Source organism: Microchirus variegatus, assembly GCF_963457635.1.
Source record: "Microchirus variegatus genome assembly, chromosome: 18".
Lineage (NCBI taxonomy): Eukaryota > Metazoa > Chordata > Actinopteri > Pleuronectiformes > Soleidae > Microchirus > Microchirus variegatus.
In genome coordinates this window covers 23,568,391-23,639,213 of record NC_139819.1, presented here as the reverse complement: position 1 = coordinate 23,639,213, position 70,823 = coordinate 23,568,391, and the positions used below count along the sequence as shown (strand labels likewise).

General features: G+C 45.6%; 4 protein-coding genes across 6 annotated transcripts in view; 2 read left to right on the top strand and 2 right to left on the bottom strand.

The window, feature by feature from the left end:
• Nucleotides 1-19,322, bottom strand: part of abca5 (ATP-binding cassette, sub-family A (ABC1), member 5) — a 24,479-nt gene extending 5,157 nt beyond the window's left edge. The window contains exons 1-32 of one of the 2 annotated variants that reach the window (XM_083904956.1): nt 19,199-19,322; nt 18,618-18,768; nt 17,242-17,320; nt 16,955-17,106; nt 15,819-16,005; nt 14,508-14,681; nt 14,315-14,412; nt 13,281-13,507; nt 12,226-12,367; nt 11,954-12,142; nt 11,531-11,678; nt 11,239-11,416; nt 11,092-11,150; nt 10,722-11,011; nt 9,013-9,132; nt 8,791-8,929; nt 6,901-6,991; nt 6,671-6,810; nt 6,453-6,569; nt 6,073-6,271; nt 5,838-6,001; nt 4,516-4,646; nt 4,295-4,432; nt 4,083-4,193; nt 3,113-3,283; nt 2,916-3,023; nt 2,637-2,774; nt 903-971; nt 728-819; nt 514-625; nt 309-426; nt 130-221 (exon numbers count right to left, since the gene is read on the bottom strand). In XM_083904956.1, coding sequence (XP_083761082.1) covers nt 130-221; nt 309-426; nt 514-625; nt 728-819; nt 903-971; nt 2,637-2,774; nt 2,916-3,023; nt 3,113-3,283; nt 4,083-4,193; nt 4,295-4,432; nt 4,516-4,646; nt 5,838-6,001; nt 6,073-6,271; nt 6,453-6,569; nt 6,671-6,810; nt 6,901-6,991; nt 8,791-8,929; nt 9,013-9,132; nt 10,722-11,011; nt 11,092-11,150; nt 11,239-11,416; nt 11,531-11,678; nt 11,954-12,142; nt 12,226-12,367; nt 13,281-13,507; nt 14,315-14,412; nt 14,508-14,681; nt 15,819-16,005; nt 16,955-17,077 — 4,065 coding nt within the window. In that variant the 5' untranslated portion in view covers nt 17,078-17,106; nt 17,242-17,320; nt 18,618-18,768; nt 19,199-19,322. The remainder of the gene's footprint in view (nt 1-129; nt 222-308; nt 427-513; nt 626-727; nt 820-902; nt 972-2,636; nt 2,775-2,915; nt 3,024-3,112; nt 3,284-4,082; nt 4,194-4,294; nt 4,433-4,515; nt 4,647-5,837; nt 6,002-6,072; nt 6,272-6,452; nt 6,570-6,670; nt 6,811-6,900; nt 6,992-8,790; nt 8,930-9,012; nt 9,133-10,721; nt 11,012-11,091; nt 11,151-11,238; nt 11,417-11,530; nt 11,679-11,953; nt 12,143-12,225; nt 12,368-13,280; nt 13,508-14,314; nt 14,413-14,507; nt 14,682-15,818; nt 16,006-16,954; nt 17,107-17,241; nt 17,321-18,617; nt 18,769-19,198) is intronic. The other variant, XM_083904957.1, reaches the window with a different exon arrangement.
• A 3,170-nt stretch (nt 19,323-22,492) lies between these two features.
• asb3 (ankyrin repeat and SOCS box containing 3) lies at nt 22,493-32,147 on the bottom strand. 2 transcript variants are annotated; one of them, XM_083904793.1, is made up of 10 exons: nt 32,110-32,147; nt 30,969-31,198; nt 30,627-30,803; nt 26,706-26,818; nt 25,787-25,919; nt 24,951-25,128; nt 24,648-24,860; nt 23,624-23,932; nt 22,904-23,037; nt 22,493-22,801 (listed from the first exon to the last, which is right to left on the bottom strand). In XM_083904793.1, the coding sequence occupies exons 2-10, from the start codon at nt 31,168-31,170 to the stop codon at nt 22,596-22,598; spliced, it is 1,665 nt and encodes a 554-aa protein (XP_083760919.1). In that variant the 5' UTR covers nt 31,171-31,198; nt 32,110-32,147; the 3' UTR covers nt 22,493-22,595. The 2 variants fall into 2 exon arrangements, with proteins under 2 accessions (XP_083760919.1, XP_083760920.1); XM_083904794.1 differs by having other exon boundaries at nt 30,627-30,800.
• A 51-nt stretch (nt 32,148-32,198) lies between these two features.
• On the top strand, nt 32,199-38,303 carry cUnh10orf88 (chromosome Un C10orf88 homolog; the record flags this gene model as incomplete). The annotated part of the gene is made up of 10 exons (XM_083904691.1): nt 32,199-32,325; nt 33,685-33,831; nt 33,920-34,120; nt 34,833-34,902; nt 34,998-35,177; nt 36,013-36,180; nt 36,251-36,341; nt 36,435-36,633; nt 37,628-37,922; nt 38,079-38,303. The coding sequence occupies exons 2-10, from the start codon at nt 33,692-33,694 to the stop codon at nt 38,301-38,303; spliced, it is 1,569 nt and encodes a 522-aa protein (XP_083760817.1). The 5' UTR covers nt 32,199-32,325; nt 33,685-33,691.
• A 1,203-nt stretch (nt 38,304-39,506) lies between these two features.
• Nucleotides 39,507-47,338, top strand: btbd17a (BTB (POZ) domain containing 17a; the record flags this gene model as incomplete). Its single annotated transcript, XM_083904690.1, has 7 exons — nt 39,507-39,780; nt 39,859-39,921; nt 40,724-40,777; nt 41,506-41,631; nt 41,720-41,776; nt 45,618-45,927; nt 46,264-47,338. The coding sequence occupies 7 exons, from the start codon at nt 39,507-39,509 to the stop codon at nt 47,336-47,338; spliced, it is 1,959 nt and encodes a 652-aa protein (XP_083760816.1).
• Between the last annotated feature and the right edge of the window lie 23,485 nt (nt 47,339-70,823).

The following is a 70,823-nucleotide window of genomic DNA, read 5'->3' as shown; positions in this document are numbered from 1 at the left end:
GTGTGTGTGTCTCGGTTTGTCTCTGTGTGTGTGTATAAATAAAGTTTTGACTGAAGTACCTGTGTGTGTGTCTCTGTTTGTCTCTGTGTGTGTGTATAAATAAAGTTTGGACTGTTTTGACTGTAGTACCTGTCCACAGGTGGGCTCAGTGTCACCTGACAGAATTTGCATGATGGTGCTCTTCCCTGCTCCGTGAGGACCCAACAGTCCAAGAATCTCACCTGAGGAGAGACAACAGGTGAACACGAGCGCACACTCACATACGCTGGCTTTAAAGCACGGTTACCGTGGAAACCCGACAGACGTACCTTTGCGTACGCAGAAGGAGACGTTGTTGGCGGCCTCTTTCCTGGTCTTAGTGAGAGAGAAACCCTCTCTTTTGCCTGTGTAGCGTTTGCCCAGGTTACTCACCACCACGGCAGGTTTCTACAGAGGAAGAGACAGAGACGACGGTGAATAACCGCACAGATCCACGCTGGTGCTGTGCAGTGAAGCCATGAGCTGTTGATGCACCTCATCACTCGAATGGCAGGACAGAGCCTCCCGCACTTGGTCTCTCTCCATCCGAACGTCCTGGTCCTCGGTCAGACCTTCCTCTGGGTTCTTCTCCTCTTTGGACTTCCTCCTGCGATGGGTTAAAGACAAAAAGGGAGGAGGAGCTGAAACTCGGACGCCGTCTTTAAAACGGGAGCTATGAGCTACGAGCTACGAGCTACGAGCGGCTCACCTGCAGCAGCCGTTGTTGTTCCTTGTCCTCGCTCTGTGATGGATCTCCAGCCACCGAAGCATGAAGAGCAGCAGGATGATCTGTATGTAGGGCTGGAGACACACACACAGATTATGGCTGGACACACACACACACACACACACACACACACAATTGTCATCGATGAGATACGTACGGCTACAATGGCGATGAGCAGGCTCTTCCATAAGGCGAGTTCCTCGTAGAGATCGGGGATGAAGGACGCCTGTAAATACACACAAAACATCTGAATTTAGGCAACAACAGCAAAGTAACACACAGTTGGAGATATATAGATCTATATCCATCGATACACATCTATAGATATAGATCTATCTAGTGACACATCATATGTAATCGGTGTGCCCCCCAATTCTCGTTTACTACGATTCAGAATGTCCAAGTATTTTATTTTTATTTTTATAAAGAGTAGCGTTTACATGACGATTGACCACAGAAAGCTGTGGTGTTTACGTGCCGCGGCACTGGAGTCCAGGCACCGTTTACCAGTTAGCTGGGTTAGCTCCTCTAGCGCCGTTAGCTGCATTAGCTCCTTTGGCTGCATTAGTGCCGTTAGCGCGCCTACAGTGGAACTGGAGCGGTCTGTACTGTTTATGTGTGTCTCTGTTTTTAAACTTTAGCATTACTTTAGAGACTTTTTTTTTACTACGATTCAGAATCAAGGAAAATATAGAATAACCCAGAATCAGAAAAATGTTTTGTTATATATTTATTTTTTTTAATAAAGACTCATGTTTCCATGACGACTGACCACAGAAAGACGTGTGACATCATGTTTACGTGCCGCGGCACCAGAGTCCAGGCACCGTTTACCAGTTAGCTGCGTTAGCTCCTCTAGCGCCGTTAGCTGCATTAGCTCCTTTGGCTGCATTAGTGCCGTTAGCGCGCCTACAGTGGAACTGGAGCGGTCTGTACTGTTTATGTGTGTCTCTGTTTTTAAACTTTAGCATTACTTTAGAGACTTTTTTTTTACTACGATTCAGAATCAAGGAAAATATAGAATAACCCAGAATCAGAAAAATGTTTTGTTATATATTTATTTTTTTTAATAAAGACTCATGTTTCCATGACGACTGACCACAGAAAGACGTGTGACATCATGTTTACGTGCCGCGGCACCAGAGTCCAGGCACCGTTTACCAGTTAGCTGCGTTAGCTCCTCTAGCGCCGTTAGCTGCATTAGCTCCTTTGGCTGCATTAGTGCCGTTAGCGCGCCTACAGTGGAACTGGAGCTCCGTTAGTTGCATTAGCTCCTTTAGCGCCCTTAGCTGCATTGGCTCATTTAGCACCGCTAGCTGCATAAGCTCCTTTGGCACCGTTAGCTGCGTTAGCTCTTTTGGTCGCCTTTAGCTGCATTAGCTCCTTTGGCGCTGTTAGCTCCTTTAGTGCCGTTAGTTGCATAAGCTCCTTTGGTCGCCGTTAGCTGCGTTTGCTCCTTTGGTCGCCGTTAGCTGCATTAGCTCCTTTGGCGCAGTTAACGCGCCTACAGTGGAACTGGAGCGGTCTGTACTGCGTATGCGTCTCTTGTTTTTAAACTTTTGCGTTACTTTAGAGACTCATTGTAACAAATCTGGAGTCACGTAAACATGACGTCACGGGCGTATTTTTCCGGTCAGTCGTCATAACAAAGAGGCACCTTTATTTTTGGTAGTTATGCTATTTAATAACTTAATAAATGTGAAAAAGAATGCGTCCACTGTGATTGGAGAAGATGGTCCTTTGCACACCCACAGATTGAAGCAGAAATCATTGTGATCGTTTTTGAATCGAAAATCGATTTTGAATGGAATCGTATCGCCAAAATCGGAATGGTGAGATGGTAAAAGACTCCCAGGCCTAATATTGAAGAAGAAGAAGAAGAAGCTGTTACCGTGGTGATGCAGTTGAGGCAGCCCAGGAGAGGAAAGACGGGGTTGAGGACACACAGGATGTTGTGCAGGTTCTTGGTCAGCTCCAGCTTGTTGTTGATGTACGCCAGCTGAACCAGCAAAGCTGATATGATACACACCTGCGACAGGCACAGGTCAGCACAGGTCAGCACAGGTCAGCACAGGTCAGCACAGGTCAGCACAGGTCAGCACAGGTCAGCACAGGTCATTCAGTGAGCAAACATCAGAGTCACAACAGGCGGCTAATGTAGCTCACTCACCATGATGGAGATAACAGAGAAGAAGTCCCTGTTGCTCAGGACGCGAGAGAAGGAAAACATGTAAGTGAAGAGGATCATGGCCGGACTGAAGCCGAGCACACACAGGACCTGAAAGACAACAGAGAGGTGACGTCAGCGACTCTGCGTGACCTCGCACTGCGTCTGCGAGTCAGCGTCACTGCGTCTGTCGTACGCACCACGGCGATGACGTTGCCGTAGGTGAACAGGTTCTCGGCGTGGAAGGAGAAGACGTTGAATAACATGAGGGACAGGATGAGGTAGAAGAAGGGGATGTCCACCGCCGCCTGGCCACACCAGTACGCCGAGGGCAGCAGGCCGGAGATACGCAGCATGGAGCGGCACTTAATCTGAGAAAAAAAGCACCGGTTAAAGATCACTGCGTACAACTCTCACAAGAGCATCTGTGGACTAGAGCTGCGACGGAGCGTCACTTAAAGGGATAGTTCTTCGGAATTTTGGACATAAGACCTATTTTCCAGCTCAGCCGGTGTGATGGAGACGTCTGGAGACGTTTTCAAGAAATTTCATTCAGTTCTTCTAGTTGCCGAGTTCGCTGATGCTATGGCTAGCGCAAGTCAATGATACAAGTTAGCATGGCATTAACACTCATACCGACTCCACAGTGCACCTGAGGCAAATCGATTGTAACGGCAGACTATCAATGTACATATCTGTGTTGATAGAATAATATTTGAATCAAAATATGCCGCATCGCATGAATTTTTGAGGGACTACTTTCTCTGCTGCTGAGACATAAATCCTTCAAATTGCAAGGTTGGTTTTATTTCAAACATTCTATCAACACAGATATGTACATTGATAGTCTGCCGTTACAATCGATTTGCCTCTGGTGCACTGTGGAGTCGGTATGAGTGTTAATGCCATGCTAACTTGTATCATTGACTTGCGCTAGCCATAGCATCAGCGAACTCGGCAACTAGAAGAACTGAATCGGAATGAAATTTCTTGAAAACGTCTCCAGACGTCTCCATCACACCGGCTGAGTTGGAAAACAGGTCTTATGTCCAAACTTCCGAACTATCCCTTTAACGCGTCGTCGATGGGTCTGTCCGTCAAATACTTTTGACAGATCTACGGCGTCGTGAGTAAACATCACTGAGAGGAAGCGCTTGGAAGCGTGGTTACCTCTCGGTCTCGGATGTGTTCCATGGCAAAGTACGCTGGTGTTCCAGCTGCCAGCACTGCCACGATGACCGCCTCCAGGTAGACCACCGTCACGGCCGCGGTTTTAACTCTCTGTTTGAGAAAACACCACGCGTTTCAGATGTTTGCGTGCAAACAAAGGAGAGCTCCGTCACACACACACACACACACACGCGCGCGCGCTTCGTACTCACATGCTGAAATGGTTTGACCCACGTTCGGATCGTTCCGTTGCCTTTCAGACCTCGTAGAAGAGCGTTGGTCAGGATGTTGACGGCCATGGGCAGAGAGTGGACCGCAGTGCTGTTGAACGCAACGCTGTACCTGAACTTCTGTTTACGGCAGAGAGAGAGAGAGAGAGAGGTTAGCGAGGGGTCGCGTGATCACACGGTAACCACGGTAACAGCAAAGCGACCTTTCTGGATCCTGTGACGTTGAAGGCGACGCTGTGTGGAGCCGCGTCCGTGTAGTCGCCGCCGCGTTTCATCATCTCCACTTTGATGTCCTGAGCCTCCAGGTTGTGGACGAAGTCAGAAATGTCGGCGCCTGCGGAAAAAAGAGCAGAACGTACGAGTCTGAAGCTGCTTCACGTCAAACATGAGCTCAGGTTTACGTCCACACATGCTCCCGAGTTCACGTCTGAACGTCGTTTTTCCGAGTTACCATAGCGATGTATTCTGTGCAGTTAGCCTGCTCTGAACCAGACAACACAACGTTCTTTAAAAGCAGTTCTTTTGTTCAAATAAGCTCTCCAAGTATTTGTCTATTGCTCTCAGTAAACATCAGAATTAAAAGGTGTTTCATCAGTTACACCTGCTTTGACCAAGCCCCGCCTTCTCATGCTGGTGGACTCAGTCAGGATGAACTTAGTAGCACAGCTTCACTTCATTCTTTTATGGAAACTAGTGATGGGCGTCTACGTTGACGCGTTTCCATGACGACTGACGAGGAAAAGGCGCGTGTGACGTCGTGTTTACGTGACTCCCGACTGTTAAAATGCGTCTGGAAAGTAACGCTGAACTTTAAAAACAGAGGCACACATACGCAGCACACAGGTACGCTGCTTAATTTCTTTTCCTGTCATAAACAGAGCGCTCCAGTTCCACTGTAGGCGCTCTAACGGCGCTAACGCAGCTAACGTCGCTAAAGGAGCTCACGGCGCTACGTGGCACGTAAACAAATGACGACATCACGCGCGTCTTTTTCCGGCGCTAATGCAGCTAACTGGTAAACGGTGACGCGGCACATAAACATGACGACATCACACACGTCTTTTTCTGGTGCTAAAGGAGCTAATGCAGCTAACTGGTAAACGGTGACGCGGCACATAAACATGACGACATCACACGCGTCTTTTTCCGGCGCTAATGCAGCTAACTGGTAAACGGTGCCTGGGCTCCGGTGTCACGTCACGTAAACATGACAACATCACAAGCGTCTTTTTCCGGTGCTAAAGGAGCTAATGCAGCTAACTGGTAAACGGTGTCGCGGCACGTAAACATGACGACATCACACGCGTCTTTTTCCGGCGCTAAAGGAGCTAATGCAGCTAAGTGGTAAACGGTGCCTGGGCTCCGGTGTCGCGGCACGTAAACACGACGACATCACACGTGTCTTTTTCCGGCGCTAATGCAGCTAACTGGTAAACGGTGTCGTGGCACGTAAACATGACGACATCACGCGTCTTTTCCCCGGTCAGTCGCCATGGAAACCTTACAACAAAGAAGGTGTGGTCACCTGAGGAGTTCCGGACCAGGAGGCTGGTGGAGTATCTGCGAGGAGCTTCGCTCCTTTTCACCAGGTAAATGGGGAGGAGCTGCAACTCTCGGGAGCGAATGAGGTTTCCTGTGATCAGCGCCAAGATGAGGACGGAGGTGAGACACACCAGGAATAAGGCCACCCTGCACAGAGAGAGAGAGCGCGGTGAGTGTGTGTGTGTGTGTGTGTGTGTGTGTGTCACGGTCACACTCACGTGTAGACAAAGGTCTTCCTCTCTCTGTTCATGTTGAGCAGATGCAACCAGGCCACGGTGCTGAACTGCTGCCTCCACAGAGCCTGACCCGACACCAAGTCCGACTTGAACGTGAACGTGAGCAGCTCCTGGTCGTCGTCTTCAAGAGACGTGTCGTCACATTCGCCCTCGGCCTGCTCGCCATTAAACACACTGTAGTCTGGACACAGGGACATTGAACGCACCACGACATTAAACACTAGTCTGGACACAGAGACATTGAACGCACCACCATATTAAACACACTGTAGTCTGGACACGGAGACATTAAACGCACCACCATATTAAACAGGGACATTAAACACACTCTTGTCCTTCAGTGTGTGTCCTAACACACTCACCAGCTTGGTCCACTTCAGCTTCTGCCTCCAAACGTAGAAAGACGTCCTCCAGTGTCGTCATGGAAACCCCGTAGTTGATAATTCCAAGAGCGCATTTATCGAGTTCAGAGAACAAGGCTTTAAAGAGAAAGAAAGAGCAGAGTGTTAATGACGAGGAGCTGCTGCTGCTCAGTGTGTGTTGTGTGTGTGTGTGTGTGTGTCACACACTCAGACCTGACCTGGAAATGTGGCCACGCTCTCAAACGGAAGTGTGAAGGTCAAGTTGGCCTCTTGCTGCTGAGACAGGTTTGCTTTGGGGATGTGCTTCTTGACCACGGACAGGATCTCTCCATGTTCGTACGCGTCACTCACAGACATGCTGAGAAGATCAAACATGACGTTATGACTCACGATTGCGATGATGCAGCCATTATACAAAGGTCTGTGCAGAGTCAAACCGTGTGCTTGCCTGAGGTGATATCCAACGCCACACTTGGTCTTCAGGTACAAGGACGAGCCGACACACTTGAGCTTTCCCTGGGAGATCACAGCTTTACGATCTGGAGACGACAAAGACACAAACCTCACGTCCTTTCTTCACACGCTGACAAAGAACAAGGTCACGATGCTGACGTAGGGCTGTAATCAACCAAAGAAACTCTCGGTCGACTAAAGCCCTGAAATTTTGACTAAAAATCGACGAATCGGTATTTGCTTTGCAAGTGCGGCTATTTTAATTTGAAAAGAGCCGCAGCCGTGGCTGGAGTTCAACAGAGTCTGACGGCTCCGACAGCGTTTTGTATTACGTGCCTCTGCGCAACACCATAGCCTGTGATATCTGATAAATAATGTGCTATGTCAACTAGCCATATCAGCACAATAAGTGTTGAGGATTACAGAGCGAGACTGAACACAGGAGCTCAGCTTCACGGCTGAGACACAATAGCTGTTGCGGACAGGTGAGCCTGAGGTTATAAAACCAATCAACGATTATTAGACCAAAACATTGAAATAATAATAATAATAATTCTGATATGTTCATACTCAAAACGGACGGAGCAACTTTAGCTTACCGTTTTTAAATGACATGCCATGTTTGTAGTAGAGCTGTGAAAAGCAAACTGTTGCTTGCAAAGTTCTGAAACAAGGTAATGACGCAGATACACACTAAAAAACAGCATTAATAGGAACTTCAGGTCTAGGTCCGCTTTAAAATCCACGTCTAATTAATGGCGACGCTAATCTGTCTGTCACTCATGAGCCACGGAGCGACAACAACCCACTGGGCTGGACTAAACCAAAATAGTGGAAAACAAGGGGGGTGTTCTCTGAAGACAGGCTGTTACCTGTGCTCTAAAACACCCCTATTAGACTTGGTACTTTCCTCCTCTAATGAAATTCACCATAAAAGAAAATTATTAATAATAAAAAAAACGAGTCGACCAATCACAATTTTGGTCGAGCCAGAGCGTGTCGACCAATTAGTCGACTTAGAGTTTACAGCTGTATCTGGGTCATGATATCATTCAATATCCACATCAATAAAATCAATATTTCTATCAAACTGGGATCATAAAGTCTTGCATTCCCAGCGTTCTATGGCACGGTGAGATAAAATAGTAGCATAATTTCCGGCAAAAGGAAAATAATAATAACTCAATCACAATCACAATAAGGTCCTACACAAACTGCGTGTGCTCGGTCCCTAATAAATGCTTATTTGTGTTTATTACTGGATGGGCGAATGCCTAAGCCACTGCTTATCAAGTCTGCGGTTGTCTAAGTCTGCATGAACCTGAAAATCATCATCATATAATAACAACAACAACAACAACAACAACAACAACAACAACAACAACAACAACAACAACAACAATCAAACTAGAGTGGTGATAGTCGAAGACTACTAATGCTCCGCGCTGAGTCCACGCGCCCACATTTTAATGCCAATTTTAAAGCAAAATTTGCATAGGCAATGAAGGCCACTTTGGACATGTGGTGTGCAGCGGTGACCTTGGAAAGTAGGTCAAGGTCGCCCATCTTCGTACTTGTCCAAGATACTTGTAAGAGGCATGGACAGTGCCAGTTTGACCTCAATATGTCGAATATTTGTAAAGTTATCGTGTTGACAAGCTCGCAAAAAAACACGTAAAAATTCACGAAAAATTCAAAAAAAGGTTTTTGGACAAAACGAAAAAAAAACGCCTGGAGATATTCACCCACTAAACAATCCTGCAAAATGTGAAGGCCGTACGCGCACAGGAAGGTATTCATTTTAGTCCGGACGGACGGACGGAACGGTGCGAACGCTATATGCTCGAGCATAAAAAAGATGTGAATGTGTGAGTTGTGTCGTCACCAGCGAGGATGTCGGCCTCGTCCATGGAGTGTGTGCTCAGCACGGTGACTCTGCCGGCTCTGCGGCTCCTCAGCAGCGACCACACCTGGTGTCTGGAGCACAGGTCCATGCCGGCCGTGGGCTCGTCCAGCAGCAGGACCTGACGACATCACACGTGACGTGAGCAACAAGCTTCAACGCTGACAGGTTGGTACAAAGTCCACTATGCTACCTTGGGATTACCTTGGGATCTCCCAGAATGGCCACGCCCACCGACAGCTTCCTCTTTTGGCTTCCGCTCAGATTCTTGGCCCGAGCACTCTTGATCTTCTCCAAGTCCAGGTCCTTCAGCACTCTGGTGACCTGTGAAGGACGAACAAAGCCACAGCATGAAGAAACATTGTGACGGCGTCAGCACCAACACACACAGATGATGGTTGAATTCCAATTCCTTGCTTAACCCTCAATCTCAAAAGTGCTGTCCTGATTCTCAGAAAAATTAAGTTGGCGGCCAAGTTTAAGGGCTGCATCGCCCTCAATATTGAGATTTTCTGAGACCAGGAAAAGGGCTACCCAGAATGCATTGAGTGTTTTGACAGAACAAAGATGGCGATAGATAGAGATATAAAAATGATGAAAACCATTGTATTATCTTAGTTTAGGCCCATATTATGGATTACTGACGTCATTGTTGTGTAACATTTACTTTTATTTTACGATCTTTTGTCAATAGTCGGCCGGTGTGGTTTACTTTTCAATAAGCCGTGGTGTGCACAGGTAGACACTAGGTGGTGCTATAGTACCTGCCATTTGCCCTCTGGATCAAGCAAGTGCCCTTGTGAAAATTTGTTGTTTTTTTATGTTGTTTTTTTAAACAACTCATGAACAACTCATTTAACTCTTGACACTTTTTTTGTTCTGACAGTTCTGACACCTTTGGTGTTGTTTTTTAAATCTCAAACTGCTATAACTACTATAATAATAATAATGATAACTTGGAATTATAAAGCGTCTTTTGCAAAAACCCAAGGTCACTGTACAAGTAAGAAAAACAAGAAAGAAATCCACATGCTGCACAAAGTGCCCTTATTTTTCACTGAGCACCTGCCCCCCAAAATGTCTGTGCACGCCACTGCTGTCAGCTGAATATGTCCGTGGTTGTGGTATTGAGTATCATCTTATAACTAACTGACAACCTAATAACTTGACTGACAAACGGATCGTAAAAAATAATCCTGACGTAAATGTGTTCTTCTTCTTCTTCTTCTTCTTTGGAGTTGACAGACTAGACGCAGCTTTGGCGTTATTCTGCCCCCTACAGCCAGAAGACGTAATCTGCATTTAAGGGGTGTCCCATTTCTAAGTGACAAAATAACCCTCAACACTTGGCTTTGAGGCCAGTTAAGATTAAGGGTTGAGGGTTAAGATTGAGGGTTAAGCTTGAGGGTTAAGCTTAAGGGTTAAGATTGAGGGTTAAGATTGAGGGTTGAGCTTGAGGGTTGAGCTTGAGGGTTAAGATTGAGGGTTAAGATTGAGGGTTGAGCTTGAGGGTTAAGATTGAGGGTTGAGCTTGAGGGTTGAGCTTGAGGGTTGAGCTTGAGGGTTGAGCTTGAGGGTTGAGCTTGAGGGTTAAGATTGAGGGTTAAGATTGAGGGTTAAGATTGAGGGTTGAGCTTGAGGGTTAAGATTGAGGGTTAAGATTGAGGGTTGAGATTGAGGGTTAAGATTGAGGGTTAAGCTTGAGGGTTAAGCTTGAGGGTTGAGATTGAGGGTTAAGCTTGAGGGTTAAGCTTGAGGGTTAAGCTTGAGGGTTAAGATTGAGGGTTAAGATTGAGGGTTAAGATTGAGGGTTGAGCTTGAGGGTTAAGATTGAGGGTTAAGATTGAGGGTTAAGATTGAGGGTTGAGCTTGAGGGTTAAGATAGGAATTGGAATTGGCCCGATGATGTCTACCTCTGCGTCCTTGTCTGCGGGGTGAATTCCTTTGATGGCAGCGAACATCCTCAGGTGCTCCTCCACCGTCAGCACGTCGAAGACGATGTTGAACTGTGGACAGATTCCAACCAGCTCCTTCAGGTCTGAGCCGTCGTGGGCCATCTCTGCCACAGAGCAGCCGTAGATGGAGGCGGAGCCGCTGGAGGGCGGACAGATGCCACACAGGATGTTTATGAGCGTGGACTTCCCTGCGCCGCTGTGTCCCAGCAGAGCCGTGATGTGGCCTTCATAGATGTCAAAGGACAAACCTGAGGGAGGAGAGACCACGTCATCACACCACCGTGACCCTCAACACTCGGCTGTCGTTTGATCGACAAGCAGGACTCACCTCTCAGAGCGTCCACCACGCTGCCCTTCACTCTGTAAGCTTTATGAATGTCCTGGATTCTGACAGAGTCGATAAACACAAGCAGAGTCAGAGGAAAACGCGGCTTTCACGTTAAAGTAAAGAGTCAAAGTGAGTGCAGACTTTTACCGGATAGCTTTTTTCCCTCTGAACTCCGGTGACACAGGCTCAACAAACTCATCACCAGTGGTGGCGCCGTTCATCTCCAAGTTGTACACCGAGCTCACTTCAATGCAGCGCTTTGAGCCTTTGCACCAATAGGACGGTTTCAGGAAGTAGCACACGGACTTCCCCACTCCAAACTCACCTGCAGAACACACACGACAGAACATCTACTACACGTGATCACAGCAGTGAATGAACCACGCTCTGACAGAGAGTGTGTGCATGCGTGTGTGTGCGTGTGTGTGTGTGTGCGTACCGGGCAGCACCTGGTCCAGGTAAACAGCCAGCAGAAGGTAGAGAAAGCAGTCCAGAACCAGCATGATCAGAGGCACGTACAGAGGATGAGGCCCGTTAGTCACAGAAGAAAGCACGGCGCCGACTTCCTGAGCCTCCAGATAAACCACCTGACACACACACACACACACACACACACACACGTCATTACCAAACACACCTTCTCTCTTGTGTCCGAGATACAGCGGCGGTGGTGAGTGAAGTAGGGCAGCAACGATTACTCGAGTATTCGTTCGATTCCTCTCTCGCACGCTCTGCGGCCCGTTCAGCGCAGGGATCGTTGTTCCACACAGACCGTTTTAGCAGACGTGAAAGGAAGGAAAATGTCCAAAGTGTGGGACCATTTCACGCTTAAACCAGAAGCCAACGAGGTGCAGTTCATTACCTGTGCAATCCCAATGGAGAAGGCGCTGGGGGAGAGCAGGCACAGGAGCCAGACCACCGGCTGAGGGAAATCCTTTATGAGCACGGTGAAGAGCGACAGGCAGCCAAACACCAGGGTCAGCATGGAGCCCACTGTGCTGGCAAACTTAGGCTTCTTAAATAACGGAGTCAGCATGAAGGAGAAAAAGATCTGTCGAGAGAGACTTGATGAGAAACTCCACTCAACTCCTTTTGAAACAGCGAGGATTCAAACCGAGAACGACGCTCACTCACAGAAGATATTCCATAAAGAAAGATGAGGGTGAAAATGATAAAGACGTCACTGTTGGGGAAAAGTGCCGTGTACGTCGAGATGACGGACATCATGACGGACAGTATGGTCACCAGAGCGGCGTAAAGGAGGCCCCATGACAACCTGTGATAGAACACAAACAAACCAGAGCATGAACGGGTGTGAGCAGGTGTTGGCAGGTGTTTACAGGTGTTAGCGGGTGTTTGTTTACAGGTGTGTGTTTACAGGTGTTAGCATGTGTTTACAGGTGTTAGCAGGTGTTTACAGGTGTTAGCAGGTGTTAGCGGGTGTTTGTTTACAGGTGTTAGCATGTGTTTACAGGTGTTAGCGGGTGTTTGTTTACAGGTGTTAGCGGGTGTTTACAGGTGTTAGCAGGTGTTTGTTTACAGGTGTTAGCATGTGTTTACAGGTGTTTGTTTACAGGTGTGTGTTTACAGGTATTTGATGGTGTTTGCAGGTGCGTGTTTACAGGTGTTTGCAGGTGCGTGTTTACAGGTGTTTGCAGGTGTTGTTTACAGGTGTTTGCAGGTGTGTGTTTACAGGTGTTTGCAGGTGTTTGTTTACAGGTGTGTGTTTACAGGTGTTAGCATGTGTTTGCAGATGTTTACGAGTGTGTTTACAGGTGTTTGAGGGTGTTAACGAGTGTCAGCAGGTGTTTACAGGTGTTTGCAGGTGCGTGTTTACAGGTGTTGCTTACAGGTGTTTGCGGGTGTTGTTTACAGGTGTTTGTAGGCGTTTGCGGGTGATACAGATGTTTACGGGTGTGTTTACAGGTGTTTGCAGGTTTGTGTTTACAGGTGTTTGCAGGTGTGTGTTTACAGGCGTTGTTAACAGGTGTTTGCGGGTGATTACAGATGTTTACGGGTGTGTTTACAGGTGTTTGCAGGTGTGTGTTTACAGCCGTTTGCAGGTGTTGTTTACAGGTGTTGTTTATTGTTATTTAGAGGTGTTTGCAGTTATTTAGAGGTGTTTGCATGTGTTGTTTAGAGGTGTGTGTTTACAGGTGCTTTAGTGTGCGAGTGGCTCTTGTTGATACCAGAAAGCGGAGGCGTAGAGTCCCATCATGCTCATGGTGTCTTTGAGACGGTGTTCCTTCTCCGCTACCACGTTGGCGATGAGGTAGGTGACGAAGGGCGTGAAGGCCAGGACCAGGTAAATGGAGATGATAGCGTGCGGGAATTTGTGCACCGCCACAGAAGGAGGCTGACCCATCATGAACACCTTCAGATCCACCTCAGGCCGCATCCGGCGCTTTGTCTGCATCTGCACGCAAACATCCCAAAATAACCACAAACATCCGTCACAGGAGAAATCACTTCTTCTTCCTTCCATATTCAAACAAAAGAGACATATGTATTTCAGTGTTTCTTTATTATGTTTTCTTTCTAATAATCCTAGTTCTCAGGTATTCAGGTTTTTAAACACATTGATCTGCAGAAACATGTCTGTTAACATCATGGTCACACACGTTGGTGTGTGTGCGGTTAGCACTGTTGCCTTGCAGCAAAATGGCTCCCACAAACACACAGAGGTTCATTGTTGACTGTGGGTGTGAATGTGAGAGTGACGCCGCCTTTCACCCTGTGTCGGCTGGGATCGGCTCCAGTGACCCTCATGTGGAGGGTTAAAGGCACCATATGTAAGAATGTGGCCAAAAACTACATTCAAATTCAAAATACCAAGGTCTTTTAGGTTTTGTTTCCTGACGTAACTGGCAACCCGTGGTTGCACTAGAGCTGAGACTCTACTGACTGCAATGATTGGTAGACAATGGTAGGTGGCGCCACATGACGCCAAAACATGATTTCAAAACATAAACATGATTTGCAGTCTGCAAAATATTTTTTTTAATGCAAATATTGTCTGTACTGTTGTTGTTGGTGAGTTCAGTTTGTTATATGAACATTATTCCTGAGTCTCTGTGACATATTAGGAGGATTTTATGGCCAGTTGCTTTTGATTTATTACATAATGCACCTTTAAGTCAATGTTTGGTCATTTTTTAAATTTTCATTTTGAATATGGACAGAAGGAACAACGTACAGATACATGCGACACGACTGTGCTCACCTGGATGATGGCTGCATCGATCAAAAACTGGATCTGGACGAAGCCCGAGTACCAGTAATTAGCTGCTTTGCAGTTCCTCGAGCCACTGAAACAGCTGGCTACAAGACGACACGCCCATAAGGTCTCCATCAGATACAGAAACGCAACAAAAACACCATGAAAAATTTAGAACCCAGTACACTTAGGTTTTTACCGATAGAGTCACTGTAATCACTGGGCAGAGGCAGATCGCCTTGCGGGAAACGCAGCCTGTAAGACAGGGCAGAGCTGTCAGTGAACACAACACCGACAAACCTGGCTGGCTCAGAGAGGCTGGCGTTCTCCAGGTCTTCCTCACTAGCAAACATCTCCAGAATATGCGGCATGACTGCAAACACACAGAGGACATGTGTCACCGGCAGAACACCAACACTCCCGTCACGTGGCTAAACGTGGTCGTGCGAAGTAGTGACACACTGTGCTTCGTCGGTTTAAGACTACGATATCTTTAGGACCGTGTTTATCTCCACTGTTAGACTTTATAATCCACTCACTCTCCCACACCAAAGCCCATAGAGAAAAAGACTTTGGTGTGGGAGAGTGAGTGGACTTTGGTGTGGGAGAGTGAGTGACTTTGGTGTGGGAGAGTGAGTGACTTTGGTGTGGGAGAGTGAGTGGACTTTGGTGTGGGAGATTGTGTGACTTTGGTGTGGGAGAGTGAGTGGACTTTGGTGTGGGAGAGTGAGTGAATGACTTTGGTGTGGGAGAGTGAGTGAGTGACTTTGGTGTGGGAGAGTGAGTGAGTGACTTTGGTGTGGGAGAGTGAGTGAGTGCCTTTGGTGTGGGAAAGTGAGTGAGTGACTTTGGTGTAGGAGAGTGAGTGACTTTGGTGTGGGAGAGTGAGTGACTTTGGTGTGGGAGAGTGAGTGACTTTGGTGTGGGAGAGTGAGTGGACTTTGGTGTGGGAGAGTGAGTGAGTGACTGGTGTGGGAGAGTGAGTGAGTGACTTTGGTGTGGGAGAGTGAGTGAGTGACTTTCGTGTGGGAGAGTGAGTGACTTTGGTGTGGGAGAGTGAGTGAGTGCCTTTGGTGTGGGAAAGTGAGTGAGTGACTTTGGTGTAGGAGAGTGAGTGACTTTGGTGTGGGAGAGTGAGTGACTTTGGTGTGGGAGAGTGAGTGAGTGACTTTGGTGTGGGAGAGTGAGTGACTTTGGTGTGGGAGAGTGAGTGACTTTGGTGTGGGAGAGTGAGTGGTTTACTAACTTCAGTTTCCTGTTGTTAAAGTCTGTCTAACAGTGAAGATAAAGACGTGAACGTGTGACGTAGAGATCAGAGACTTAAACTGACAGATTTGGCCATGTTTTTACTGACAGGTTCCCTGCAGCAGGGGGCGCTGACATAGTGCTGCTTGTGTGTCATGACCTCATACAACCGTCTGGTCTAAATGTCTTTGTCCTCCGATCACTGACACAGATCAATAACAGTCGAGAACACAGACTCGTCTCCAGTCTTGCGACAGTTACTTACGCATCTCCTGGGCCACGCCCTCCATGATGAGGCTGGTGGTGTTGGTGATGGGCGTGTAGCCCAGGACGACGGCGGCCTGGTCTTTGGGCTGCAGCTCCATCGTGGCGAAGCCTTCGTACTTAACGTGAGGATTGACGGCACTGATGAGTAACAGGACGCCCAGCAGCAGTAGAGGCAAAATCAACTCCTGTTCAAACACACACAAAGAAGCAGGTGACGACAAAAAGAATGCTTTTACTGTGGTTTGCTCTCCGTGAGTCGCCGTCTCTTTTGCTGTGAAACGTGAGACGAGTTAAAAAATAGATGAGACGAGCGTAAGGTGATCAGCATGAGTGTTCTGATCCCATAACTGCACACACACACACACACACACACACACACTCTTGTACTTGCTGCATACTGAGGACTGTTGTTGACAAAGTGAGGACCAGCATTTACACTTTATAAATCAACACAATTACAAATATCTACTTTATGACACCTATAAAGAACTACTGGGTGCAGTACCATAAAATGTCTGCAGGTGGAGCCCCAGAGCGAAGTGTGTGAAACACCAGGGTTGAAAACGGGTTTTTGTACCAAACTGAGGACCTGTGTTAAAAACAGAGTATAACATGTTTACAACCAAAGGAAGTGATTTAAATGAAAACAAAGTGAGGACTGGACAAAATGTCCTCACTTTGTAAAAATGTCCTCACTTTGTTGGTTAAAAACCCCTCACTGGTCCTCAGTATGCCGCAAGTACAACACACACACACACACACACACACAGTAACACAATCGTCAGTCATCATGATTGTGTGTGTGTGTGTGAGCGAGGATTACACACACACACACAGTCTCGCACACAGGCACAGAGACACACACACATTTGAGTTCAATTCCACATTACAAGTAAATTTTCATTAGTAATCAAATATTTTGAATGATCAAACAGATTAAAACACACACACACAGTCTCTCTAACAAACGCACACACACACACACACAAACAGACACACACATATGGCTTGGTGCTCTCACACACACTCACAAACACACACACACACACACACACACCCACACTCACACACACACACTGCTTTTGACTGTGTCCACAGATGTCCCCACAACATCAGTAACACCTGCACACTCACCTGAAGAGTCTGCTGCTTCGTCCTCCATTTGATGAGCAGGTTCTTGTAGAGGAGACATCTTGTTTGGTGCCAGACTCCAGCGTCTCTTTTGTGTGAGGACTGGCAGCTCTCAGCATGACTCATCGCCTCAGTCTCCACGACACTGGCCTCAACTGCGGGTTCCGAGACAAGAGAGCGCGTTAAAAACCACACCGCTGTTGACGATCATTCGCGGGGAACGGAGACAAGATGGCGTCACTTAGGGTTCACTCGTGAATGTGGACAGAAGTTTGAAGGACCTCACAAACCTCTGCTTTGTCCCTGAGACACACATCAGGTGAGCCACGGTCAGGAAGAGACCACAGGTGATCAGGAGGCGGCCATCGACTGCACGGTCATGAATATAACAGACACGTGAGCACTGTGCCAAATACAGGGGGGTAAAGTAGGTCTGGACTAGTAAAACACCTTGAATGCACCTGTGTTACGTGTGCGGATCAATAACATGAGGAGCGAGCGATTGAAAACATGACAGAAAGCAGGGCTGCGCGATGTATCGGAAATTTATCGTTATCGGAATTTTTACGACGATTATCGACGTCATTTTTGACGTCATCGATACATTCGATAATTTAAAAAAAGAAAGAAAACAAAATAAAAGTTGTTTTTTTGCTTTCCAAATGGCGCTATATGTATATATATATATATACATACATACATACATATATATATATATATATATATATATATATATATATGTATATATATATATATATATATATGTATATATATATATATATGTATATATATATATATATATATATGTATATATATATATATATATATATATATATATATGTATATATATATATATATATGTATATATATATATATATATATATGTATATATGTATATATATATACATATATATATGTATATATGTATATATATATACATATATATATGTATATATATATCAATGTACGTATGTATGTATGTATGTATGTATATATATATACGTACGTACGTATATGCATAAAAATACACATACATATATACACACGTGTGTATGTGTGTGCACATTTATACACATGTGTATGTATATGTTTATGTGTGTATATATACATATGTATATATGTATGTGTGTATATGTGTGTATATATATATATATACACACATATACACATGCACACATATATAAACATATATATACTTATACATATATATACATACACATACACACATACATATATACATACATACGTGTATATATACATACATACACACGTATATGTATACATACATACGTGTATACATGTACACATATATATATATATAGACACATATACACATGCACACATATATAAACATATATATATATATATATATATACTTATACATATATATATATATATATATATATATATATATATATATATATATATATATATATATATGTACACATATATATATATACACACACGTATATATACATACATACACACACACACACACACGTATATGTACATACATACAAATATATACAAACACACACGCATACATATATGCACGTACATAAGATCCCCCCCCCTCCCCCGATTATTAATGGCTATTTGGCACACTGCACGTGCCGAGTGTCCGACACATAAACAAACACACAATCACGGACTCACGCGGACTCACTTCACTCTGTTTCGACGGACATGTTTGAGGACGAGCACACGCCGTCTGCTCTGCACGGTGACAACGGAGAAAGGCTCGTTCTCACACGGATCCCCAATGGTCCCTCAGGAGGTCTGAGATCCAGGGTGAAACATGATGAAACACTTTGATCCTGAAAACACACACACACACACACACACACAAAAGTCAACAGTGAAACTCATCGTGCGTCCGTGCACGTGCGCCTGTCAATGCGTGTTTAAACAGGAGAATTCATTGAAAAGCTGTATGAAAAAAAGAGACATTAAGAAAAGTGTTTCACGTGCCGTTAGCCGAGGCTAACGCGCTGCTACACGCGTTTTGTGTCAAACAAACACAACGCATGCGTTAACCAAACATAATCAAAGCATCGACTTACATCCGCATGAATGTAAAACATGCCAGTGAACATAAAGTGACGAACACAGGTGTTTCTGCGGAGCCACTCATGTGTGCGTGTGTGTGCGCGCGACGCTAACGGGACATCGTTAGCCTCGTTAGCCAAGAATACACGGCTAATCCTAAGCGCTCAAACTACCAATAACGTAAATAACGATACTCACGGTAACTCGAACACATTAACACGTGTCTGCTCTGGATATGTGACTCATCAGCGTGACGTCATAAATGTCTTTAATATCCAGAAAGTTTTTGCGGAAACGAGCTGACGTAACGAGCTAAACAGCTAGCGTCTCTACTTCCTGTTGTCATTAAAAAAAAAAACAACAACAACAAAAAAACCGCTTCCGGCTGTCAGGGCCTCAGCCAATCACCGAGCTCCGCTTCTTCTTTTGCTGTGCCATTTTACGTGTTACACGAGCGCCCTCTGCTGCTTTGAGTCGTCCATTACAAGGTACTTTTTCTGCGTTTTAAGAGGAAATGTAAAGCTTTATTTTTGTTCTCGTTTGTCGTTTGTTTACTCTTTAATCTGTTTCGGGGCCGTTTGTAACCTTGTAACACTTCAGATCAGGGGTTTCGAACTCATTTTCACAGAAATGTAACTTAATGTAACCAAATATAATGTGAAATTAAAGCTGCGAGCAGCGATGGGCGGGTCCTCGTTTCCGCCGGCGCCACCGCCAGGCCAAAAGCCACCAGCAGGCCGGGTAAGTCCTGGACTCTGCACTCTGTGTTTTTCGAGTCAATCGGTCAATATATGGGCGAGTTACAGGGCACTTCCGGTTTCGGGTGACCTACTTCCTGTGTGCTCCCCCTCCCCCTCCTCCCTCCCCCCTCCCCCCTCCCCCTCCTCCTTCTCCTTCTCCTTCTCTTACACACGCACACACACACCTGTCGTTAACTGTCGAAAACCCAGAAGAAACAGGGAAACTAGCATCTTTTAAACTTGTCATAATTCATGAACGGTAGATGATAGAGCAAAAATTCTCGGTTCGTGAGCGTCACAAGACGTTCAGCTGCGCCCACGTTGAATTTCGTGAGAAACGGGAGTGAATTGAGAGATTAATGACAGTTTTAAAAAGTTTGTCGTCGTAATATTTCCAAACTCCAAATCACAGTTTTTAACATGGGCGTGGATGAGAGCGCTGACCAGAACTCTCTGCGCAATTAGGTGATTTGAAGAAAAACCGCAAGTCGTATGAAAATAAAAACAACACACAGGGTTAGCCAACAACCATAGCAACGTTTTGATGTAAAAAATGTTTGTTTAAGTAGGAAATTGTGGGCAGGAGAGAAGTTTGTTTGGATATTTTACTTAATACTTTTCTTAGAGTGAGAGAAGACCACGCCCACACAATTTCAGAGCTCAGAAAATGGGTAAAACGTAAATTGCGATTGTGGAAAATCTGTGATATGTATGGAAACGTGGACTTAGGTGAGAAAAGTCCCAAGTGTTGTGACCCGTTTAAAGTTTCAATGACGTTTCTACGTGAAAGTATGACGACACTGCGAGGCTCCAAAGAGGGCTTGGTTTGTCTCATTTTCCCATTCGTGTGTATGTGAAACTGAAAAGGCAAAATTTTTGTCGTTTTTTGTGATTTGTGTTGCCATGGTAACTCGAAACTCTTAGAAAAGTCATAGCCAGCATTTCACAAAGAAACAGCACGTTCTGATATAAGATATGTGAGGTTTTTTTTTTTTTTAAACTGTAGGAGGAGATACATTTCAAAGTTTTGCGCTGGAGAAGACTGCATCCAAGATGGCCGACATCGCTTTTGCGAGAAATTCACGTTGTCCCGTGTCACCTGTGAAGTTTCATGCCGATCGGTCAATGTATGGCAAAGTTATAACGTGTTTCGCGGCGAGCCCTCGAAATTCGCCAAAGTCCCGAAGGCTGCCGTTTGCACGCCGTTTTGAATCTGGGAAATATTCTCCAAAGGTTTGATCGTGGAAGGGTCTAGTACAGTTTGACGCGTTTTTCATCTTCCTAGGATAAACGACCTCAGAGCGGCAAGCTCAGATACGAAACTTGCGAAAAGCCCGGGAAAACGGCAAATCCAAGATGGCGGACTTCCTGTGGAGTTGAGGCCATGGTGTCAAGAGGAATTTTTGTTTGTCTCGGGCCGGGCAATATATCCACCGATTTTCAAGTACTTCGGCGCAACTAAACTTTTTCCAGCTCCATAGGGACCTCACCTGTGGGGGCGCTACTGAGCCATTTTGCATTGGTTTGGCACAAGTCCATTATTTTATCGAATTTTTCGCCAGTTCTGATGTGCCGGCAAATTTTCGTTCGTTTTGAAGCATGTTTAGGGGGTCAAATTTGAGTTCGAAGACGGAAAATAATAATAATAATAAGAATTTGTACAATTTCAATTTAAATCTATGCTCTTCATCATCACTATGCTCCTCATCATCACTGGGCTCCTCATCAGTGTTGTGTACGCGGTCTTGTGTACGCGTTTGTACAATTACAATAGGTTCCTCGTCACGAGTGTAACGAGGACCCTAATAATAATAATCTTTACAATTTCAATTTAAATCTATGCTCTTCATCATCACTATGCTCCTCTTCATCACTGGGCTCCTCATCACTGTTGTGTACGTGGTCTTGTGTACGCGTTTTTACAATTACAATAGGTTCCTCGTCACTGTAGTGTAACGAGGAACCTAATAAAGGTAACTACTCCTTCCAACCAGCGTTCATCACCGTTATGTCACAAATAATCTGACACCAATGAAAAATGTATGAGTTCAAAATATGTTTTTGGGAAAACCTTGCAATTAAAACGTATGTGAAAATATAAACGTAAAGGACAATAAAATACTGTAAATAACACACACACACACACAGACACACACTCACACAAACACATACACTCACACAAACACACTCTCACAGACACACACACACAAACACACACACACAGACACACACTCACACAAACACACTCTCACAGACACACACACACAAACAAACACACACACACAGACACACACTCACACAGACACACTCACACCCACACTCACACACACACACAAACAGACACACACACACTCACACACAGACACACACACTCACTCACACAGACACACAGACACGACACACACACTCACACAGACACACACATACACGACACACACACTCACACAGACACACCCACACACACACAGACACACTCACACACACCCACACACACAAACAGACACACACACAAAAACAGACACACACTCAGACACACTTACACACAGACACACTCACACACACACAAACAGACACACACACAAAAACAGACACACACCCACACACCCACACTTACACACAGACACACACACTCACACACACACACACACACACACACACACACAGTAATCTGAATATCTTTGGTTTTTTCACAGATTTTAAGAAACAAAAGTCAACATTTTCAACATTGTTTTTATTAAATAAGTGAGAAGAATCTTCAGTTTCAGGCCGACGATTGAAATCATCATAAAAATAGAACTTTCTATAAGTGAAGCTTTAAACACGTGGAGATCGTCTCTGAGACTCAAAGGTTTAAATCAAACCTCCTGGTGCTGACGTCGGTGTGTGTGTGTGTGTGTGTGTGTGTGCAGAGACGTTTGTAGAACATCCTTGAACTGAAGGAAGTGGTGAAGTAGAGCAGGCACAGGAAGCTGCTGGACCACGCTGGTCCTCATCAGAAGATCTGGACCCAGCACCGATCGAACCTGCAGTCTGCACAGGTGAGAGAGGCAGGGAGGGCAGTCTGCAGAGGACACAGAGAAAGACCTCAACAGACCTCAACAGACCTCAACAGACCTCAAACTATCATGTACTGGGCCAATAAATACAAACTCTGCCAAAGTACCAAAGTGTGCATGTGGATCCCAGGACTTTTCTGCTCGTCTCTGATCCAGGACCAGTTTGACAGGAACACGGAGAGTCCACCAGTTTACAAACTCCAACAGGAAGTTCAACACTGCACCGCTACATCGCTCCAGTCTGGAGACAACAGACAGGTGTGAGGAGGAGGAGGAGGAGGAGGAGGAGGAGGAGGAGGAGGAAGGGGAGGAGGAGGAGGAGGAAGAAGAGGAGGAGGAGGTGGAGGAGGAAGAGGAGAGGAGGAGGTGGAGGAGGAAGAGGAGGAGAGGAAGAGGAGGAGGAGGAGGAAGAGGAGGAGGAGGAGGAGGAGGTGGAGGAGGAAGAGGAGGAGAGGAAGAGGAGGAGGAGGAGGAAGAGGAGGAGGAGGAGGAAGAGGAGGAGGAGGAGGAAGTTCAACACTGCACCGCTACATCGCTCCAGTCTGGAGACAACAGACAGGTGTGAGGAAGAGGAAGAGGAAGAGGAAGAGGAAGAGGAGGAGGAGGAGGAGGAGGAGGAGGAGGAGGGAGGAGGAGGAGGAGGAGGAGGAGAGAAAGAGGAGGAGGAGGAAGAGGAGGAAGAGCACACTGTGTGTGTGTGTATTAGAGAGACTGTGTGTGTGTGTGTGTGTGTGTGTGTGTGTGTGTGTGTGTGTGTGTGTGTGTGTGTGTGCGCGTGTGTGTGCGTGTGTGTGTGTGTGTGTGTGTGACAGATGGAGGAGTCGTACATGTGAGGATGAAGCAGCAGAGAAGGTTCCATTCCTGCCTTCAGAAGCTCAGGAAGCCAACAGGCAGAAAAAGACACCTGAGCCAGAGCAGCACACAGGAGCTGCTTCACTTCCTGCTGCTTTAACCACGTCGTGACGCTGTCGTGACGCGGCGACGGCGAACCGTGAGCGGACGGCGCCTCTGCTGGAGGGAAGCGTCTGTGCTCCAGGATCAGCTGCAGCAGATCACTGTCGTCTGTGGACAGAGCTGAAGTCCACGTCTCCTCACTGATGTTAGATCCAGCAGCAACAAGCAACTTCACTGAGTCACTGTAACACAATCATCACACACACACAGTCATCACACACACACAGTCATCACACAAACACACACACACACACCTTTATGGCTTTGCGCTCACACACGCACAAACACACAGCTAGACACACATACACCTGTATGTCCTGCAGCTCACACACACACAGACACACAGTCTCTCTAACACACACACAGTCTCACACGCACACACGCACACACACACACAGACACAAACAGACACACACACACACACTCACACACAGTCTCTCTAACACACACGCAGTCCCACACGCACACACACACAGCACTCACACAGACACACACATGCACACACACATTCTCACACACTCACACTCTCTCACACACAAACAGACACACACACACACTCACACTCACTCACACACAAACACTCACACGCAAACACACACACACACACTCTCTCTCACACACACTCTCACACCCCCTCTCACACACACACTCTCACTCATACACACACTCTCACACCCCCTCTCACACACACTCTCACACACACACACACACGCCCCCTCTCACACTCTCACACACACTCTCACACACACACACACACACCCCTTCTCACACTCTCACACACACACACACACACACACTCTCACACACACACACACACACACACACACACCCCTTCTCACACTCTCACGCACACACACACACACACCCCCTCTCTCACTCTCACACACACACACACACCTGTATGGCCTGCTGCTGTGGTGAATGGCCGTGTCCAGAGGTGACCTGAGGTCCAGGTGTGTGCAGTCCTGAGCGTCTGGACTGAAGCCTTCACTGAGCAGAACCTTCACACTCTGGACCTGATGATTGACCACGGCCACGTACAGCGGACTGACCATGGCGGCGCCGCGGTCACACACGCGGTCCGTCACGGCGATCATCCTCCTGAGGACGCTGCAGGTGGACACGGTGGTTATGCTGTTAGACGCTTCTCAAAGAGGAACCTGTGATTGACAGGTGTCGCTAACATCAGATCATCAGTACCTGACGTGACCGAACTGAGCGGCAGCGTGGACGGGCAGCTGAGGCCACTGGTCACTGCAGGGGACGTTAGGATCTGCACCGTGGTCCAACAGCAGGTCCACGCAGGACCCGTGACCCTCCTGACAGGCAATGAGAAGGGGCGTGGCTAAATCTGACACCTGCACGTTCACATTAGCACCTGCAGAGACCACAGGAAAGACTTACACACACACACACACAGTCTCTCTAACACACACACACACATACAAACACACACACAGTCTCTCTAACACAAACACACACAAACAAACACACACACAGTCTCTCTAACACACACACAAACACACACACACAGTCTCTCTAACACACGCACACAGTCTCTCAAACACACACACACAGTCTCTCAAACACACACACACACTCACAGCACACACACTCACTCACACACACTCACTCACAGCACACACACACACGTACACACACTCACAGCACACTCACTCACACACACTCACAGCACACTCACACACACTCACTCACACTCACTCACACACACTCACTCACACACACTCACAGCACACTCACACACACTCACACACACTCACACACACTCACACACACGTACACACACTCACAGCACACTCACTCACACAGACACACACACACACACTCACAGCACACTCACACACAGTCACACACACTCACACACACTCACTCACAGCACACTCACACACACACTCACACACACACACACTCACACACACTCACACACACTCACAGCACACTCACACACACACTCACACACACACACTCACAGCACACTCACACACACTCTCACACACACTCACACACACACTCACCTGCGTGGATGAGGATGCGCAGACAGTGGTGTCGTCCGTACTGAGCGGCCACAAACACAGGTGTGATCATGTGATCGTCCACGACCTCCAGGTCACACACACCTGACAGGACCTGGACCATGTCCCTGTGACCCTGAGTGACAGTGACCAGTGAGTGTGTGTGTGTGTGTGTTAGAGAGACTGTGTGTGTGTGAGTGTGAGTGTGTGTGTGTGTGTGTGTGTGTGTGAGTGTGTGTGAGTGTGTGTGTGAGTGTGTGTGTGAGTGTGAGTGTGAGTGTGTGTGTGTGTGTGTGTGAGTGAGTGTGTGAGTGAGTGTCTTAGAGAGACTGTGTGTGTGAGTGTGTGTGTGTGAGTGTGTGTGTGTGTGTGAGTGTGTGTGTGAGTGAGTGTCTTAGAGAGACTGTGTGTGTGTGAGTGTGTGTGTGTGTGTGTGTGAGTGACTGTCTTAGAGAGACTGTGTGTGTGTGTGTGTGTGTGAGTGTGAGTGAGTGTGTTAGAAAGACTGTGTGTGTGTGTTAGAGAGACTGTGTGTGTTTGTGTGTTAGAGAGACTATGTGGGTGTGTGTGTGTGTGTGTGTGTGTGTGTGTGTGTGTTAGAGAGACTGTGTGTGTGTGTGTATGTGTGTGTGTGTTAGAGTGACTGTGTGTGTGTGTTAGAGTGACTGTGTGTGTGTAGGAGAGACTGTGTGTGTGTGTGTGTTAGAGAGACTGTGTGTGTGTGTGTTAGAGAGACTGTGTGTGTGTGTAGGAGAGACTGTGTGTGTGTTAAAGAGACTGTGTGTGTGTGTTTGAGAGAGACTGCATGTGTGTGTGTGTTAGAGAGACTGCATGTGTGTGTGTGTGTGTGTTAGAGAGACTGTGTGTGTGTGTGTGTGTGTTGGAGAACCTCTGTGTGTGTGTGTGTGTGTGTGTGTGTTACTTTGTAAACAGCCTGATGGAGACATGTCCAGCAGGAGGCGGTGTGAGTCCCGTTGACCTCTGCACCTTCACTAAGCAGCAGCTCCACCACCTCTGTGTGTCCAGCGTCCACAGCTGAGGGACAACAACACAGTGACTGTGGAGACAATTCACGCGTTCATACCTGCAAACAGCTGTGTGTGTGTGTGTGTGTGTAAGAGAGAATGTGTGTGTGTGTGTGTGTGTGTGTGTGTGTAAAAGAGACTGTGTGTGTGTTGCGGCTTTCCAATCCCTTGAAGTGGCTTGAGAGGTAGAGAATATGACGCGCTGCTGCCGACACATAGAATCACGCTGAGTCCAGGTACGTTTTCACAGGTATCTAATAAAGGAAAAGAGCTACAGCAGCCTTCCTATTACACTCGCATATTAGATAGAAAAACGTGTACACTGTTGGCGTGTGTATTTAGACAATCATCTTTGAATTGACGGTCAACAAAAATGACAGCTACCTCCCTTCCTCTCTCCTCTCCCGCTGCAGGTGAATCAGCCCTTCTGACTGACTTCTTTTCTTCTTCTCAATCTTCTTTTCAAACAACACAAGCGCTGTTCAACAATTCTCTTATTATTTGGCATGCTGATGTCGATGTTCCTCACAGGTAATGCAATTTGGTAATGCCCATCCACCTGTTTCACTGAGCTGGCGACAAACTCCAGGAACCTTTGATCTTCTTTTGACATCGCTGGTTGCTCATCAATGCTGCTTTCGGGGAAGTCCTTCTTGAACTGTTGCTGACAGAGGTCATCCAGGTTCACGACTGAAACTCTGTTAACAGTTATTTGTGAATGCTCCCAGTTAACAGTGTTGACATGGTTTCCTGTCAGTGGACCATTAACAGTCCAGCCCAGCAAGGTTCGGATAGCATATGGTCCATCATTCACACTACACACCACCTCCAGTGGTTCCAGTGCTTTAGGAACATTTGTTCCTATAAGTAGCTCTATCCTGGCATCAATCTGAGGTAAGTGAATGTGTTTCAGATATGACCATTGTTTAATATCTCTTTCAGTAGGGATAGTTCCTCTGTGCACAGGCATAGTCTCTTGTGTGTAAGCTCTTGGCAGCTCGAGGAAATCATCCCCCTCCAGTGCTGCAACCTCCAGTCCTGACACAATGTTACTGCTTACTACTTTCTCCTGGCCCATAGTTCAAAGGAGAATGCGCCCCTTCCTCCCTGTGAGGTGGAGCTTTCGCATCAAACTATCAGTGCAAAACACTGCAGTACTCCCTTGATGGTTCTGGTTCCTTTATTGGATTTAACCTGGACCGGAACAATTGGCAGTTTGCAGTCCTGGTCTGCAGCCCCTGTAAGAACACTTGACATCAGTGTGTTGTCGACATGTAGCTCTGGCCTCCTCTCCGTCTGCTCAGAATCATAAACGAGTTCCTTGTGAAGTACAGTGGGATGTTTAAGGCAACACCTTGAGCAGGAAATCCTTTTCCGGCAATCTTTACTGATGTGTCCTGTACACAAGCAGCCAAAACAGATGCCATTTTCCTTTAAGAAGCCTATTTTCCTCTCATGAGGCATCCTTCCCATCTGTACACATACATCTAATGCGTGTTCTCCTCCACAGCAGATGCATGATTTCCTTCCTGTTTGTTTAATTTCCTTTTCTTTCCTTGCAGACTGATGTTTGTTCTCCACAGGGTCTACAGTGGTAGCAAAGCTGCTCCCTTTGTTTCCAGGACGAAGCTGTGGCTTGGGTTTAATTGTTCCTCTATTTATGGTTATTGGTTGAGAGTCTTGTATGTTGCCAAACACCGGATCTGTCATGATTTTCACTTGCCTTTCAATGAAGTCAGCAATATCTGAGAACTTAGCTCTCCGGTTGTGTCGTTCCTGCAACTCACAGGCACGGTTTCTCCATTTGTCTCTGAGCTTGTAGGGAAGTTTTTTTATGATGCTCAACATGTTGGAAGGTACGTCCATATCCCCAAGATACTGCACCTCCTCCATGGCGTTACAGCAGGCTCTGAGGAACAGACTGTAATCTTGCAGAACCTTTACATCCTCTGCTTTAATTTGGGGCCATGAGAGGGCTTTGTCCATGTAAGCAGAGGTGATCTTGTGTTCGTTCCCAAACTGCTCCTTTAATAAAGCTTTTGCTTTTACATATCCTCGTTGTGGATTTATGTGTTGACAGCTTCTCACAAGCTCTTTTGCATGACCTTTTGTGTGTTGTTCTAAAAAGTATAAACGATCACAGCTGTTAGTTGTGTTCCTTTCAACTCCATTCTCAAACGCTTTCATGAATGGGTGATATTTCAATGGATCACCATCATAAATTGGGATCTCTCTCTTAGGTAGAGCTGAGAGGCATTGCTGTTGCATCAGTAATGTTGTTATTTCGTTTTGTTTTCTCATGAGGCCAAGAACGTCATTTCTGGTTTCAAGATCCACTGTGTTAAGTCCCTGTTGTCCATGTGAATCTTGTGTGTCAAATTGGTTCATATGAAATTGCATTTGGTCTTGTTCATATGAAGTTGTATTTATATTGGTTTCAATTTTACGAATGAATTCATTGGCATTGACATTGAGTACCTGTTTAGATTGTGCCTTTCCCAAATATGAGTTCATTCCATCCGAGACCTTTGATGTCCTTTTTCCACTTGTTGTGCTTTTTATCTTGAGAATTTCAAGTTTTGCCATTTTTTCTGCAATTTCAGTGTTCAGTTGGAGCTCTTCTCTTCTTTTGCGCAGGCGTTGCGCCTCTTCTTCCTTTAATAATTTGTGCCTCATAGCTAAAGCTGCCAGCTCAGCTTCTGCCTTTAAACGTGCAGAAGAAGTTGAAGAGCATTGTGACTGAGATGTTTTATGGCTTTCGATATTTGAAACACTGTCACTTGGGTTAATGTCGTCCTCAATTTGATTTGCTTCCTTAACTTCCACAGAGTGCGATGGGATTTCTGGTGAATCTTGTTGTTCCTGAGAGATGTTTTGTCCAGCTTCAACAAGCCATTTTTGAATGTCCCTTTGAAATGTATTGCTGTAGTTCATGACGCTTGAAAACCATTCCTTTTGTTTATTGAGTTCATCCACAGGGAGTAGAGGCAATAATTCATTATGTGCGTTTGTGGCATTTTCACATAATGTGTTTAAATCCTCCAAACATTTCTTCACCTGAGACACATTTTCCCTTTGTTTCATGAGCTCTATTATTCTTGGTATCAAACTTTTAATTTTATCAACAGCATGTTGGAGTTCACTTTGCAGTTTTTCCATTTTATTCACCAGAGCCTTTTCAGTGAGTTTCCTCTCCCTTTTCCCAGACTCCATGTCAGAGCACGAGGCAGCGTCACTCGTTTGACTCATTTTAACCACTTTTCATTCAGTTTTCAGTGAACCGCGGCATTTAAATCCATCCTCAAAGCACAGCAGCATCAGCGTTCCTCAATGAATCATCGTAAAGCTTCGCATATACAAGCGACAAAGTGCAGACGTCATTCAGAGCACAGCGCAAACATAAAGCACAGACAATGCATATCCGACCAGCATTCCTTTATTCAAATGTTCCAAACGGAGACACTTCGACAATGCAATCCGGATTCCTTCTCCACACACATACATGAGCAGGTAAGCTTACCTGTCCTCCATGACAGATGTATGGCGTACGCCTTGTCTTACTTTTGCGTGGCACCGCTGCACTTACTGGACGTCTCCCCGATTCCTTTGCGCTGCGAGCGATCGCTTTCGTTGATGCCTTTTTTGTTGACAAATTGTTGCGGCTTTGTGAGACTGTGTGTGTGTGTGCGACGTACCTGCAAACAGCGCGCACGAGCTGTGTGTGTGTGTGTGTGTAAGAGAAACTGAGTGTGTAAGAGAGACTGTGTGTGTGTGTGTGTGTGTGTGTGTGTGTGTGTGTGTGTGTGTGCGCGGCGTACCTGCGAACAGCGCGCACGAGCCGTCGTTGGTCTGCCGGTCGATGTCGGCGCCAGCTTTCAGGAGGAGGCGGAGCACGGACAGGTGTCCTCGCTGCGCCGCCAGGAAACACGCGGATTCACCTTCATGGGTCAGAGCGTTCACGTAGGCACGGCAGTGGTGGGCGGAGCCTGCAGCTGCTGAGTCATGGACACAGAAGTTAACGCCCATTAGATTTTAATTCAGCACAAGTGACTGAATGTGTCTTAGTTACGATTAGATGACATTTCTATGACGATGAAGACTGAAAACTATCCTCAGTATCATCATCATCATCATCATCATGTGTGTGTTGTTTTTCTCACCGGTGGCTGATAAGAGGTCTCTCACACACTGTGCTCTTCCAGCAGCTGCAGCTTCATGTAGAGGACACCAACCTCTGTTGTCTCTCTGCTCCACACTGCAGCCTCTCCGGATCAGTCTCCTCAGGCGCCTCCAGTGGCCGGAGCGAGCCACTGCAGCTACTCTGGACACTGTGTCTGCGTAACACTCTGTGAAGTCCATCATCCTTATCTAACTCTTCCTCCTCATCACACTGTACAGAAGAATAGGATTGTTATTAGTACGGTTTCAGAGAACAACAACGAGGACACTGGTGTTCTGTGAAATGACTCTGCATCACACGAAAACATGAATAAATGAACACATGAAGAGACAAATAGAAATAATCTATGTGAAGAAAAGCAAGAACTGCAATAAAAACAAAGTTTAACCAGTAAAAACACCGTGTTTTTCTGTATAACGGAGTAAAAACACTGTTTTTGTTTAAAACGGAGTCAAAACACCGTGTTTTTGTTTAAAACGGAGTAAAAACACCGTGTTTTTGTTTAAAACTGAGTAAAAACATAGTGTTTATGTTTATAACGGAGTAAAAACACTGTGTTTTTGTTTAAAACGGAGTAAAAACATAGTGTTTTTGTTTAAAACGGAGTAAAAACATAGTGTTTATGTTTATAACGGAGTAAAAACACCGTGTTTTTGTTTAAAACGGGGTAAAAACACCGTGTTTTTGTTTAAAACGGAGTAAAAACACCGCGCTTTTGTTTAAAACGGAGTAAAAACACCACGTTTTTGTTTAAAACGGAGTCAAAACACCACGTTTTTGTTTAAAACGGAGTCAAAACACCACGTTTTTGTTTAAAACGGAGTAAAAACATAGTGTTTATGTTTATAACGGAGTAAAAACACCGTGTTTTTGTTTAAAACGGGGTAAAAACACAGTGTTTATGTTTATAACGGAGTAAAACACTGTGTTTTTGTTTATAACGTGGTAAAAACACAGTGTTTATGTTTATAACGGAGTCAAAACACCTTGTTTTTGTTTAAAACGGAGTCAAAACACCTTGTTTTTGTTTAAAACGGAGTCAAAACACCACGTTTTTGTTTTAAACGGAGTCAAAACACCGCGTTTTTGTTTAAAACGGAGTAAAAACACCGAGTATTTACCTCAGAATACATCCGCGATTTCCCCCATGAAGAGGCGGAGTCGCTGTTTTGTGACGTCACAGCACAACACAGCGTCACTTCCTGTGCGACGCTGCTAAATGCTAATGCTGCCGCTGTCGATGATGTCGTGACTTTTTCACTGGATTTAACGTGAAAAGAAGAAAACACGGGGGGAAATAAATACACACAACGTCGATAGTGTTCACGTTACAACAGGTAAAATCACGCGTGATTTCGTTACGTGTCTGAAGAAACGTGACGGATAAAAGTCCTACGTTTGAAGCTAACGAGCTAAAAACCGGCGTCGCATCAGCAGCATAATTATTATGATAATAACGATGATGGTTATGAATAAAGTGATTAAAAAATAACGCTTAAGACGAGCGTATTTTCAGCTGAAACAAGATGAAGTGTTGTGTTTTATACATTTACAGTGTCTGTAAATCTGTTTGTGTGTGTGTTGGAGAGACTGTTCTTGTACTTGCGGCATACTGAGGACCAGTGAGGGTTTTTAACCAACAAAGTGGGGTCATTTTTATGGCGTGAGGACATTTTGACCGGTGCTCACTTTGTTTTCATTGAAAGCACTTCCTTAGGTTGCTATAACATGCTATACTCAATTTGTAAAAAAAAAAAAATCACATTTTGGACGACATAGTATAGTATGACGTTTTTGTCAAATTTTGGACCAAATGTTTTTTGTCATTTTGGTCGACATACTATAGTATAAGGTTTTATAAAATTTTGGACCAAAAATTGTTTGTCAAATATTTTTTTACATTTTGGGCGACATAGTTTAGTATGACGTTTTTTGCCAATTTTGGACCCAAAATAAAAAACAAACAAAAAAAATGAAATTTTTCCAGCTTTTTTGCTCTGGGGCTCCACCTGCAGACATTTTATGGTACTGCAACCAGTAGTTCTTTGTAGATGTCATCCATGAAGTCGATATTTGTAATTGTGTTGATTTATAAAGTGGAAATGATGGTCCTCACTTTGTCAGCAAGTACAAGAATGTGTGAGTGTGTGTGTGTTAGAGAGACTGTGTGTGTCGTGACTTTTTCACTGGATGTAACGTGAGAAGAAGAAGAAAAAAAAAACACAAGGGGGAAATAAATTCAAACGTCGATAGTGTTCACGTTATAACGGGTAAAAGTCCTACAATTGAAGCTAACGAGCTGATCTGCTGATCCGGCGTCGCATCAGCAGATAAACTGCTCATTTTACAGCGAATAAAAACGATTATAATTATTATGACAATAAAGATGATGGTTACGAATGAAATGATAAAAGATAACGACGCTTAAGACGAACGCGTTTTCAGCTGAAACAAGTGTGGTGTTTTATGCATTTACATAAGTCAGATAAAGTGATAAAAAAAGAAAAACCACGTCGTTTTTTACACAGTTGGTGTAGTGGTTAGCGATCCTGCCTCTGCAGCAAGAAATGGTTCGATCCCCGGTCAGAACAAGGGTCTTTCTGCATGGAGGTCACCCCACGCGATGGATGTCTCCTCATTATCTTGTCTCCTCCCTTGTCTCCTCCCTTGTGTCCTAACGTTGGCCGTGGTGTCAGGAGCGTCATGGCGGACGTGACGGTGACCAGCGGCTCTGCGTGGGTTTGTCCTGCTGAGGAACGTCACCTGACCCACGTGCTGCTCATCAGGAGTGAAGACGATGATGAAGAGGAGCCGGATCTGTCACATGGACCAGAGACGGACAGGTGAAGGGACCAGAAGGAGTCTTCAGCCTCGTCGTCCTCTGTCTTTGTCAGAGACATTACAGTGTGTGTGTGTGTGTGTGTGTCTCAGGTCCAATCCAGTTGTGTTGCAGCAGGTGGACGACGCGTGTCCTTGTCTCCTGAAGCTTCAGTGCAGCTCCAGCTCTTCTGCTGCCGTCGGTCGTCTGCTGGTCGTCAGCGAGGCTCGAACCATGGAGGTCTACGACCAATCAGGAGAATACTGTGGGACAGTGAGAGGACAGATGGACGACGGTGTCCACACACACACACAGTGAGAGGACAGAGGGACGACAGTGTCCACACACACACACACACACACACAGTGAGAGGACAGAGGGACGGCAGTGTCCACACACACACCCACACACACACACACAGTGAGAGGACAGAGGGACGACAGTGTCCACACACACACACACACACCCTCTCACTCACACACACTCACTCACACACACACACACACACACACACACACACACATACACTCACTCACTCACTCTCACACAAACACACACACACACCCACTCAAACACTCTCTCACTCACACACACACACACACACATACACCCCCACTCAATCACTCACTCACACACACTCTCTCTCTCACACACACGCACACTCACTCACACACACACGCACACTCACTCACTCTCTCACACACACTCTCACTCACACACACTCACACACCCACTCAAACACTCTCACACACACACTCTCTCTCACACACACACTCACTCAAACACTCTCACACACACACTCTCGCTCACACACACACACCCCCACTCACACACACACACACACCCACTCAAACACTCTCACACACACACACACTCACTCACACACGCACACACACACTCACTCACTCACTCTCACACACACACACTCACTCACTCACTCACTCACTCTCACACACACTCTCTCTCACACACACACACACACACACTCATGGTTGTGTACATTTAACCCTTGTTTTCTGCTCACAGTGAAAACAGAGGGCCTTTCTACAGGAAACAGCTGATTCTGGATCAACCTTCTACTTCCTGTGAAGTGAAGGTGAGGCCGGCTCAGGGTTAGAGGTCAGAGGTTAGAGGTCAGAGGTCACGTGTGTCGATGGAGGTGTAAATGATATCTCTCTCTCTCTCGCTCAGCTGCTCTCTCTCTCTGGGCGGAGCAGTGTGTTGGTGAGTCGAGTTGTGGTTGGTCTTCGGGCGCTGAAGCCCCGCCCCCTCTGCGGCCCGGCCATCGACATGCAGCAGGTGCAGTGTTTGGTCGACGAGATGGGAGCAAGTCTGTCACCAGGAGCTCAGGACCTCATGAACATGGTGCAGGTGTGTGTGTGTGTGTGTTCTTGTATTTGCGGCATACTGAGGACCAGTGAGGGGTTTTAACCAACAAAGTGAGGACATTTTTACAAAGTGAGGACATTTTGGCCGGTCCTCACTTTGTTTTCATTGAAATCACTTCCTTAGGTTGTAAACACGTTGAGGTCATCAATTTGGGACAAAAACCCGTTTTCCAACCTAGGTGTTTCACACATGTTTTTCTCTGGGGCTCCACCTGCAGACATGTTATGGTACTGCACCCAGTAGATGTCATTCATGAAGTAGATATTTGTAATTGTGTTCATTTTTAAGTGGAAATGCTGGTCCTCACTTTGTCAGCACTTTTACCCGGTCCTCAGTATGCCGCAAGTACAAGAATGTGTGTGTGTGTTCTTGTACTTGCGGCATACTGAGGACCAGTGAGGGGTTTTTAACCAACAAAGTGAGGTCATTTTTACGGAGTGAGGACATTTTGGCCAGTCCTCACTTTGTCTTCATTGAAATCACTTCCTTAGGTTGCTATAACATGCTATACTCAATTAGTAAAAAAAAAAAAAAAATCTAAATTTGGACGACATAGTATAGAATAAAGTTTTTGTCAAATTTTGGACCAAAAATTTTGGGTCACACTTTTTTTTTCAAATTTTGTACGACAGTATATTATGACGTTTTTGTCAAATTTTAGACCAAAAATTTGTGTTGATTTTTAAAGTGGAAATGCTGGTCTTCACTTTGTCAACAACCCGGTCCTCAGTATGCAGTGTGTGTGTGTGTGTGTGTGTGTGTTGATGAAGAGTGTGATGATGATGATGATGTTGATGATGTTCATCTTCAGCAGCAGCAGCAGCAGCAGCAGCAGAGCAGCTCTCTGGCTGGTTTCCTTCCTCTGCTCATGAGCTCTGGATGTTTCTCTGTCCCGCCTCCTGCAGCAGCTTCATCGTCGTCATCGCCTTCATCATCGTCTTCATCAGCTGCAGCAAACCTGAGTGAACACAGCTCAGACTCCACGGTATCACACTGATCTGAAAGTACAATTCGCCCGAATGTTGACTGAAATGTTGAAGTGTTTTCTTGTGAAGCCCTCAGTGGACGAGGCTCTGATGCCTGAGGACACAGTGATGTCCTGCTCCTCTTCCTCCTCCTCCTCCTCCTCCTTGTGTCCACAGTCTGGTGAGGACACACACACACACACACACAAACGTGTGAAAGTGAACTCCAGTTTGTGACCCAACGTTTCTGAAGAAGTGCTTTCTGTTACGGCAGTCGACCGAGGTCCGTCGGCTGGCCACGCCCACCTGGCAGAGATGATGATGTCACACTTCCTGAAAGGCGACCGCGCGGCGTTGCCAGGCGTCGACCTTCTGCCCGTGCTGCAGAGCGTGTGTGGTCACGTGACGCAGCTGAGGCTGGACGACGCCGCGGCGTCCAAGCGCGAGGACGAGACGAGGACAATCGGCTCGTGGTGAGTTCAGGCCCCGCCCTCTACTACGTCTTTGCGCTGGCGGGTGAATGTGGCCTTTGTTCTGTGTTCACGTGATTGTTGAGTGAATGTCAGCAGCTGTGGTTCAAAGAAAGAGGCTGATTGTCAGAGGGAGGGAGGGGTCAGCTGAGAGGGGGAGGGGTCAGCTGACTGAAGTCCACAGTGATTTAATCGTCTTTATTGTCATCTTTACTCATCACTGGACACGGTTTACGTTTAATGACGACGTCGTGGTTTATGACATTTAAACAGAGGGAAAAACTGCAGAGTCACATTCTGAGGTGAGGAGGATGATGGTCAGTTGAAAAAACTGCAGAGTCACATTCTGATGATGGTGGTCAGAGGGAAAAACTGCTGAGTCACATTCTGAGGTGAGGAGGATGATGGTGGTGGTCAGAGGGAAAAACTACTGAGTCACATTCTAAGGTGAGGAGGATGATGGTGGTCAGAGGGAAAAACTGCTGAGTCACATTCTGAGGTGAGGAGGATGATGGTGGTGGTCAGAGGGAAAAACTACTGAGTCACATTCTAAGGTGAGGAGGATGATGGTGGTGGTCAGATGAAAAAACTGCAGAGTCACATTCTGATGATGGTGGCCAGAGGGAAAAACTGCTGAGTCACATTCTGATGTGAGGAGGTGATGGTCAGAGGGAAAAACTGCTGAGTCACAGTGTTCGCCTCTGATGATATGGGGACAAAAACTTTTTAGTTTTGTTTGTGATGAAGATTTTTTTCGAGCTAAGCTTTGTTATTTTTGCCGTGTCATGGATTAAAACGTGATGGAGCATGATCACAAAATGTTAACATGTCCTGAGTTTTCAGTGGATAATCTGGAACAGTTTAAATATCTAGATTATTTGTTAAATCTACAGGTTTTATACACTGTAAACCATGACTGTGCAGTTATTAACGTGGTTGTCTCTGAGGTCAGAGCACAGCTGCTGTTTTCAGCCAACTGTCCCTTTAACCTCCTCAGGGAGCTGGACGCGGTCATGGAGCGGCGTCTGGACGACATGGAGCGGCGTCTGAAGGAGCATGTGGACCGACGCCAGGACGCGCTGGAGAAGAAGCTTCAGGACGATCTGGAGAAGAAGCTTCAGGACGCGCTGGAGAAGAAGCTTCAAGACACTCTGGAGCAGAAGCTTCAGGACGCGCTGGAGCAGAAGTTTCAGGACGTTCTGGAGCAGAAGCTTCAAGACGCTCTGGAGCAGAAGTTTCAGGACGTTCTGGAGCAGAAGCTTCAGGACGTTCTGGAGCAGAAGCTGCTGGAGGCTCTGGAGAAGAAGCTGTAGGACGTTCTGGAGCAGAAGCTTCAAGACGCTCTGGAGCAGAAGTTTCAGGACGTTCTGGAGCAGAAGCTTCAGGACGTTCTGGAGCAGAAGCTGCTGGAGGCTCTGGAGAAGAAGCTGTAGGACGTTCTGGAGCAGAAGCTTCAGGACATTCTGGAGCAGAAGCTTCAAGACGCTCTGGAGCAGAAGTTTCAGGACGTTCTGGAGCAGAAGCTTCAAGACGCTCTGGAGCAGAAGTTTCAGGACGTTCTGGAGAAGAAGCTTCAAGACGCTCTGGAGCAGAAGTTTCAGGACGTTCTGGAGCAGAAGCTTCAGGACGTTCTGGAGCAGAAGCTGCTGGAGGCTCTGGAGAAGAAGCTGTAGGACGTTCTGGAGCAGAAGCTTCAGGACATTCTGGAGCAGAAGCTTCAGGACGCGCTGGAGCAGAAGCTGCTGGAGGCTCTGGAGAAGAAGCTGTAGGACGCTCTGGAGCAGAAGCTTCAGGACGTTCTGGAGCAGAAGCTGCAGGGCGCTAAACAGTTAACGTGTGACCTGAAGGTGGCGCTGCTCCATCAGAGACATTAACACAATAATCAGTGTTTTTACACTAAAATGTTTGTCCGATAAATAAACGTTTAAACGAGAAACTAAACCTTACAAATAAGAATGTAACACCGTCAAACACCTGATCAGTTATTGATGACATCATTAACTATGGATTATTGATACACATGTAACTGTTTTACCTCGTGTCTGTAACATAAAAACTATTCACTCATGTAAATACTAAATAAATTATTTTTATGCTCATTATTCATGTTTGTGTGTAGAAATACATGTATATATTCATAATATATTTATGTATATACATAGTATAGATAAAAATGTGAAGTTTGCCGGTGTTACAGCTTACACTTATTATTCTCATGTAATATTAGTGAAACACTTTTGACTATTTTGATAATCGATTCATTGGTTTTAGAGTTTACTTTTTTGTTTAACAATTAATACAAGCTTTGCCATTTTTCAGCTTCTTAAAGGTAAATATTTTCTGGTTTCTTTGCTCCATCTCATTAAATCTGTAAATAGATTTGAGAACATCATGATTTCCAGGTTTGTTAAACACTGATGGACATTTTTCAACATTTTAACTCCATATTACGGACAAAAGAGAACGGGATTCTTTGAGAAAATAACCGACGGATGAATCCGTTCTAAAAATAAAGAGAATATTTCATTAAACAGTCTGAGGCCATCTCTACTAAGATCAAAGTCTCTGTGAGTCGCCAAAGAGCAAATACATTTTTGAACATGGTTTAATTCTCTTCCATGTTTATTAGCATATATCCGCCAGTAGATCCCGTGTCTCAAGAATATCGCAGAAATAACCACGCTGGGCCACCAGGGCCATTTTGGGTGTTCTGATGATCAGTTGCAGTTAAAAGGGGTGAAAATGAAAGACAGCGCTTTGATGAGCACTATGATTTGATCACGATCATCTATATCACAGATATACAGAGTAGGAGTTTGACTTACTGGAACGTGAGAAGAGCAGATCCTCAGAGGGAAACAAAGACCATCTCTATCATGGAGTCCAAGGCCGGGGTTCTGATAATCCTTCTTGGACTCCTGTTTGTGGAGCCTGGCATTGCTAATTTGAAAACTGAGGAGAAGCTGATGATGGAGCGCTATGTTAATTTGAAAACTGAGGAGAAGCTGATGATGGAGCGCTATGTTAATTTGAAAGCTGAGGAAAGGCGACAGAAGGATCCTCTGGGTCTGGAGCCCAGACTCGACACAAGTGTGGACAAGCTGAAGAGACTCGAGGACGAGATGGACAAACTGAAGAAAGACAATCAAGGTAACTAGATAATCTACAACGATTAAATAACATCGTCTCTTATTTTCAAGTCATGTTGTTTTTTTGTCTTTTGTGCAGATCTGAAAACACGACTGAGCGCCTCAGAGGGAAAGATTGACAACGTGAAGGAAGACAATCAAGGTAACTAGATAATCTACATAGATTATAGCCCCGTCTCAATCCCTCCCCTAACCCTACATCTTTGCCCTAACCCTAAATGTAGTGCGTTCATGTGTAGGGGGAACAAGGGGAAATGTGATTTTCTCCTTACAATCAACTCTCAAAATGTAGTGAGTTCTGATGCGGGCTTAAAAAGAAGTGGAAGATGAAATTACCCACGATGCTTTGCAAATTCAGCGAGCCGGCTAATTATTTTCAACAAAGATGGCGGCCAAATCTGCAGAGGAACAATTTCGTTGTAATATATTTTCGCAAATAAGCACGTTACGAATATGTTGGTTTGATAAACATCCAAAGGACCGTTGACCTTTGAACACTAATGTCAGAAAATAAGTGACCATTTATGAAAGCAGCTAGCTAACTCTCTCTCGAAGCACTCGGCAAATAGCGCTAGCTAGCTCTGCTACAGCTGGGTAGTTTTGTCAGTGTTTTGGATGTGTGTACAAACACAGGCAACGCAACAGGCAACGCAACAGCTGGATCCGCTGGCATTTTTCTGAATGAAAATAGTAGCACGCTCCACCGGTCGAATTGTCAACACGTGGGTGGCGTAGGTTAGCACGTCCGTTACGTTCACTACGCTAATTTGCATATAGTGGTGTCCCAATTCCATACGGAAGCTATTTCCATCAACAAGGGGAATTGACAGTTGAGGGCAGTCCAAACCAAGTGGACATTTTAAGGGGGAGGAATTGGGACGGTGCCTAAATTACATCGTCTCTTGTTTCAAGTCATGAACGTTGTTTTTTTGTCTTTTGTGCAGATCTGAAAACACGACTGAGCGTCTCAGAGGGAAAGATTGATAAACTGAGTAAACGTAAGTAAGATAAAAGAACTCTGACGTCAGTCTGAGGAAAGACAAACGACAAAAAGATGCTGAAATAATAAAAATCAAGTCATTGTTGTTTTAGCTTTGAACTTTAAAAATTAAGAAAAAAATAAATAAATAAAATAAGATGACGTTATCGTTAAAAAAAAGGAAGTTCAACCAACTATTAACTGTTTTAACTTTTTCTTTTTTACAGTGCAAGCCTTTGAACACTTTTAAAAATTAGACACATTTTCTTAAATATTACAGAAAAAGTGAATACAATTGATAAAATTCATCTGTCTTTAAAATACATGTATATATAGAGATTATTTAATAAGTCTTTGAACACTACTCAAAATGAAATTTCATCGAATAAAAAACGTATTTATGAAATGTATACACACACAATAAACCATGAAACTGATAAATATGAATAAAGTTGATGGGATCATACTGAAATAAGTCTTTAAGACATGAATTCCAAAATATGATTGAGAAAAATTATTATTATATAAGTTTCCAAATCAAAAGCGACTGAAGTTACTGAAATGATTCGTCTGGACTGAAACGGGTCTTTTAAAGAAGAAAAACTTACATTTTCGTGTCACGAGACTTTGCATTTGTACATGTAAACACATTTTTGCTTCGCAGTAATCGGTGGTTCAGTGACGTCGATCATCAATATCAGTGATTTGCTCCCACATTAACGTTGTACCTTCTGTGTTGACCTACAGCTTCTCAGATCGCTTTCTCTGCAGCTTTGACAGAAACTCAAACCCTAAAAGAAATTGAAGAGCCCAAGACTCTCGTTTTCAAAAAGGTCTTCTCAAACTTTGGCAATGCTTACAACGCCGACACAGGTAAGCCACTTTTACGCCGTGAACTGACACTTCTCTGGAGGCTTCAGAAGCTCAAATCAAACATGTTCTCATCTTTCTCGTCACGCAGGAATCTTCACAGCACCAGTAAACGGTTTCTACTTCTTCACCTTCACCACCGCCGACCGTGGCGATCATCCATTGAGAACCGTTTTATATAAGAACAAACACGTTCAAACTTTAATCTTCGACAGCTGGAGCAACTCTGTTGTTCTGAAACTGGCTGCAGGAGACACAGTGTTCTTGTATTTGTTTTTTTATAGCAAGATTCTTGATTCCTCTTACGGAATCTCGACCTTCAGCGGCTTCCTCCTCTTCCCAGTGTAGATGATCAAAGTCTGTGGTTCTTTCCTGATGTAACATCAATGTCGTGAAAACCAATAAACTCATGACATTGTCTTCTTTATATCTGCTCCTGCTCTCTGTGGTCCAACCTTCTGTCACCTTTGAACACATGTGGGACAGCTCCACCCGGTGTTCACATCTGGTTACTGCTCAACTTTATTTCTACAAGTCAAATTGATAAGACTTTTTTTAAGACCAAATTTAAGACCCATTTCAAATCCATACTGGCAAGTTTTAAGTTTTCTCCGCTGCTATGCTAACATGTAACACACCGCGGCGCGCACACAGCACACTAGCTAGTGGTGCTGGATAAATTCTCCCCCGGGAAGCACAGGTGGCCTACTTTAGTTCCGTGTTGTAGTTATTTTATCGCATCATCAAAAATAGAAACATTTCAAAGCGAGACTGAAGTTTATGCATTTTTAAATAAACGTAACGTTTTTAAGACCTTTCAAAAATGTATGTAACCTCTTCACTGATGTCCTCAGTACCCGGGGTAGCGTCAGACCCAGCGACAAAAGCGTCATAAAAGCATGTCTAACTTTAACAAACACAGACATGCTGCATACCCACAGAAAGATCAGAAACTCAGCTAAAAGCTCATATAAATCATTCTTTTGTTCACCAAACACAGATAAAACACCGAATGATCAAACAGTAGGAGCGGGAAAAAACCGTCACAGCGCACTCATTGAAAAGCGGCACCAGAGCGTCAGCGTGATTATGTAAACAAAAAAAACATGTGTCAGCTGGACACCGGAGAATCAGATTCTACAGATTCTAACGGTACCATTTTTATCACTCTACAACCAAGATTCACAGATCCAGCCCCAAAATAAGAGCAAAACAACAACTGACTTTCAAGAAATACAAGCGGAAATATTGTCTTACCTTTGCTGTTTACCAAAACAACTTATTTCCACCAGAACAAAACCACTTCTAATGAAGAACTACACTTCCCAGCATGCTTTGGGAACAAATCCTGGTCTGATTGATCATTACAGAGCGACATTAGACTGTTCTGATTAGAGAAAGGCGAATATCTGCATAAATGCGTCATGTGCATTTATGTCCTTTTGACTCGTTAATAAAGTGATTCACACGCATTTGGAGACCAGGGTCTGATTCTACCGGTTAAGAGGTTTAAAACGAGCTGTCAATCACCCTAATTGACCAAGGTAAGCTAGAGCTATGGCGCTGCGTAACTGAAGACGCTGCAGAGTCACAGAGTTGTTATTACGCACCGCTCAGGAAGCATCCATTTACAGACAGTTATCATACTTCAAAACGAGTTCTTTTTAGATCTGTAATGATATATAAATAAAATTAAATGGGTTTTTAATAATTTGGTACCTAAGAAATCTCAAATGGCACAGATGATGCCAAACTGTGCCAAAAGAGAGAACGCCCAGACATCTCTTTACTAAAACCTCTGTAATTTCACTCTGTTTCACTTCAGCAGCATCAGACTTTGCACAGCTCATGTCCACATGTTGTTACATGACCTCCATGTGTTTTTAAGCTCCTACTGCATATTTTAAAGGTAATATTTGCTTTAAAATGCAATATTTTTTCTTCAGTTATGCTGTGTTCCATGTACATTTACTCTGACACAGTGGCATCTACAGTGAAACTTACCCGAATAACCCACATAGAACTTGTAACTGCAGAGATTTACTCTATTTAGTTTGGGCATGACATTTTCGAGCAGGGACTCCAAAAAGAGGGTCAGGGATGAAGTGGTTAAGACCTTTTTTGAGATTTTAGGAGAAATTAAGACATTTTAAGGCCTTAAATTCAAATTATTGGATTTAAGACTTTTTAAGACCCCGCGGATGGATACCCTGTTCTAATGCACATGTTAAAGCAAGGGTTGGCCAAAGAGCTTTAGAAAGTGAAACAACAACATTTATATTTAAATCACTGTCAAAGTCGACACCAAGGCTGTTCAGGGTCATTGGGTCCAAAACACCAGGCTGACCAAACACTACGACCTCTGTGTTATTATCGTTGAGGTTAAGGACGTTTATAGTTATCCATGGTTCAATATCATTCATGTACCAACACTTAATAACAACAATAACATTTAAAAAATATATATTTTGACCAAATGAAGATTAGAATATAATGATTTTAAAGATATTAGACTGTTTTATGGCGGTGATTTTGACGATTATTCTGAATTAAAATGAAATTGACAGTCAGTGGGACAGATGAGGACATAAGGGAGAGGACAGTCAGACGGTTACTCTGTAGCGCCCCCTAACGAAAAAAAGAAAAAGTATTGATCGCTGAATATTGTGTGAGCCGTGGCCCAGGGCACTGAATAAATCACTCACTCATTAACCCACTGACACACTTTAAAAAAAACACTCACACGCTTTAAATCTACGTCAGTTTAAGTCGAAGTTCACGTCTTTATCTCAGTGTTAGACAGACTTTATCAGGAACCTGAAATTATTAAACCACTCACTCTCCCACACCAAAGTCCATAGAGTGATTTTAACATCACAGCACACAGGAGTTCACAGGAGTTGTTGATCCACTGCTGCCTCCATCACTAACTTACAATGACTGATTTTAGTGAATTCAGCTTTTAAAATATTGACTTTAGACTTAACTCATTGACACAAAGTGACCACACGAGGCAGCAGAGGACCAGCAGCTCCTGTGTCCCTATGAGTTTAAATCACTGGTTTTCTCTGTGGACTTTGGTGTGGGAGAGTGAGACCCGGCAGTTGTCCTCACTCAGTTCATGTCTGTCACCCAAGGACAGCAGAGTCACAGTGGTCGTCATGGAAACAACCTCACAGTCGATCGATCAGGTCGTGTGTGTGTGTGTGTGTGTGTGTGACTGACTGTATTCAGACGTCCATGAGGCTGAAGGTTCAGACAGAGTGAAGATGTTGAGCGTTGTGGTCGAGCTGCTGCTGCTGCTGCTGCTGCTGCAGGTGGAAAGAGGTCAGTGTTTTTATTTCAATGTTGTGAATCGTCTCTGTAGGAAAACGATGTTTGACATAAACTTCAGTTTACATGTGAAATGTGACGTTATTTATGTTCACAGATCTTTGAGAAGACGACAAAGAGCGACATTTTACACATTTAAATAATCAATAATCACTGTTCACTTCTGAATTACTGGGGTCTATAGTTTATATATTTACAGGAAGATAAGATAAGAAAATAAGATAAAATAAGGTCAAATAAGATAATCCTGAATTAGTATTAAGTGGAAAAGCCCAGAAGAAAAAAATAAAGTCTGAAAAATGTTTTTAGAAGTGATTTAAAATAAATGTGTTTTAAATATGTCATGTTTTCAGTGTCTGTGTGTGTGTGTGTCCTTCCTAATCCAGATTAGATCAATAACATAGATTTTGTGACACTGACCTACAAACGACGACACGTCCTGGTTTCACTGCGTCCTCTTTTAAACTTCGACTTTAAACATGAAAACATTTTCGTAAAACAAAGTCACCGAGGGTCCATCCCAACACAGTAAGCCCCGCCCCGTCGGTCGTGATGGCCGGTCGCTCAGAGCGCAAATCTACGGCTCTGCGGTCGTAACGTAATTTCTTCGCAAACAAAGAGACAGAAGTTCACCTCCTCTGTCTGTCTGCGAGCAGGTTTGCTGATGGTGGACAGCGCTCAGGACGGAGCAGCAGGGGGCAGCAGCGGGGGCGGCGACACCATCAGTCACCCCGCGGTCCTGGTGCAGCGACTGGAGACGCTGCTGCTGCAGGGGAACGGCAGCGACGTGTCCCTGCGGGTGGAGACGCCGAGCGCCGACGAGGTGAAGACCGTCCAGGCTCACGCTCTGGTTCTGGCGCTGCACAGCGTCGTGTTCCAAGAGCTGCTGCTGAGCCGCAATGGCAGCGGCGCGCTGGTCCTGAAGGAGGGCGCCGACTGCGCCGCCGTGTTCGACAAGTTCATCAGGTGAGGTCGCGTGTTTGTCTGACGCCGGGTTCCGTCGCGGTATTGGTTTGGTTAGGAAAGGGTAAAGCCCTGGGTCAGGGTCGAGGACAGTACCAGGTACCAGATACGTGAGGTCATACCGGGGCGGCACAACTTGGTTTGTGGCTGATTGTCTCAACACGATGTCAATCCTGGTCCACGGGAGCGCACCGACTGTACCATTTTACTCTGGTACACCCAAAGAAAGGGTGCCAAAGAATTGGGCCTGGTTATTTTGGAACTCAATACCGAACCGAACCAAACCAAACCGTTTGACTGTAGCATAACAGGAAGTAAACTTGTCCTCTCTCTGTGCAGGTATCTGTACTGTGGAGAGATTGCTTTGCGTCTCGACCAGGCCACGCCCCTGCACAAGCTCGCCTCTAAATACCAGGTGCTGAGTCTCCGGCAGGGCGTCACCCAGTACATGATCCAGAACCTGGCGCGGAACTCCCCGCCGGGCCACGTGGTGGGCTGGTACGAGTACGCGCTGCAGGCCGCAGACGTGACTCTGAGGGACAGTTGTCTTCAGTACCTGGCGTGGAACCTGTCCTCGGTGCTGCAGAGCGCAGAGTGGTTGACGGTTAGCGGTCACCTGCTCATGTCGCTGCTGCGGCACTCCGACCTCGTCCTGCAGAGCGAGATGGAGCTCTTCGCCGCTCTGGAGGCGTGGATCGTCCACAACGGTCCGGACGGGTTGACGGCGGAGAACGCGCTGAGGGCCGTGCGTTACGCCATGATGCCGCCGCGCGAGCTCTTCCACCTGCAGACCCAGTCCCCAGTCCTGGCTCAGTATCAGGAGTCGGTGCGCGACCTGCTCTACATGTCGTACCAGTTTCACTCCGCCTCGCCGATGCACATGGCCAAGTACTTTGACATAAACTGCAGCCTCTTTGTGCCCAGGAACTACCTGTCTGCGGCGTGGGGTTCCCCGTGGGCCATCAACAACCCGTCGCGGGACGACCGCAGCACCAGCTTCCAGACTCAGCTGGGGCCCAGTGGCCACGACGCGGCCAAAAGGGTGACGTGGAACGCCCTGTTCTCGCCTCGCTGGTTGCCCCTCAGCCTGAGGCCGATGTACACGGAGACCGGCGCCATGCAGCCGACGCGCGCGGAGGGCGGACGTCCTCGCATCATCATCACCCCAGCCACGTCCAGCGCCGACTTTGCCGGGGTGAACTTCCAGAAGACGGTGCTCGTGATGGCGCGGCAGGCGGGGGCGCTGGTGGTCAAACACGTCTACAACTTCCACCAGAGCACCGAGGAAAACAGCGACTTCTTAGCCGAGGCCGACCTGTCCCGCCGCACCTCTGAGTACCTGACCGACAGCTCCCTCTTCCTCCATATTGTGGTGAAGCCGGTCTACCAAAGCCTGATCCTCAGCAAGAACTGACCCCCGTCCACCGATGTTCCTATCGTTCGTCTCCCTGGACGAAGATTTTGAAAATCGTCCTATCAGTAAAGTCACCATGAGTCTCTTAAAGGATCAGACTTGTGTTTTAATACCCCGATGAAAATGGTCTCAGAAAACTACGACATCCAACGATCCGAGATATATCGTGCAGCGATACATCCTCAACCCCTTTTAGTCGGCCATTTTGTCAAAGCCCCACCCCCAAAAAGCACTGGAAGTTTTTTTTTTGTAACTTGTTTTTGAAGCATGACAACGTAAAACAATACAGAACAGAAGTCTCCGCCCACTTTCACTCATGAATAAAAGGTCGGGTCAGTAAGTTTGAAAGAGCTAGCTAGCGTTAGCAGGCGACAACAGGAAGTCTTGTTATTTTTCGTATATTTCGTAACTTTCTGAAAACGTAAATAACATTAACATTTTGATTTCATTTTATTTCAGTATATTTTTTTTAGTAACTTACTAAGTTTCCATTGTTAGCTTAAAAGATAAAATGACAACAGAAGGCACCGCCCCTTTTCTGTATGAAACATTGATCATAAATGGACCATAAAGTTCAGGTATGTAAGTATGAACCACAGAATTGATGATTGAAATGTTTTTATTTGTAAACATCAGAGTTTTTTTGTGTTGGTAAAACTTTATTTAGACCAAACACAGGTACAGACAGGAGGTCTTATCCCTTTACGTTTATGAATAGAAAGTTGTATAAAAGTTTGCAATATTATATTAGGCTGCCTCCCGCCACTTTTGGTTGAAGCTCAGCCATAAACACTGGCTAACTTTTGGCTAATTATCACCAGCTCGATCCTTTAAACCTTTTTTTTCTTATTTAAAAACATTGGTGCTTTTGATTTTAACGATTATAAATCAACACACTGTTAATTATTCATACAGTTACAGTAGAAGTTAGAAAAACGTTGCCATTAGACCGTTTAAATTAAAGTAGATTCACATTGAAGGTGATAATAAAGATTTTTACCTTACTTTTTCCAGACTGTTGCCAGTTTTTTGTTTTTTTTAGTTTACCACTCACTCTCCCACACCAAAGTCCATAGAGTAAACCAGTGATTTTAACATCACAGCACACAGGAGTTCACAGGAGTTGTTGATCCACTGCTGCCTCCATCACTAACTTACAATGACTGATTTTAGTGAATTCGGCTTTTAAAAAACTAGTGCAGTGCCGTAGGAAGTATGTATTCCTGGGAGCTGAAGAAGATGTTTCAGTTATGGTAAATGCATGATAAGGAAAGTAAAGGCTAATCTGTAATAATACAAACCCATGTTCTGCAGTGAACTGTGTGAAAATGTGAGGACGACCTTCACTCCCACCTCCTCACTGATGAGCTAATGTCTGCCTGGTCTAGTGTGATAAATCAGGATGAGGAGGAGGAAAATCAAGGATGCAGACCATCAGGCCATATCCTAACTAATGGTCAGCGAGATATGCCTGTGACAGACAGACACAACTTGCTTCATAGATAGATAGTCATTCCTAGATACTTTTTGTTTTTTTGAAAAAACTCAGCTCTCTGTCAAAGTGTATCAGGGCAAATGGATCATTTCCTGATTTTCAAAAAATCATTAAAATTATTCCTTAAGAGATATGCAAATATTTTCAACGAATCCTTGTTCAGGGCGAGACCGACTATTACTTCAGTTTCTATTCTGTTAAGTTGCTTAAAGAGTGTTTTCCCACACTGTATGTCCTCCAGTTGACCAGCAGATGGCAGCAGAGGCACGTGTCGCTGTAGCTCAGCTGACAGGACAGCAGAGACCTTCAGTGTCAGAAGTTTTAAGACATGTCCTCCTGCTGCTGTGACAGGTTAGGAAACTGAAGTTTGTAAACCACTCACTCTCCCACACCAAAGTCCAAAGAGAAAACCAGTGATTTTAGCTCACAGGGACACGGGAGCTGCTGTTCCTCTGCTGCCTCGTGTGGTTACTTTGTGTCACTGAGTTAAGTCTAAAGTAAATATTTTCAAGGCCAAATTCACTAAAATCAGTCATTGTAAGTTAGTGATGGAGGCAGCAGTGGATCAACAACTCCTGTGAACTCCTGTGTGCTGTGATGTTAAAATCACTGGTTTACTCTATGGACTTTGGTGTGGGAGAGTGAGTGACTTTGGTGTGGGAGAGTGAGTGACTTTGGTGTGGGAGAGTGAGTGACTTTGGTGTGAGAGAGTGAGTGACTTTGGTGTGGGAGAGTGAGTGACTTTGGTAAGAGAGAGTAAGTGACTTTGGTGTGAGAGAGTGAGTGACTTTGAGTGACTTTGGTGTGTGAGAGTGAGTGACTTTGGTGTGGGAACGTGAGTGGACTTTGGTGTGGGAAAGTGAGTGACTTTGGTGTGTGAGAGTGAGTGACTTTGGTGTGGGAGAGTGAGTGACTTTGGTGTGAGAGAGTGAGTGACTTTGAGTGACTTTGGTGTGTGAGAGTGAGTGACTTTGGTGTGGGAGAGTGAGTGGACTTTGGTGTGGGAAAGTGAGTGACTTTGGTGTGTGAGAGTGAGTGACTTTGGTGTGGGAGAGTGAGTGGACTTTGGTGTGGGAGAGTGAGTGACTTTGGTGTGTGAGAGTGAGTGACTTTGGTGTGTGAGAGTGAGTGACTTTGGTGTGGGAGAGTGAGTGACTTTGGTGTGTGAGAGTGAGTGACTTTGGTGTGTGAGAGTGAGTGGACTTTGGTGTGGGAAAGTGAGTGACTTTGGTGTGTGAGAGTGAGTGACTTTGGTGTGTGAGAGTGAGAGACTTTGGTGTGTGAGAGTGAGTGACTTTGGTGTGTGAGAGTGAGTGACTTTGGTGTGTGAGAGTGAGTGACTTTGGTGTGTGAGAGTGAGTGGACTTTGGTGTGGGAGAGTGAGGGGTTTAGAAAGTGACACAGATGTTATTAGGAAAATGGAATACGAGTGCCTGGATTCTCACAGGTCACACCGTGTACGTGCACAACGTCGAATGTGTGTAAGTTGAAAGGTCACAGAGGTCAGACGTGCAGGTGCTTCAGCAGGAAGTGAAGGGCGAAGCGAGAAAAACCACAATCACGCAAACTGTGTGTGGTTTGTTGCTCCACGCCAAAGACCTCTCACTCTCTCTGCGGCCCAGACGTTCTCTACCAGAGTTATCCAATCACACGCACACGCACGCACACGCACGCACACACACACACACACACACACAAATGGTTTGAATCAGACGTCTGCCTGACTGGGCTGTGGCTGCAGATGAAATCCTGAAGAGTGATAGTTTACTTAGCCTAAATACCCCCGATTAGACAAATTGAAACATTGTTGTTATGCGGTGGAAACTCGAGGACCCACTGGCTCCGGTCCGCTCACTCCGCTCCGGAAAACGTTGAGCTCGCCGACTTTCGTCATGCGAAAACCGCAGAGTCTGACACGAGTGGAAAAAAACAACAACAACAACAACAACAGAGAGAGAGAGACAGAACGGACCTGTATGGAAGTAAATCTGTGCCATCTGAGTTTGAATTCGAATTTCTAATACTGAATTTTAAAAACCATCAAATTTCAAGCACTTATTTTTTTTGCCATAGATTTTTTTTCACCATTGAAATAAATTCAGTGTAAAAAAATCATTTGCAAAAAATCTTGTCTCAAAAAATTCAGTTGCAAAACATTTGATGTTTCAAAAAATTCAGTTGCAAAAAAATTGGATGTTTCAAAAAATTAGTTGCTAAAAATGTGATGTTTCAAAAAATTTGATGTCCCAAAAAATGTCAAGTGTTTGTCTTTTGTTGTGTCCACGTTTGAACGTTTACGCTGCTTTGGATCCTAAAAATATCCCACTTTTAAAACGACATAGGACATTTGACTGATACTGAAGGACATGAGAGACATGAAGGACATGAGAGACACGTAGGACATGAGAGACACGTAGGACATGAGAGACATGAGACACATGAAGGACACAAAGGACATGAGAGACATGAGAAACAGGAAAGACATGAAAAACATGAGGGACATGAGAGACACGAAGGACATGAGAGACACGAAGGCCATGAGAAACACGAAGGACATGAGAGACACGAAGGACATGAGAGACACGAAGGCCATGAGAAACACGAAGGACATGAGAGACACGAAGGACATGAGAGACATGGAGGACATGAGAGACATGAGAGACACGAAGGACATGAGAGACACGAAGGACATGAGAGACATGAGAGACACGAAGGACATGAGAGACATGAAAGCAATGAGAGACACGAAGGACATGAGAGACATGAGAGACACGAAGGCCATGAGAGACACGAAGGACATTAGAGGAGACACAGAGGACATGAGAGACACGAAGGACATGAGAGACATGAGAGACACGAAGGCCATGAGAGAAACGAAGGACATGAGAGACATGAGACACATGAGAGACAGTCCTCATGCTCCTCAGATTAGATTAGGCCAGATTAGAGGTCACTAACAGGTGAAACACTCCGATCCAATCTCTGTTTGAGGGTAAACATCCACATGTGGCCGCGCCGGATTAAATCCAGGACTGAGGACGAAGACTCATCCGTCCAAAACCAGAGCGCCCACTGGTGGCAGCGATGTGCCGTCACAGACTGATGCTGTTCGCACAGTTCAAAGTCATTCCAGTGGTTTTCCGTGATGCCACAGATGATGTTTGAGTCCACACAGAGAGGACAGAGGACACAGAGAGGACACACAGAGAGGACAGAGAGAGGACACACAGAGAGGACAGAGGACACAGAGAGGACACACAGAGGAGACAGAGGACAGAGAGGACAGAGAGGACACAGAGAGGACAGAGGACACAGAGAGGACAGAGGACAGAGAGGACACACAGAGGACACAGAGGACGGAGAGAGGACTGAGAGAGGACACAGATGACACAGAGAGGACACAGAGGACTGAGAGAGGACAGAGGACACAGAGAGGACGGAGAGAGGACAGAGAGGACACAGTAAACACAGTGATTTAAGCCCTTACCTTAGGGAAGAGAGTGTCTTTGATCAAAGCTGCTTTTTCATGGAGTCCATGAAGACGCTGGTGTCGCTCAGGACCAGGACTGTGACCAAGACCAGGACTGTGACCAAGACCAGGACCAGGACTGTGACCAGGACCAGGACTGTGACCAAGACCAGGACTGTGACCAGGACTGTGACCAAGACCAGAACTGTGACCAGGACCAGGACTGTGACCAAGACCAGGAACAGGACCAGGACCAGGACCAGGACCAGGACCAGGACTGTGACCAGGACCAGGACCAGGATTGTAGCCAGGACCAGGACCAGGACTGTGACCAAGACCAGGACTGTGACCAGGACTGTGACCAGGACTGTGACCAGGACCAGGACTGTGACCAGGACTGTGACCAGGACTGTGACCAAGACCAGGACTGTGACCAAGACCAGGACTGTGACCAAGACCAGGACTGTGACCAGGACTGTGACCAGGACTGTGACCAGGACCAGGACTGTGACCAGGACTGTGACCAGGACCAGGACTGTGACCAGGACCAGGACTGTGACCAGGACTGTGACCAAGACCAGGACTGTGACCAGGACCGTGACCAGGACCAGGACCAGGACTGTGACCAAGACCAGGACTGTGACCAGGACCAGGACCAGGACTGTGACCAGGACCAGGACCAGGACTGTGACCAAGACCAGGACTGTGACCAGGACCAGGACCAGGACTGTGACCAAGACCAGGACTGTGACCAGGACTGTGACCAAGACCAGGACTGTGACCAAGACCAGGACTGTGACCAAGACCAGGACTGTGACCAAGACCAGGACTGTGACCAGGACCAGGACCAGGACCAGGACCAGGAACATGGAAAAATCCTGCAATGGAAATCAAATCAATGTTTTCATGTTTGGATTCAAGATTCTCTGATTTGATTTGAATCAGATTTGAGAGAATATGATGCATTACACGGGGGAGAGGTTTGTAAACGATGAGACGGTTCTGGATGTCGGTCAGAGCAAGAAAAGTCTGGATCTGCCGTGTTTCGTTATTCCACACATTTGGTCCTGATCCCACAGCTGTGCAGGTCATTAGTCAAACGGTTGCACGGGAACCTCAGACTCTGCCAAAAAAGCCTCTGCTGCAACTCCTCTGTAGAACATGCTGAGGTCACGGCCGGTCTCTGAGTCCACAAACACCGCAGGTCTGAGACCTGGACTCAAACACCAGAGCTGGACAGGATCACGGCTGCCGGTTTCGTGAGCCGAGGTCTGAACAGTAGGAAGTCGACGGCACGCAGTGTCAGACGAGAGAGCTGAGGAGCGTGAGGCAGAGCTGGAGAAGATCCCTGGAGAAGATCCCTGGAGAAGGAACCTGGAAAGGAAACCTGGAGAAGAACCCTGGAGAAGAACCCTGGAGAAGAACCCTGGAGAAGAACCCTGGAGAGGAAACCTGGAGAAGGAACCTGGAGAGGAAACCTGGAGAGGAAACCTGGAGAAGAACCCTGGAGAAGAACTCTGGAGAAGGAACCTGGAGAAGAAACCTGGAGAAGAACTCTGGAGAAGAACTCTGGAGAAGAACTCTGGAGAAGAACTCTGGAGAAGAACTCTGGAGAAGAACTCTGGAGAAGAACTCTGGAGAAGAACTCTGGAAACGAAACCTGGAGAAGAACTCTGGAGAAGAACTCTGGAGAAGAACTCTGGAGAGGAAACATGGAGAGGAACCCTGGAGTCACGTCGCAAATATGAGGAATTAAGAGACATGAAGATATATGACTGGTTTGACCTGAACAACCACAGAAAGACTTCATCAAATCAACCAACCAAAAAGAATAAGCTTCAGGGTCAGGATGACCTTCATCAGGGTCACATTGACCTTCATCAGGGTCACAATGACCTTTATCTCCACAACCAGACTCTAACAGAGAGTTGTGGCCTTTACAACCTTGATGAAGCTCACAACTCAGGATGCGAGCACACTGACCTTGACACTTTGACCTGTGGAGGGCAGCACTGCACCTCCTCAGTCTCCATCCTGACCCAATTTATTCCCATTAGAAGAAGAAAAAGAAGCATTTATTTTGCTCAGTTCAGAGAAAGTGAGACACTCCAGAACGAGCCCTTCACAATAAAAGTGTCCTCTCGTCACTGCGACTGTTACCAAAACAGCAGCGCGATGAACAGTAGCCGCGCAGCGTCCGTCTGCGCTGTTGTCACAACACGCGTCAGCAAAGGCCGACATGACCGTCGCCACGGCAACCACGACAAGAGTCTGACAATAGAAACACGGCAGCTCCTGTCCACGCTGTTGACACTACACACAAGAGACACACAACAGACACACAACAGACACACCTGAATGGGATTATAACAAAGCAGCATGTTTTTTCCTAAGTTAGATCAGAAGACAAATATTGAGCTAGGACGGAATTGAATTAGCTTGGCTGAGTTTAGCTTAGCGTAAAAATTGGAACAATTCTATTTGCGAACAAATGACCAAAAAACATGTAAAAAAATATGGTAGCAGTTTTCCCTCTGTTTTGAGCCTTTATGCTATGCTATGCTAACTACCTAAGACACATATTGAGCTAGGAGGGAATTTAATTAGCTTGGCTTAGCTTAGCGTAAAAGCCTGGAAGAAAAGTGGAACGATTCTGTTTGAGAACAAATGACTAAAAAACACTTTATAAGAAGAATGTTTTTCTTTGGAGGGAACAATGGTAGCAGTTTCCCCTATGATTTTAGCCTTTATGCTAAGCTAAGCTAAACTGTCAAGCTATAGCTCCATAATCAATGTAATCTAATTCAGCATTAAAGAAAACAAATGTCAAATCTTATTTCTTGTATACACATACATAGCCTGTGCTATATATGACGTATAATTTGGTCGTATTTAACCATCGATTTGATGTTTTTTTCTGAATAATAACTTTTTAACTCGCTAATGACAAACATGGTCTTTTTATTCAGTTTCATATATAAATTCCTTTAAAAATGTATAATGTTGTCATTGTTTCCGCCCTATTCCACATCTGCCGTTGGTCGGCCTCGCTGACCGTCTGAACGAGCCCCGGTCGTGTTGACACAGTTGTCGTCCCTGAGGCTAAACAACAGCCCCTGAAGAGAGGGGGGTGGGGGGGGGGGCACAGGAACGGACCGGGCCCCCAGCACTGACCCGGGGTCCCGTTCACCTCCCACTACACGGAGGAGGTCGCGACCCTCACAGCTGAGCCTCGAGTCCAGTCTCAGTCCTGCTGGTCTGCATTAATCAGCGGTTTGATCGGACGTTACCCTCGGAGCACGAGTTCTAACGTCGTTACGGACTTAGGCTGTGCTTTACACGGCAACGCTCCCGGGTGAAACCGACAAAATATTTTATCAGACGTGCCTTTCGTTTAGACGGCGACAGCGTTTTTGGGGCTTAAAAAAACGCAAAAAAACTAACCCACCCTCCAGAGTGGAAATCTTAAAAACGCTCCGCCGTCGCGTTCCCGTCTAAAGGGTTGAAAACGGAAAACTGTTTTCTGAAGTTTGAGAAATGTGGTGCCAACTTCAGCGTCGTCACGCTGGCTATCTTCCTGTACGCGCTGACGTCAGATCCATGTGCAGTTACAGACAAACAACGCAAACATGTCGGATTGGATCCATCAGTCGCACATTCAAGTCGCCTTAGCTGCTCTGATACTGATCCAGGATCATTTCAGCAATTACGCCGAGTCAATGTTGTGGTTTTCGACTGTGGGCGACTCAGCGCTTCTAGAGAGAAGTAGAAGGACGTTACCAGCGCATGCGCGCGCTCCTGGTGTTGTTGTATGACAGTGCTTCACAGCGCCACCTAGCCACGTGGCATGCAAACTACATCAAATTTCACGAAGTTCAAAAAGTGGGAACGCAACGCCACTTTTGTGGTTTGTGTTCAGGTCGTTGTTGTGTAAAGCTAGCCTTAAACGCTAACTCACTTAAATATCTGGTTTGTTTTTCGATGCGTAAGCATTTACTCTCGAGTAAAATGAGGGAAAGTTGCACCAGGGGGCAGTATAAGGATCGGATATACTTGGTCTGTCGTGGTCTCAGTGGATTTAAAATACTGAGTACACTAGCGGCGTTCAGTTTGGCGGCCAACCCGGCGGCGTAAACAAAGCGAGTCATGCGACGTCCGGAGCGCGATATGTTCTCTACGATGTAAGACGACGTAAGATCCGGAGATGTCGTAAAGCTGCAGCTCAGGCTGCTTTCGTACCGGTGACAAACACCAGGGGGCAGTGTACGGATGAGCTTTGCAGAAGGTTTTCCAGGCCAACATGGCGGCGTGAACAAAGCGAGTCGTGTGACGTCGCAGCGCTGAGGAGACGCCGCTCTGTTGTTTCGAGGAAACTCGGCGGCGTCTGTGTTTGCTCCTGAAGGGCAAACGTTTACGTCAGCGTCACTGAGTCGAAACAGAAGAATTGGTCCAGATTTCTCTGGGCAGACGCCACGAAACCTTCTGACTGATCAAGTGGATTTGCACAACAACACACTAGACCACCCTTCAGCACAGGAAACGCTGTCGGTCTCTCACACATGAAGGAAAATCTGAGTCACTGCTCTCTTCCAATAAATATGTTTAAATCAGATCAGAGCGAAGGCTCGTGTTCGCTCTGACTCTGACCACTGAACTCACCACCGACTGCTGCTCTCTGGGATCTGAAGACCAAGGAATTCAACATCGTGATCAGGAAGATCATTCGTGAAGATCATCGTGATTGTGAAGCTGGAGGTCGTGAATGAGCCCAAGGTCCTGAAAGAGCTGAAGGTCGTGAACGAGCTGAAGGTCCTGAAAGAGCTGAAGGTCGTGAACGAGCTGAAGGTTCTGAACGAGCTGAAGGTCCTGAAAGAACTGAAGGTCCTGAAAGAGCTGGAGGTCGTGAACAAGTTTCAGGTCCTGAAAGAACTGAAGGTCTTAAATGAGCTGGAGGTCGTGAACGATTTTAAGGTCCTGAAAGAGCTGAAGTTCGTGAATGAGCTGATGGTTCTAGACAAGTTTAAGGTCCTAAAAGAGCTGAAGGTGGTGAAGTAGCTGAAGGTTCAGAACGAGCTGAAGGTTCAGAACGAGCTGAAGGTCGTGAACGAGCTGGAGGTCGGGGACAAGCTGGAGGTCCTGAAAGAGCTGAAGGTCCTGAAAGAGCTGAAGGTCGTGAACGAGCTGAAGGTCCTGAAAGAGCTGAAGGTCCTGAAAGAGCTGAAGGTTCTGAACAAGCTGGAGGTCGTGAACGAGCTGAAGGTCCTGAAAGAGCTGAAGGTGATGAAAGAGCTGAAGGTCGTGAACGAGCTGAAGGTTCTGAATGAGAAATATAAACCACAAACATTACGACTTTCTTCCTCAAATTTTCATTTGATCTGATATCAATTTATTTCAAGATATTTCTGTTACTTAATATTTACTTTAAAACACCTTTTATTTAATATGACCACAAAGGTATCAGGGGTCAAGATATCCGTCCTAAGCTCAACTCAACAGATGTTTCAAATTGTCCAGCAGGGGGGGCTGTGAGCGTTGCTTGGCTTTTTTTGCTCTTCGGAAGACGACGACAGTCAAATAATCAGAACAACGGAGCGCCCGGAAAAACATCGTGAACAGGTTTTTCTCGTGTCTTTACCAAAGACGATAAAGTAACAAACAATTCTGCGAACTCACGTGTTAGCTTCGAGGTGACTTCACTGGAAACAGGAAGTGGTATTTATGCAATAAAAATCTATCGAAAAACTTTAATTGAATACATTTTGGACAATGTACAACAACACCCCCCTGCTGGTGGAAAAAGGAAGTGCGATACACAAACTGTTTGAGTAGTATCGGCAGTTAGCATCATGCTAAACTTTCATTTAATTTCACGTCGTTTCCGCGACGAATTAGCATGCTGTGCGAACATGTCGAGCCCCGCCCACTTTACCACAATGAAAGCAGCCAGATCGGGTTGCCAGATCAGCAGCACAATAACCTGCAAAAACAGAGCAAACACGATGGATTTTTATTAAATGAACTACGTTTTTTTTTTTGTTTTCTTAAGTGAAAGTTGTGAATAAAAGTGTAAATAACCCAGATTAGAGCAGGGTTTTTGTCCTCAGATTAACGATCACACAGTGACACATGTTTAAAAGTCTCCGCCCGTCTGTGGGGAATGAGGTCATGTCCTTCAGGAACTCATTCATCCATCAGGACAATGGACCACTCAGCGTTTCCCAGGGTGCAGTGCGGCGCGGTGCGGCGTGGCCTGCCAATCGATTCCCCCGCGAGCGGGAACAAAAAAAAAAGAGAGAGAGAAGGTGAAAGGAATGAAGTGACGGAGTGAAAATGTGACGGAGTGAAAGTTTCCTTCCTCAAAGAGACGTTAACTCCCTGAACTCAGCAGACGATTGGCGGCTATTTTTAGACACTTTAAAGACTTTAAAGAGAAACCGCAAAGAACACGTCGTTCATTTGAGTCTCGCACGAGGACGTGAGGACGCCGCCGTGATATCGTCACAACGTTCCAGAGAAAAAGTCTTCACCGTCTTCAAAAGGACGAGGTTTTAAAGCCTGATCTGTGGACGGACACAGTTTAGTCAGACTAAGGTCGTAGTCCGACTAAGACAATGAGACAACTTAGAGAGTCTGAGAGGACATGCGGAGGACAAAATGGACTTATTGTCCGTGATGAGTGGACATGTGTCTTCACGTCCTGCACTCTGGGACTCTGTCTTTGATGTGAAAATGTTTGAGTGTGTGAGCGTCTGCGGAGATTAAAAAAACCTGAGGCGGATTAGGACGGAAGGATGACACACGATTCTGGTCCTTCATGAAGCTTCACCTCTGCACGACCTCTGTGCGACCTCATTATTGAAGGGGTTAATGTGCAAAAACGTGAGATTAGCATCTTTCCTGGACCTGTGTGTTGCCCCCCCCCCCAAAAAATGACCATGTTCCGAATTTCCCCAAACTTATTGGCAAGACGTACAAAACGAACAAAAAAGTCCATTGGGACTATGGCCTCAAATCAACAGGAAGTCAGCCATTTCGAATTTGTCGACCGTAACCCATGGCCTCAACTCAACAGGAGCCATTTTTTCCAGCCATTTTGAATTTGGCGTCCATCGTCCAGACGGTGGCGGTTGGCGAGAACTTTCCAGGAATATCTGAAATAAATCAGGTGTGATCAGCTAGTGGAAAAACAGATTAAATCCAAGGTTCGACACCTTTATGTCGCAGAGAACGCGGGGTTTTGAGGAGGAGAAGGTTTCTGTCTTTCAGGCTTTTGTTTGTTGTATTTACCCCGGCAACAACAGAATCCTCCGTTTACGGGTTCCTCCTCCTCCTCCTCCTCCTCCTCCTCCCAAAGCTTTTCCAATACATTCTCGACAACACGCTTTGAGTAATCGTCGTGGTCAACGCAGAAGGCCAGGGATCCAAACAAGAGACAGGAAAAAGGGCTGAAATTATTCCAGTGAGATTAAGACGATGGAAAACAAGGGGAAAAAAAACCCACCAGGGTCACAAAGTCCAACCCGATTCCGCGCCGATGCTTGTTTTTGATCGGCGTGATTAAAAATGGACGTGAAGTCACAGACTCGTCCTGATTTTATCGCAGGTTTAATCCCGGGGAATTATTTTTAGCTCGCCTCGCCTGGATGAGCGGATTCAGCTGTGCGGGATTAAAGGGCGTTCCCAGTCCGTGTTCGACGTCGCTGTTCAAACATCGGAGCTGCTAACGTGACCCGGACCGTCGTCCCTGTCATCGTCTGCCAGTGAAACAATCCGGCGAGTGCCTAAATCTGGCTTTAAGAGTGTCGCTCCTTGGGGATTAGGATTAAAGGATGTTGCTGTTCCTGCTGCGGTGAAAAGGTGAAGCGGTCGCGTCGTCTCTTTAGGTGAAGAGTATGTTAGCGACTGTTAGCGTCGCAATTGCAGTGAATAATCTGAAGGAGAAGGAGTTCATTTGGCAGTCAGCCTGTCGGTGGATATACAGAATGGCTCATTATTTGGCAGTCAGCCTGTTGGTGGATATACGGAATGGCTCATTATTTGGCAGTCAGCATGTTGGTGGATATACAGAATGGCTTATTATTTGGCAGTCAGCCTGTCGGTGGATATACAAAATGGCTCATTATTTGGCAGTCAGCCTGTTGGTGGATATACAAAATGGCTCATTATTTGGCAGTCAGTCTGTTTGTGGATATACAGAATGGCTCATTATTTGGCAATCAGCCTGTTGGTGGATATACAGAATGGCTCATTATTTGGCAGTCAGTCTGTCGGTGGATATAAAGAGTGGCTTATTATTTGACAGTCATTCTCTGTTTGTTGATATACAGAATGGCTCATTATTTGGCAGTCAGTCTGTTGGTGGATATAAAGAGTGGCTCATTATTTGACAGTCATCCACTGTGGTTGATATAAAGAATGGATCATTATTTGACAGTCAGTCCCTGTCCTCCGTTGCCACTTGTTTACATTCTGAAGTCACGTCAAATCATGCGAGTTTCTGTGAGATCCACAGATCCCTGAGAAGAAGAACCTCGTGAAAGAAGAAGAAGATCTTCCCAAACTTCCCTCCTATCAAAGGCAGGAGTCATGTGATGACTTTGAACAAACGTCTTAAAGTCGTCTGAGATCCTCATCGTCATTCCCAGGTTTCCCTACGATGGTTCAGGTTCAGGTCTGAGCAGGTCCATGTGAAACAAACATCTCTGCGTCTGCAGTCAGGATGAATTCCTCTTCTTCATATGCTTCCTAATTTTCCGCAAATTCACCAAACGGCCACACATTGACGCCGTGAACACGCAGGAAAGAATTCTGGGGTCAAAGCAAACGGGAAGCGGGGAATATCGGAGGAGGCCGAGACGCTCCTGACTCATGCGGCAACAACTGTGGACTCAATCAGACGGACATAATTGAAGCCACATTCCTGCGAGTGAGGTTTGAATTCCTCACACACACACACACCCGAGTGAAAGTGACGACTGAAGTTTACTCAAATAAAATCATCCAGATTTTTCCAGAAAGCAGAAGCTGAAAATGTCACAACATGGAATTCCTTATCTCTTCATTCAGGATTTTCCACTTTCTTGAACGTTCCTGAGAACTCACTCTTTTTTTTTTGTTTTGTTTACAGAATGAGTGGGCGCGCGCGCGCGCACACACGCACACACACACGCACACGCACACGCACACACACACACACACACACACACACACACACACACACACACACACACACACACACACACACACACGTAACAGTCCGTGAAATTACAGGCTGTGGACATCAAAGAGGTTCTTGGAGATGGTTGCAGGTCAGCAGCGTGAAATAACACTGTGACAAAGTGCCGCCTGGCAGGATACAATGTCCCTCATCCGCTCACTCGCTGTCCTCACTCACGCAAATGCCGGGAATGGCAGTCAGTCTGTGGTGGATGTATAAAATGGCTCATTATTTGGCAGTGAGTCTGTGGTGGATGTATAAAATGGCTCATTATTTGGCAGTCAGTCTGTGGTGGATGTATAAAATGGCTCATTATTTGGCAGTCAGTCTGTGGTGAATATATAAAATGGCTCATTATTTGGCAGTCAGTCTGTGGTGAATGTATAAAATGGCTCATTATTTGGCAGTCGGTCGGTGGTGGATGTATAAAATGGCTCATTATTTGGCAGTCGGTCTGTGGTGGATGTATAAAATGGCTCATTATTTGGCAGTCGGTCTGTGGTGGATGTATAAAATGGCTCATTATTTGGCAGTCGGTCTGTGGTGGATGTATAAAATGGCTCATTATTTGGCAATCAGTCGGTGGTGGATGTATAAAATGGCTCATTATTTGGCAGTTGGTCTGTGGTGGATGTATAAAATGGCTCATTATTTGGCAGTCAGTCTGTGGTGGATGTATAAAATGGCTCATCTGCCAAGAGACTGGTTGCCAAATAATGGGCTCTTCAGTTGTCCGTCTCCATGTCTGTTTACATTCTGAAGTCTCGTCAAATCAGGAGAGTTTCTGCGAGAGTGAGTGGTCCTGGTTCCTCCTCAGGATTTGGGTCTGTGGTCTCCGACTTTAAAGAGTCAAACACCATTCGTCAGAACTCTGCTCTGCTAACGTCTCGCAGAGTTTCAGACCAGAGAAGCTCGGAGGAGCTGCTGTGTTTTGTCTACGTCAGAGTGAAGAAGCTTCAGATTCCATCGCCTCGCCAGCGCTGGCGTCCGAGTCTTCTGGAGCACGTGGGGACATGAGGACATAAAGACATGAGGACGTGAAGACATGAGGACGTGAAGACATGAGGACGTGAAGACATGAGGACGTAAAGACATGAGGACATAAAGACATGAGGACGTGAAGACATGAGGACATAAAGACCTGAGAACGTGAAGACATGAGGACATAAAGACATGAGGACGTGAAGACATGAGGACATGAGGACATGAGGACGTGAAGACATGAGGATGTGAGGACATGAGGACGTGAAGACATGAGGATGTGAGGACTTGAGGACGTGAAGACATGACATAAAGACATGAGGACATAAAGACATGAGGACGTCAAGACATGAGGATGTGAGGACATGAGGACGTGAAGACATGAGGACATAAAGACATGAGGACATAAAGACATGAGGACGTCAAGACATGAGGACGTGAAGACATGAGGATGTGAGGACACGAGGATGTGAAGACGTGAAGACATGAGGATGTGAGGACATGAAGACATGAGGACACGAAGACATGAGGATGTGAGGACATGAGGATGTCAGGTCATGAAGACATGAAGACATGAAGACGTGAGGACATGAAGACATGAGGAGACAGAGACACCACTGATGTAACAGGAAATCTCAGTTTGATTCATCTGGACTGTTCTGCTCTCTGCTGTGTGGACTGAGAAACTCTGGCAGGAAGTTTAGAGTGTGTGTGTGCGTGCGTGCGTGCGTGCGTGTGTGTGCGTGTGCGTGTCACAGCTGTGAAAACACATGTGAGCAGCACAGGTGACTTTTTACTCCTTATGTTCAGATAAATTTCCTCCTTTATTTACGGAGCTGATTGGACGCCTGTTTTTTCCTGAGCCAGAGGGAAAACTTCCTCAAACTTCCCTGGTTCTGTTTGTACTTTTACAAATGTATTCCTCCACAAATTCAATTTATTGAAAGGAAGTCGAGCGAGCGGCTCGTTTTCTTTCATGAGCGAGAGAAACACGCAAAAACCATCCGAACTGAGCGGATCACAGTGAGGGGCTTTTATTTTGAAAGACGCTGTCAGTGGCGACGTCGGCTTTTTATGTTTGTCAACAAATCAGAGCGACAGTAAACAAGAGCTGAGTGTGTGTGTGTGTGTGTGTGTGTGTGCTTTGGCTTTGGTGTGGGAGAGTGAGTGACTTTGGTGTGTGAGAGTGAGGGACTTTGGTGTGTGAGAGTGAGTGACTTTGGTGTGGGAGAGTGAGTGACTTTGGTGTGAGAGTGAGTGACTTTGGTGTGGGAGAGTGAGTGACTTTGGTGTGTGAGAGTGAGTGACTTTGGTGTGGGAGAGTGAGTGACTTTGGTGTGGGAGAGTGAGTGACTTTGGTGTGAGAGAGTGAGTGACTTTGGTGTGTGAGAGTGAGGGACTTTGGTGTGTGAGAGTGAGGGACTTTGGTGTGGGAGAGTGAGTGACTTTGGTTTGGGAGAGTGAGTGACTTTGGTGTGAGAGTGAGTGACTTTGGTGTGTGAGAGTGAGTGACTTTGGTGTGTGAGAGTGAGTGACTTTGGTGTGGGAGAGTGAGGGACTTTGGTGTGGGAGAGTGAGTGACTTTGGTGTGAGAGTGAGTGAGTGACTTTGGTGTGGGAGAGTGAGTGGTTTATAAACTACAGTTTCAGTCTGTCTAACATATCCTTAGCTAATATCACACGTAAACAGACAGATTTTATTCTACAGTTCTTTGTAAAGAGGCTAATATATCCCCCCCCCCGCCTTAAAGAACGAGGAGCCAAAAACATGAAGCGATAAAAGACGGTAACGTAACACCGCGCTGTGTCGTGATTGGCTCTGATGAAAGAACAGAAAGAACAGGTGTTTCGAGATTCCGTGCTCGCAGAAATCTCACGCTACTCACGAGAAATCGCAAAAGACCTGATGAATAATGCGATAACGGAGATATAAATATCCTTATTATCATTGATACAGATGTGAGCGTGTGGACGCACACGTGCAGTGACACGCACGCACACACACCCACACACACACACACACACACACACACACACAGAGTGAGCTGGTATGTTAAAACATCTGGATTAGATCAGCACTCCCCACTATACGGCCTGGATGTGTGGTCATAAAGTGTGTCTGCGTGTGTGTGCGTGCGCGTGTGCGCGTGTGCGTGTGTACGTTGAACATGTTGAACGACTTCACTTACATAAGCTCCTGCTGCAGCAGAGCGACGCCTGATCTCAGAGCAGTTCATCAATATCACTTGTGATGGCGATCAATAATCACAGAGTTATTGTTGTTTGAAATGTGAAGATTGAAGGCGTAAAAGAGCGTTTTCTGTCTAAACTCTGATGCTTTATAGACGTCTGAAGACAAACGTGTGCTCCTGAAACCACCAGGGAAGTTTCCTTGTTCTATTTAGAAGCTTCAAAACCAGTTTAAATCAAAGAAAATCAACATTTAATCCTTTATTTCCACTCACTCTCCCACACCAAACCTCATAGAGAAAACCAGTGATTTTAGCTCACAGGGACACAGGAGCTGCTGGTCCTCTGCTGCCTCGTGTGGTCACTTTGTGTCACTGAGTTAAGTCTAAATGAAATATTTTAAAAGCCGAATTTTACAGATTCAGATATTTGAACCGAGTGATGGAGGCAGCAGTGGATCAACAACTCCTGTGAACTCCTGTGTGCTGTGATGTTAAAATCACTGGTTTACTCTATGGACTTTGGTGTGGGAGAGTGAGTGACTTTGGTGTGGGAGAGTGAGTGACTTTGGTGTGTGGGAGAGTGAGTGGTTTATAAACTCCAGTTTCCTGTTGTTTAAGTCTGTCTAACACTGAAATAAAGACGTGAACGTGTTCTTAAGACGTAATAGACTTAAATTGACATAGATTTTATTGGTACAAAAGGTTTAATTAACAAAAAACTGAAGTTTGTAAACCACTCACTCTCTCACACCAAAGTCACTCACTCTCACACACCAAAGTCCCTCACTCTCTCACACCAAAGTCACTCACTCTATTACACCAAAGTCCCTCACTATCTCACACCAAAGTCCCTCACTATCTCACACCAAAGTCCCTCACTCTCTCACACCAAAGTCACTCACTCTGCCACACCAAAGTCACTCACTCTCCCGCACCAAAGTCACTCACTCTCCCACACCAAAGTCACTCACTCTCCCACACCAAAGTCACTCACTATCCCACACCAAAGTCACTCACTCTCCCACACCAAAGTCACTCACTCTCCCACACCAAAGTCACGCACTCTCCCACACCAAAGTCACTCACTCTCCCACACCAAAGTCACTCACTCTCCCACACCAAAGTCACTCACTCTCCCACACCAAAGTCACTCACTCTCCCACACCAAAGTCACGCACTCTCCCACACCAAAGTCACTCACTCTCCCACACCAAAGTCACTCACTCTCCCACACCAAAGTCCATAGAGTAAACCAGTGATTTTAACATCACAGCACACAGGAGTTCACAGGAGTTGTTGATCCACTGCTGCCTCCATCACTAACTTACAATGACTGATTTTAGTGAATTCAGCTTTTAAAATATTTAATTTAGACTTAACTCAGTGACACAAAGTGACCACACGAGGCAGCAGTAGACCAGCAGCTCCTGTGTCCCTGTGAGCTAAAATCACTGGTTTTCTCTGTGGATTTTGGTGTGGGAGAGTGAGTGGTTTATAAAAGTCTGTCTAACAGTGAAGATAAAGACGTGAACATGTTCTCTTCTGATGGTTCAGACTTAAACTCACTGCTAAAATCACTTTCCCTCTCTCTGCTTACATCACAGTGAGTGTGTGGCCCGTCCATCACCTTGTCTCCTTTCCTCCTTCCCTCCTCACCTCAGCATCTTCACCACACACTCTGTCCTCGGTCAGACTCATTATTTTCACCCACCAGAATGTGGAGCAGCTTCCACTTCATGCAAACACAAAACCACAGGTTTAGTTGAGTCTGAGTCTTAAACTGACATATAAGGAGAAGAATGGCGAGAGCAGGCGAGACCAAATTCACTTCTTACTTTTTACCCTCCTCCAAAAACCCAACGTCATAAATTAGAGGAGATCAATCATTTAAATCCATCATTTACGATATTTCCCATGGAGTGAGACAGAGCCAGAGGGAGTTCACTCACTGACAGCTCTGAAGATCCTGGAGCTTCACCAGCAAAACTCTGTCAAAGAAGCAGAAGACAGAGTTATTATCTCAGTCTGAGTCACTCTGCCACACCAGAGGCACACAGGAGCTGCTGGTCCTCTGCTGCCTCGTGTGGTCACTTTGTGTCACTGAGTTAAGTCTAAAGTAAACATTTTAAAAGCTGAATTCACTAAAATCAGTCATTGTAAGTTAGTGATGGAGACAGCAGTGGATCAACAACTCCTGTGAACTCCTGTGTGCTGTGATGTTAAAATCACTGGTTTACTCTATGGACTTTGGTGTGGGAGAGTGAGTGACTTTGGTGTGGGAGAGTGAGTGACTTTGGTGTGTGGGAGAGTGAGTGACTTTGGTGTGGGAGAGTGAGTGACTTTGGTGTGTGGGAGAGTGAGTGACTTTGGTGTGGGAGAGTGAGTGACTTTGGTGTGTGGGAGAGTGAGTGACTTTGGTGTGGGAGAGTGAGTGACTTTGGTGTGGGAGAGTGAGTGACTTTGGTGTGTGGGAGAGTGAGTGACTTTGGTGTGTGGGAGAGTGAGTGACTTTGGTGTGGGAGAGTGAGTGGTTTATAAACTTCAGTTTACACAAGGAATAGTCTGTCTAACAGTGAAATAAAGACGTGAACGTGTTCTTAAAGACAAATCGTAGAGTTGAACTGATTCAACATCTAACCAGAGCATGAAGGAGAGGGAGGACTATCCACGGTCTGGTTAGATGGTTAGATGTTTAGATGGTTAGATGTTTAGATGGATATATGGTTAGATGTTTAGATGGTTAGATGGTTAGATGTTCAGATGTTCAGATGGTTAGATGTTTAGATGGATAGATGGTTAGATGTTTAGATGGTTAGATGGTTAGATGTTCAGATGGTTAGATGTTTAGATGGTTAGATGGTTAGATGTTTAGATGGTTAGATGGTTAGATGTTTAGATGTTTAGATGTTTAGATGGTTAGATGGTTAGATGTTTAGATGGTTAGATGGTTAGATGTTCAGATGGTTAGATGTTTAGATGGTTAGATGGTTAGATGTTCAGATGGTTAGATGTTTAGATGGTTAGATGGTTAGATGTTCAGATGGTTAGATGGTTAGATGTTTAGATGTTTAGATGGTTAGATGGTTAGATGTTTAGATGGTTAGATGGTTAGATGTTCAGATGGTTAGATGTTCAGATGGTTAGATGGTTAGATGTTCAGATGGTTAGATGGTTAGATGTTTAGATGGTTAGATGTTCAGATGGTTAGATGTTTAGATGTTTAGATGGTTAGATGTTTAGATGGTTAGATGTTCAGATGGTTAGATGTTCAGATGGTTAGATGTTCAGATGGTTAGATGTTTAGATGGTTAGATGGTTAGATGTTTAGATGGTTAGATGTTCAGATGTTTAGATGGTTAGATGTTTAGATGGTTAGATGTTCAGATGGTTAGATGTTTAGATGGTTAGATGTTCAGATGGTTAGATGTTCAGATGTTTAGATGTTTAGATGTTTAGATGGTTAGATGTTCAGATGTTTAGATGGTTAGATGTTTAGATGTTTAGATGTTCAGATGGTTAGATGGTTAGATGGTTAGATGTTTAGATGGTTAGATGTTCGGACGTTCAGATGTTTCTCCTGAAGTCAACGTGTCTCAAATGCCCTCAAACACCTTCAAGTGTTGTTGTGTGTGAGAGAATTAAAGAGAAGCAGGAAAAATCCATCAATGTCCAACTCGAACTTCTCTGAAATTCACCAAACAAAAAAAAACCACCCTCGTAAAAGTGTTGTGCAGCAGACTTTTTCAGACTTCATCTCGTCTCATTATTGCGAGCGTGAGCGATGACTCGACCGAGCAGGTATTTGCTCTTCGCTCTCTGCTGACGTCAAACAGCATGACGTGAGCGGCCGAGGTGCTCAAACCACTTTGTATCAACAACCTCTAACCCCCCGAACTCCAGCAGAAGACCACGTCAGAGCGGCGGCGGGCGCAGTTTCAGGTTCACATAAAAAAGGTGCATGTTTTTCCACGTCGCCTCTCGTTAGCTCCTGCAACAGTGATCGGAAATCAAGCAGGAATAATGGAGTCCAGGCTAGAGTGTGGAACGCTCGCCTATTAAGCTGCAACAGAAGGATTCTAATAAAAACGCAGAAGAATCACTTCACACTCTCGTCATAACGAGGCGAACGCCGAGGCCTCGCCTGCTGCGCTGCGCTCTCCACTCGCTGATTTACGCTTCGCTTGTTGAGTTCAAAGTCGTGGCAGCGAATTCTTCGCATGGACAGGAAGAGCGAATCGTACGCTGCTCATGACGCCATTTTCCCTACGCCGTCGCCTTCACGGACGCTGATGAATAAGACGAGAGCTGGAGAACAACGATAAGATCCTCAATCGAAGGCTGTGGTTGTCTGAGGAAATGACAAATACACTGAAACACTGTGTCCACATCTTTATCTCAGTGTTAGACGGACTTTAACAACAGGAAACTGAAGTTTGTAAACCACTCACTCTCCCACACCAAAGTCACTCACTCTCCCACACCAAAGTCACTCACTCTCCCACACCAAAGTCACTCTCTCTCCCACACCAAAGTCACTCACTCTCCCACACCAAAGTCACTCACTCTCCCACACCAAAGTCACTCACTCTCCCACACCAAAGTCACTCACTCTCCCACACCAAAGTCACTCACTCTCCCACACCAAAGTCACTCACTCTCCCACACCAGTCACTCACTCTCCCACACCAAAGTCACTCACTCTCCCACACCAAAGTCACTCTCTCTCCCACACCAAAGTCACTCACTCTCCCACACCAAAGTCACTCACTCTCCCACACCAAAGTCACTCACTCTCCCACACCAAAGTCACTCACTCTCCCACACCAAAGTCACTCACTCTCCCACACCAAAGTCACTCACTCTCCCACACCAAAGTCCATAGAGTAAACCAGTGATTTTAACATCACAGCACACAGGAGTTCACAGGAGTTGTTGATCCACTGCTGCCTCCATCACTAACTTACAATGACTGATTTTAGTGAATTCAGCTTTTAAAATATTTACTTTAGACTTAACTCAGTGACACAAAGTGACCACACGAGGCAGCAGAGGACCAGCAGCTCCTGTGTCCCTGTGAGCTAAAATCACTGGTTTTCTCTGTGGGCTTTGGTGTGGGAGAGTGAGTGGTTTACAGACTTCAGTTTCCTGTTGTTAAAGTCCGTCTAACAGTGAAGATAAAGACGCGAACAGGTTATTTTTTATGAGTTTTATTAGCGTCTTTTGTTAAGCGGACTTTGTCTCACTGCGTCGCACAAACACAATTAAAAAAAAAAGCCCGAACTGTGACTTCAAAGTCGTTCCTTTACGCACCTTTCAGTCAATTTTTAAAGGTGTTCTAAAGTGCATTAGAGTTAGCGCTCGTTAGCATTACTCATAAAAACACTCCGAGTCAGATTTGAGGTGTTGAGGTGCGCGCTCTCGCTCTCACACACACACACACACACACACACACTGTTTCATAAAGATTAATAAGCACATTAAAACACTCGTTTGAAGAATAAATCTTGCGCAAACAAAGAGTGGATAAACGTGCGGATCATGAAAAAAAAAAAAGAAAACGTGGCAAAATATCATGGAAAATATTAGCAAATCGGAAAATGTTACAGGTATTTGGAATACGAGAGATATTGAAACAATATAATGTGTTCTGAGCTCGTGATGACAAAATCCTCCAGAACAACATGAAATCTCACACACACATACGTCTGTGTGTGTGTGTGTGTGTGTGTGAGGATTGTTTCACTAATGAGTGTTGGTTTGGCTGCACTTGAGTTACGGGCATGAGCACATGGTGGGACTTCACCCCAGTGCAGTCTGGGAGTGAACGGACTGAGTTCACGTCCTGATCTCTGTGATTTATATATCAGCTGATCACACACACATGCACGCACACACACACACACACACACACACACACACACACACACACACACATGCACGCGCGCGCACACACACACGCAAAGTTTCCAGAAATGTCCTGGGAATTGTGATTCTTCATCGTCTGGACTAAAAAACAGACATGGATTTAAAGTTTATACGTGGAAATAAATATATATCCATATATTAATGTAACATAAATTATAAGAGAACTTTAATCTGGAATGAACAACTTCAATCCGGGATTGTGGACTT

What these genes read in the sequence shown, in the direction of transcription:
- asb3 (XM_083904793.1), bottom strand. Translation starts at nt 31,170, where the DNA reads ATGATGGACTTCACAGAGTGTTACGCAGACACAGTGTCCAGAGTAGCT. An exon ending in CTCGTGCGCGCTGTTCGCAG is followed by an intron (nt 26,819 to 30,626) that starts GTACGCCGCGCA and finishes GTTGTCCCTCAG; the next exon opens with CTGTGGACGCTGGACACACA. An exon ending in CTGCTGCTTCATCCTCACAT is followed by an intron (nt 23,038 to 23,623) that starts GTACGACTCCTC and finishes TGTTGTCTCCAG; the next exon opens with ACTGGAGCGATGTAGCGGTG.